The 72089-nt window shown below is 42.5% G+C and overlaps 1 protein-coding gene across 1 annotated transcript; it reads right to left on the reverse strand.

The window, feature by feature from the left end:
• Window positions 1-6960: 6960 nt before the first annotated feature.
• LOC148138158 (putative G protein-coupled receptor 139) lies at window positions 6961-11842 on the reverse strand. Its single transcript, XM_087981835.1, has 3 exons — window positions 11671-11842; window positions 8371-9279; window positions 6961-7031 (listed from the first exon to the last, which is right to left on the reverse strand). Exons 1-3 carry the CDS (start codon window positions 11840-11842, stop codon window positions 6961-6963), a joined length of 1152 nt encoding a protein of 383 aa, XP_087837961.1.
• Between the last annotated feature and the right edge of the window lie 60247 nt (window positions 11843-72089).

Below are 72089 nucleotides of genomic sequence, written 5' to 3' on the forward strand. Positions count from 1 at the left end.
CATCGACCTGGACCCAATATACCGGCCACTACAGCGGAGAGCTGAAACTTTATCTAAATACACAAAGCATCTGCAATAACTTATGTGCACCTGTGACACAGAGAGTTAAATAATATCTGCTTAATCGGCATCAGGGAGATGTGGTCGCACAGTGAACAAAGGTGAAGCATCAATATTCACGACTACACAACACTATTGATAATCAGGCAAAAAGGAAAGCAGGATGGGGAACTCTTATTGATCGGGATAACAATGTGATTACCAAACAAATATTTTGCATCAGAATATGAATGAGTGCGATTGTAAATTCTGAGTAATAATGGTCAGAAACGGAACTGGAAGGGCGGTGTTAATGCACGCTAGTTGCACATTTTTATGGACAGGGAATTATTGGAATTTGTAACAAAAGGCAACGAGATAATTGCGAGTGGATTCAAACTTCCTTTCTCATCATCTCAGACAAGGATGACTCTCTCCCACTCTCAGGGGGACTCTGTAGTTGGCTGTAGAGACACATGTGGCTTCCACAGATTCTGTTACACTTGGGAAAAAAAGGTGGCTGTGAGAAGATGATGGGTGAGCTGTTGGTGCCGTAGCACGCTCCTTGTGCACGTTTATCCTGGATGCCCTTTTTTCCACTGGCATGTCTCGAGATACACGACATCTTCTATATGCTCCTCCCCCACTTTAGATGGTCTTGGCCCAATAATTCCCAGGTTTCGGGGGAATGCTGTACATTAGCATTGAGGTCACGTGGGCATCCCTGAAGCACTTCCTCTGTCCATCTGGGGCTCACCTGACGCCAAGCTCGCCTGCTTGGGGAGTCTTGTGTCGACCATGGGGATGCGGTGCCGAGCCAATCGTAGCTGATCAAGGAGGTTTGAAGGGATGTCAGTGTCTCGATGCTGGATATTTACCTGGTCGAGGATGCTGGTATTCCTTTGTCTGCCATGTCTGCGGATTCATATCTCCATATACACAACATCAACGGTATTACCCTCATCCACCTGTTTAGTCAGCTTCACAAATAATTCAATAAAGTTTGAGAGGCACGACCCACCCTTCACAAAACCGTGTTGACTATCCCTAATCAACTTATTCGTCTCTCGATTATTATAAATCCTATATCTTATAACCCTTTCCAACACTGCACCCACAACCTAAGTAAGGGAAAGTGTTGGTGCGACTGCTCCAGCACCGTGAGGTGCCTGGTGTGGACTATCCAAAGTCCAGTGCCTGGTGCGGGCTGTCGTCTTTCCTTTTAGTGCGAGTATCTTTTTCACACCAGAAAAAGGCAATGAGGTCAAGGAGAATACTGAGATGCAGGCTCCTCGACTAGATGGGATTGAGGTGCATAAGGAGAAAATGTCAACAATTCTGGAAAGAGTAAAATTAGATAATTCCCCTCGGCCGGATGAGATTGATACTTGTATTCTCTGGGAAACCAGGGAGGAGATTGCGAAGTCTTTGGCTTTGATCTTCCCGTCGTTATTGTCTACAGGAGTAGTGCCAGAAGACTGGAGGATAGCAAATGTTTTCCGATGTTCATGAAGGAGAGTACAGACAAACCTGGAAATTATAGACATATTGATAAGGTGGATGAGGGTAATACCGTTGATGTTGTGTATATGGAAATCACTAAGGCTTCTAATGTAGTTTTACAGGGTAGGCTATTGCATATAATACGGAGACATTGGATTGATGGTGGTTTAGCAGTTTGGATCAGACATTGGCCATGTGAAAGAAGACAGAGAGTTGTGATTAGATGGGAAATATTCATCCTGGAGTTCAGTTACTATTGGGGTACCATAGGGATCTGCTTTGGGGTCCTATGGTTTGCCAATTTTATAAGTGTTCTGGATGAGGGCATAGATGGGTGGGTGAGTAAGTCTGCAGAGGACACTCAGGTCAGGAGAGTTGTGGATAGTGATGAAGGATATTGTAGCTTACAGAGAGACACACATAAGCTGCAGAGCTGTCTCAGATGTGGCAAATAGAGTTTAATGCCGAAAATGTGAGGTGATTCACTTTGGAAGGAGTAACATGAATGCGGAGTACTGGGTTAATGGTAAAATTCTTGATAGTGCAGATGAGCAGGGAGATCTCAGTGTCCAGCTATATAGATCGTTGAAAATTGCCACCACGGTTGTTCAGAAGGCATATGGTGTGTTAGCTTTTATTGGTAGAGGGACTGGGTTTCGGAACGATGAGATCATGCCTCAGCTGTGCAAGCCTCTGGTGTGGCCATATTTGGAGTATTGTGTATAGTTCTGATCACCAAATTAAAGGAAGGAAGCGAAGCTTTGGAAGGTGCGAAGACACGATTTTCTATAATGTTGCCTAATTTGGAAGGAAGGCTTTACGAGAAAAGGCTGAGGGACTTGAGGCTGCTTTTGTTTGAGAAATGAAGTTGAAAGGCGACTTGAGAAATGTCAGGTAATCAGAGGGTTAGGTAAGTTGGAGAAAAACAGCCCTTCACCTTGGATGGAGATGGTGAGCACAAGGGAACACCGCTTTAAATTGAGGGGTGATAGATATAGGATAAATTTGAGAGGTAGTTTCTTAACACAGGGAGTTGCAGGGTCATGCAATGCACTGTCTGCAACAGTAGTAGACTCGCCAAGATTAAGCACATTTAAATGATAATTGGATAGGCATATGGACGAGAATGGGATAGTGTAGATTAGCTGTGCTTAAAGTCAGTTCCAAAGGTCGGTGCAACATCGAGGGCCGAAGGGCCTGTACTGCGTTGTAATGTTCTATGATCTAGGCTCTGTATGTTTCATATGAAAAGGTACTTTTGATAGAGTGTTTCCAAACTTTTTGGAGAGAGAGATGGTAGATCGCCAGGCGCTTGTGTTCGATGGAAACTGCTCTCTCTGAATAATTTTCAAAAGATCCACATTTTATCTCCCCCAACATCACATCGTTTTATTGATTAGATATTGGTTTAACAATATAATCAACCTCGACCGGATTTTAGTATCCTGGTCACAGTTTAAAATGATTGATTAAATTCAAATTACTTAAAAACAGCAAACACAATTCAGGTTTGTTTATCACAGCCAAATGTTTTATGTTTTCATGTTTCTGGTACACTCCGGGACAGGTATCTCATCGTAACGCAAGTGCTTGAAGTCTTTCAGCTCAGAACAGCATTCATACTGTCTTAAATGTACAGTACACGCGTTCAACTTCATAACACCTCACCTGTTAAGAAAAACATGAACCATCGTAATGAAAATATGGTTTCATTACTTTCTTCTGAATTTTACTCCCATTACTATGAAACACATCCGTCATTAATTTAAATTAAAGTTTTCATATTAATTTCGTCATACATGTATGTGATTGGCATCTGTCCAATCTTATCTACACTATTCTATCTTCTTCTTTAGTATATTAGTTAGCGGAGCTACCACCCTACTGATGTTTGGTACAAAATACAGGTCGGATTCGCTTCGTCCTTCAACAAGGGGACAACGTTAGCAATTCTGCAGCCCTCCAGGACCTCACCGTGTCCAACGATGCTACAAAGATATCATTTAAAGCCCCAGCTCTTTCGGCATTCTCTTCCCTCAATAACCTTGAGTAGATCGCATCCGGAACTGGAGACTTGTCTACCTTAATGCATTTGGAATACAAAGAAAACTTCCTCCATCCTTATGCCATTTGAATAAGAGTACTCAGAGATCTCGCCCTCACTTCAACATCCGCCTTGTCCCTCTCCTTGGTGTATACTGGTGCAAAGTGGTCGTTAAGAATTTCACCAATTTTTTTCTGACTCCTAACCTTTTTCTCGGTACTCTTTTGCTCCTTATTTATGAAAAAAAGAACGATTTGGTGTTTTCCTTAACCTGGTTTGCGAGGGATATCTCATGACCCCTTTTAGTACTTTTGATTCATCGTTTCACATTGGTCCTGTATCCCGATATTCTGCCAAAGCTTTGTGTATTTTCAGTCGCAGTGCCCTTATGTACGCATCCCTTTTCCTCTTAGATCATCATACAATTTTACCTGTCATCCATTGTTCCCTAACTTTGCCATTCGATCCCTCATTTTCACAGGGACATGTCTCTCCTGAACTCTCATCAACCTCTCCTTAAATGCTTCCCAGATATCGCCTTCAAACATTTCCTTTCCTTTCAAACAGCTACATTCTGCAGCTCCTGCCGAATTTTGGTACATTTTCTCTTCCCCCAAATTAGCACTCTTCCTTTCGGACTCCTCTTTGTCCATGAGTATTCTAAAACTTATGGAATTGTGATCACTATTCCCTAAGTAATCCTCTTTTGAAATACCAACCAACTGGCTGGACACATTTTCAAACAACAGGTAGAAGATGGCCCCTTCCTGAGTTGCTCTTTCTAGACCTCTAACACGAAGTGAATCCCAGTCGAACTTGAAAACAAAGTCTCCTCTCACCAGCATTCTATTGCTCCTATAGATTTCCACGATCTAATTACATACTTGGACCACTATCTCATGTTCGCTGTTGGGAGGCCTACAGTACAGCCCCTATTTCTGAGCGCGGCCCATATTGGCTCACTGCTCGCGTCTTCCAAAGTGCCCTCCTTAAATCTGTTGGACTATAACCTGGTGTTGTGTGATTTTTAATCTCCTTCAGAACAGCTGTTATATTTTCTTTGACCTGCAATGCAACTCCTCCACCCCTTTACCTCCCACTCTATCCCGCCTGAAGTTTCGATATCTTGAGATGTTTAGCTGCCAATCATGCCCTTCCCTCAACCAAGTCTCAGAAATAGTAATCACATCATTCTCCCAGATACTAATCGCAGCACGAAGTACATCCGCTTTAAATTCTATACGTCTTGTATTAAAGCAAATGCACCTCAGAACAACGGTCCCTTTGTATTCATCATCTGCTGCCTGCCTCCTCGTCCCCTGAGTCACGCTGACTTCATTATATAGTTCTGTATGGGCTTTGGGTACTACTTCCTCATTGTTCTCTAACCTCATTTGTTTCACAACTCCTTTCCACATTAGCTAAACCCTCCCAACTGTGTTAGTAAAGTGCCCCCAAGTATATTGGTTTCAGTCTGGCCCAGTTGGAGACAATCCAATTTGTAATAGTTCTGCCTCCTCCAGAATATGTCTCAAAGTACCAAAAACCTGAACACCCCACCCCCGCACCATCTCTCTAGCCTCTCATTCATCCTGCTTATTCTATTATTCCTAATCTAACTAGCGCGTGGCACTGGTAACAATTCTGAGATTACTACCTTAGATTTCCCACTTTTAACTTTGCTCCAAATTCCCTAAATTCGGCTTGTCGGACCTCATCCCGTTTTTCACCTATATCGTTTGTGCCTATATACACCACGACAACTGCTGTTCACCCTCTCCCTTGAGAATATTGTGCAGCTGATTCGAGGCATTACTGACCCTTGCACCTCGGAGGCAACAAACCATTCGGGCGACACGTTATTGACAAAAGCACCGCCTATCTGCTCACCTTACAATTGATTCCCCTATGAATACAGCCCTTCCACTCTTTTCCCCTCCTTTCTGAACAGCAGAGCGAGCCATGGGCCATGAAACTGGCTACTGCTGCCTTCCACTGGTGAGAAATCTCCCACAACCGTATACCTGTTTTGGAGGGAAATGATCGAGGATGATACCTGTACTGCCTTCCTGATCTTCCTATGACTTTTGGTCAGCCATTCACTTTCTGCCTCAGCAATCTATGGGCGGCCCGGTGGCACAGTGGTGAGCACTGCTGCGTCAAAGCGCCAGAGACACGGGTTCAATTCCCGCCACAGGCAAGTGTCTGTGTGGAGTTAGCACATTCTCCCCGTGTCTGCGTGTGTTTCCTCCGGGTGCTCCAGTTTCTCTCCACTGTCCAAAAATGTGCAGATTAGGTGAATTGGCCATACTAAATTGTTAGTGATAGTTGAAGGGGAAAATGTAGGGCAATGGGTCTGGGTGGGTTGCTCTTCGGAGGGTCGGCGTGGACTTGTTGGGGCGAAAGGCCTGTTTCCACAATGTAAATTATCTTATCTAATCTCCATCTGCGGTATGACCAGTTCACGAAGTGTGCTATCCACGACTCCATCAGCATTGTGTATGCTGCAAAGTGAGTCCATCCAAAGTTCCAGAGCAGTCTTACGGTATAACAAGAGCTGTAACTGGACACACGTCCTTCACGTGAAGGAGGCAGGGACATCAGATGTGTCCCTGGCCTCGCTGAGGACCATCACACAGCTTTAAGATCTTCTGCCATTTTTAACTTTAAATTTAAAATCAGTCTTAAAATTAGGTTAGCGAAAAATGAACTTTTGTTTACTAAATCACTCAATAAAACACTACAAAAAAAGAAAAACCTTACCAGAGAGTTCCTTTGTTTGGTTCGTGGAGGAGGGCGGCTGGGAGACATTACACGTGTATGGTCGAGGGTTCAGCCACCACCAAATAAAACGGTTTCATTCATCTTCTCAGAAGACCTCTAATCCTCACTCTCACCTCCCCACAAATGGCTCTAACATGGCTCTTATTTCCCTTTCTTTATTGACTAACCCCACTTGCCTGATAGTGCAATTTAAGTTTTTCTAAATCAAATGAATTGTCTGTTTTTCTGTACAAGTGCTTGACCAACTTCATTGCAATTCCAGCTTTCATTTTGGACCTGATTAATCCAATTCTAACCTCTTTGCTAAGTCTGACAGCACATCTTTCCTCTGGCTTTCTAAACTGTCTTCGCAAATTTGGGACGCTCTTCAAACTTATTTAGCAATCTTAAGAACCATTTCCCTCACTTTTAATTTAACCATTCACAAGTAACCGAAATTAAACAATAAATTATTTGATGATCAGGACACGAATCAGCAAGTGTTTACATTTTCTGGGATATTTTCTGCGTCAAATCATTGCAAGTCTTTTCAAATCCCTGACTGGATCTGTCTAAACCCGATCGAATCTCGGACCCAAGTCCACAGACTTTTACAACACGGCGGTGAACCACACTGTTACTTCAACACATTCACCCTGAAAAACTCGCTTCGCCTTGCAATCTGTTAATATATAAGTGACAAAAACCCTCAATGTCTACTATTTAAAGAAAGTAACGTCAAATTATTTTAACGCTAAAAGTGATCAATGAACAGCTTTTCACAATTTAAAGATTGCCCCACTTCTCTTAAATGCTTATTACCTGGAAAAAATCTATAACAATGTGATGTTCCAATAAGACACTTCTACAAATTACATCAACTTAATTTCAAACCCACAGAGCCACTTTCATCTTCTGTGACAGTCTTTCACATGAGAAGATACCTTTCATGAAGTGTTTTCTAATTGTTTGGAGAGCAATATGTTAGATCTCATGGCTTTTCAGTCTTGATGGCAAGTGCTCTCTCTGAGCATTTTCAAAAGATCTGCAATTTATACCCACCCCAGACTTGGATCGTCTCATTCGTTCGAGGTTGACAAAACTGTAGTTAAAATCACACAACACCAGGTGAGAGTCCAACTGGTTTATTTGGAAGCACTCGCTTTCGGAGCACTGCTACTTCATCAAGTGGTTGTGGAGTTTAAGGTCGATAGACACAGAATTTATAGCAATTATTTACAGTGTGATGTAACCGAAATTATATATTGAAAAAGACCTGGATAGTTTGTTAAGTCTCTCATCTTTTCGAATGAATATACTGGTTTCGATTCTTTCATATGTAAATCGCAGAACATGTAGACGTTACATTGCCAAGTAAACTTTAATAATTATTGTCAGGTCGGCCCAGATAATCCATTTAAGGTGTGAGCAGCCCTGTGTGAGACTGTCTGTGCCACAATATAAAATATGCATTTACAAAATCCAAATCATGTCAAAACAATAAACTAAAACTCGATTGGATGTTAGTCCCTTCGGGCATAATATAAGATGACTGGTTAAATTTGATTTGTTCCCAAAACAGCACACAAATCTCACATATCCATTCAATCTGTAAATGTTCCATATTCTCAATTTTCCAGTACACACTCGGACTGCCATCTAGTCGTATCACAGGTGCTTGTAATATGCCAGTTCAGAACAGCATTCATTCTCTCTTAACGGTAGAGAACACGCCTTGAACTTCATAACAGTAAGAATACTGGTGAGCAAATTATTTTTAAAGACACCACCGTAATTCCCCAGCACTGTCCTTGTAATTTCCTGAATGGCTTCACTGCTTTTCAGTGAGTTTTTTTCAACAGTAATTGAAAAAAGTTATAAACTTCACGCAAATGCGCCAACACAAGAAAACGATTCCAATTGATATTTGGAAATTGACGTTCAGTAATCCTGCTGTTTTATCAAACACAAATAATCTGAACGCTTCTAATAGCTTCACTTATGCAGTGACTTTTACTTACATTGTTGTCGAAGTAAATTACATATTAGACTCAATGGATGGTGCAACACTTCGTGTAACTGCTGTCTGAATTTCCTTTGAGTCACTGCATACATAAATGTATTTGTGCAGTAGCTCAATAGCTGAAGCATATTTGTGCTTTCTTGAAAATTAAACTTGGGGTCAGTGAACGCTTGAAGTTTGTATTCATTTATGAATCGCTCAAAAAAGAACTGCACAACATACGCTGTCCATAAGAGAAGGAAACTTACAGATATAGAGAAAAGTAAAACAATGGATTTTCTCCTCTTCTCCATCTCTGCATCACTCTGATTGTTTCCCTTTGTCTGAGCCCGGAGTCTCTTGCGGGCAGCACTCGCCACGAGAATGTTTCTGACCGTCAGGACATTGAGGAAAAGAATCTGAAAGAATGAGAGGCACGGAGTTAAATTACGATCTGTCCATTGGAATGTTGCCCATATTGATGAAGGATAACGGATTTCCTTCAGTTTGCAATACCATGGAACATTATTAATTATGAAGATTGGCTCATGCATAAAATACCACGGTATATTCTTCAGGAAGCCGAACGCACAAACTATCCCTATCACTACAGCTGCCTTTTTGTTTTCAGTGCAGTACTTCGTTTTCAGATTCTGACAACAAATTGCAACAAATCGCTCAAAGGTGAAAGAAACTGTTAACCAGACAGAGATGTCCCTAGCTGCATTAATCAATGCAATGCTGATGCAGCATATTGGAGTAATGGACAGGAATACACCTGGAAAGTAAATCGTTGGATTGCGCTTCAGAAGTACGACAGTAATGATGACTAGGAGATCCGTCACAGCCATGGAGACCAAGTATCGAGTATTACATCGGGAGAGGCCGCAAGTTCCACGCGTTAGTATCACAATCTCCATTAAATTAACTGTAAGAAGAAGTGAGTGAAAAAGTGAAAGAGTGATTACTCCATGCACTTATCTCTGAAGTAACGTATTAAGTTTCATAATGAAGGCCCCGTGAACTGATAAGGAATTGCTTGGAAATTTGGTGCAGCAAGGATAGAGATCATAAACATTGACACATATTAACATTTTCAAAGCAACAAATGAACTGATGCTTACGCCCATAATTTAATGTTCTGGAATATATTGTTTAAAGCATAAAAAGACCTGCTCAATAATCTTTCTTTTTTTTTGTAACAAGAGTCTACTTATTCGAAATTCATTGCAGCAATGATCTCTCATTATTGCTAAAATTAAGTTTCTTTTGGGCACATGGCTTAGTTGTGGATTCAAGTGATCTAGACCACCAACAGTACTGTTTGAACTGAAATTGCACGTGTCAATTTAAAGCCATTTAAGTGCAGAAATATTTAATGGAAACGTGTGGACATGACATAATGAAGAGACGTTGAAGATCAGTGTGATTCATAATTGCATCTGCACCGACCATCCCTTTCTTTCCTGATACGTTTACTTTATCCGTCATTAAACTTACATCATATGTTCATCAATTTTATTATTTCGTAAATTATTTTGCCAGTTTTTAATTAACAACGTATTTAATTAATCTTTCACTGAATAATACTTTTGAGATAACCAACAAAACTGGAAACAGGATTTCCAGTATCAATTGAACAACATAACCTGGTCAATTATGGATGTAATTAAAAGCGAAGCACCAATTCCACGACATTTTTGCAATACATAGAAACATAGAAATATAGATGGGAGGCGCAGAGGGAAACCATTTTGCCCTTCGCACATGTTCAAACATTCATCACGATCAGGGCAGTTCATTCAACTCAATAGCATAATCCTGCTTTCTCCTCATCACCATTTATCACATTTGCCCGAAGTGCGATATCTAACCGCCTCTGAAAAGCATTCAATTTTTGTCATCAACTACTTTTTCTGTAATTAATTTCACAGGCTTACCACTACCTTGGTGAATAAATATCTCCTCCACCCTAAACCTGTCGAGTTTTTGGACTCACCTCCGTCGGAAACCTCCTCCGGCGTCTACCCTATCTAGTCCTGTTAGAATTTTATAAGTCGCCATTAGATTCCTTGTTCGTTCGTCTGTACTCAAGCGAAAACTGATTGATCTTTCATTGTATAAATGTCAAAGAGGTTCAAAACCTTTCTTCCAATCACGTTTTCTCGGAGTTGGTTTGCGTCTTTCCTGAAGTTTCCTTTATGCTGATAATTTAAGTTATTCTTTTTGGCATTTGATGCATTAGATCTGTGTCCTCGATTATTTCTAATGTTAATACTGGTTTCCCTTTACAGATGCTGCCAGACCTGCTGAAATTTACAGCAACGTCTTTTTTTTGTCTCTGACTTATAGCAGCCGCAGTTTCTTTATCGTTCTTATCCCAACCATATCCAAATCATTAAACCATGTTTATGCAGTTATTTTCAATACTTCAAACGTTTAATTTTCAACTGATTATTTTCAGGAACGTAACAGAAACAGAAATTGTTGACAGAATCTGCTGGTCTTGCAGCATCTGTGGAGACATGTCAGAGTTAATGCTTCGGGTCGAGTGACCCTTCCGCAAGACAGAATACAAACGGATTCTGTCTTTCTCTTCATTCAGTCTTTAAACTATAGTTCCATAATTCTGGCCTTTGTGAGAAAATGGACAGAAGGATAATATATCGTGACCTGGGAAAGGTTACCTAGAACAACAATCGTCGCCAGTGCTGTGTAATTAATAGCATATGGTACTCCTCTTGGTGGGGCATGCATTTTCTGCAGAATGTAGTGGTGGCCGTTTGTTGAGCGTTCAGAAAAGTTCGTTTAAATAATTGGAACTCAAATTCTCCCAAGATAGGATTTGGAAGATTCTGCATCAGTCACATGTTAGGAATCATCAGCGTTTACATTGTCAACAGTAAGTGAGTAATAATTAGGCTTGCTTTCACATGACTGTTTATTGCCATGTTTAACACAAACGAATTAACGCAACTTGCAATGAATTCAGGCGATAAAAATCAATATACCAAATATGTCGCACTGTTAAATTGACACTTTCTGATCGAATTTTAGGAAAAACGCCAAGTGAAAGAATAACATGTACAATACGCTCAGTCCGACATTCATCCATTGGTTGTGTCACATCATCAAAGAACATAAATAAATTTGTCAGCCATGGCATGACCGTGAAAAAGTAAGGTTAACTGTCTATTATATCTTCATTTTGTATCCCTTTCATCCACTATCATGGCCTCTATCAGTTCTTTTCTTACCGCAATGCTGTGGAACTGACATTTTCCCGATGTCAGTTTCCAAATTAAAAGTGTTATATTACCATCCTCCAGTTCCCGTACACTGAATTTGTAACCAGGCAGACTTGGAAAAAATCGGTTTACAGTTCCAGAATATGTTTCGTCATATCTCTCAGCAATCTGGGCTGCATCGTTCTCGAGCCCAGTGACATCTCCATCTGACGTTTTCCAGATTTTTAAGATTATCTTCTTCATCTATCACAACACTGCTCAGTTGTTCAAGTCCCACAAATTTAACATCAGCATTGAACCAATTTCTAATTTGAAAAATTCAGAAGCGTTATGTTCATTTTGTACTGATAATATATTATTTGCTTCAGTGATCAGTGTTATTCACTTTTCTTTTATGATTAACTACAACTTTCTATTGGCTGCAGTACAGAGTGCATCATTTTCTCATACTTTCTGTCAGCCTTCTTCTTTCAAACGTTAGCTTCTCTTCTGCATTTGAGATACTCTTCCTGATTTCTAGTAATGTTATTATTTCACTAATCATGCGTTTTGGTTTACGTCTGTATTTTGTCAATAAGATCATAAGTTATCCAGGGTGCCCTAGCCTTCAGTAAACAAAATTTATATCTGATTACTATGCACCTATCTGTTACTATGATTGCTTAAGCTGCAGTTGGCTGAGTGTGATAAAATGCCAACTTGTTCTTTTTTGTAAGCTGACAAATAATGGTTTAAGAGAATTGTATCGGATGCAGCACTTCATAAAGGTCAGCCATGCCCTTCACAGAAAGATAACCAAATACATGTGAGAATAACAACAGAGCCTTACAAGGATGGGACTAGAATGCAGATAAAATGCTCCTTTTCTGTTAAGCACAACCCAAATAGAAACCATTTGCTTTAAAATTTCCATTTAAAAATGGAAAGGGAAAACTTGACAAAACATAATTACAAAGCTACACTTTCTCGTGACAGTAGACGCATACATTAGAAAATAAAACATAGAACATGACAGGGTAGTACTGACTCTTCGGCTCTCGATGTTGCGCAAAACTGTGGAACTAATCTCAAGAATATCTATCCTCCAACATCCCATTTTCATCCATATGTTTCTCCAATGACCATTTGAATGCCCTTAAATTTAGCGAGAGTGCTCCTGTTGCAGGCAGTGTATTTCACGCCCCTACTACTCTCCACCAAAGAAAATACATCTGACATCTGTCTTATATCTGCACCCCCTCAATGTAAAGATATGCGCCCTCATGCTAACCATCAAAATCCGAGGAAAATGGTTTTCAATGTCCACCCTATCTAACCCTCTGATTATCTTTCCTGTCTCAATTCAGTCTGCCCTCAACTAGTTTGTCTCTAATGAAAACAGACGGAAGTCCCTCAGCTTTTCCTCATAAGACCTTCCCGTTATACCATGGAAAAATCTGAGTAAATAATCTCTGAAACGTTTATGAAGCTTCCACATCCTTCCTATAATATAATGACCAGAATTGTACGCAATACTCCAAGTGTTTTCCCAGCAGAATTTTGTACACCTCCAAGATTTTTTTGTGGTTCCGAAACTCATCCCTTCTGCCACTATGCCTTTTTAACAGCCCTAACAAACTGCTGGCACCTTCCAGGTATCCACGACCATGGACACCGAGATCTCTCTGCTCATTTACACTGCCAAGAATCTTACCATTTGCTCAGTACTCTCTATTCCTGTTGCTTCTTCAGAAGTGAACCACTCACACTTTTCCACATTAAACTCCATTTGCCACCACTCAGACAAGCTCTGCAGCTTATATCTGTCCCTCTGTCACCTGCAATATATTTTTGTACTATCCACAAGTCCACTGAACTTTGTGTTATTCAGAAATTTCCTAAACCATACCTCAACTTCCTCATCCAGGTCATTTATGAAAATGACAACAGCAGTGGCCCCAAAACAGTTGTTTACGGTACACTACGAGAATCTAAACTCCACGATGAACATTTCAAATCAACCACCACCCTCTGTGTTCTTTCAACAAGCCAATTTCTGATCCAATCCTCTAAATCACTCTCGATCCCATTCCTCCGTATGTTGGGCCATAGCCTACTGTGGGCAAACTTATCAAACGCCTTATTGGCATATGTTTGCACCACATCAACCGTTTATCCTAATCCAACTGTTTGGTAACCTTCTCAAATAACGCAATAAGGTTTGTAAGGCACGACGAACCCTTGACAAAAACTTGTTGACTGTCCCGAATGAACATATTCATTTCCAGATGATTATAAATCCTTTTTATGTGAATCTTTTGAACAGTTTAGCCACAACCGACGCAAGGCTCACTGTTCAGTAATTACCAGGCTTGTCTCTACTCCCCTCTATGACACAATTGAAACCACCTTCCGGCTTGCCACTACACGCCTGCGACCTTGAAATCCTGTTTCTGACCTCACTAGTCTCAACCTCCTGGACACTGCAGCTAGAATTTGGCTTTCCATCGCCTTTCTGACTTAGTTTAAAACGTCCCAAAGTCATTAATAAATTTCACTGACCCACCAAAAACATTGGCACTCCGCTGGTTCAGATTTAGACCATCCCGTTTGTAGACCATACGTCCCACCTTCCCCGAATGATTATGAAATATCCAGGCATTCCTATAGCCACGCGTTCAACTTCCCTCTCTCCCCAATCCTCAACTTGCAAACGTGTGGCATGGTCAACAAACCACAGAGAACAATCCTGCTTGTTCTAGCTTCAAGCATCCACCCTCGCTCCTGAATATCTGTCTTTTAGCCCCATCCACATTCCGACCTATGTCGTAATTGCCTATGCAGATCAAGACTTGGGACTGCTCCCCATTCCCCTCAAGAATGCCGAAAACATTATCTAAGTCATCACGAACGCTGACATCACTCGGGAATACCACTCGTTCCCTCAGAACCTCCTTCCTGTCCCCCTAACTATGGAACTCCAGTGATTAATTCTCTGCTCCTCTCCCCCCTTCCCTTCTGAGCAACAGTGACAGGCTCTTTGCCAGTGACCTGTACCCCTTGGCTTACTCCTGGTAAGTCATCTCCAGAAACAGTATCGAAAATGGTATAAATGTTATTGAGTGAAACGGCAAAAGGGAACACCTGCACTGTCTGACTCTTCCCTTTCCGTCCCCTGAATGTAATCCATATGCCTTTTTCTTATACCTGAGATGTGACTACCTCACTGCAACGCCTCCCAATAGCCCCCTTTGCTTCCCGAATGGTCCGAAGTTCATCCAGCTCCAACTCCATTTCACTAACGCGGTTTTCAAGGAGCTGGAGGAGAGTGCATTTCCCGCAGATGACGTCAAGAAGGACATAGTGGTGAAACTTACCTTCTCTGTCCTGCAGGAGGAACATTCAGCTGCCCTAACCACCAATTCATCTATTCTAAATTCCCAAAGAGACGATTGAAAATGAAGAATAAAAACAAATTCGGACAACATTATTGGTTTCAAACGCTGGGAAATTAAATTTGCTTTTTGCAGGCATTCAGCATTGCTCGCAGTGATAGCTTTTGGTAAATACTTTTAGAGAACCTTTGTGAGGGTTTAGTACCCGATAGTTTGAAGATTTTTTAATTCAATGCAGAGGAAGAGAAAAGTCTAATGTCACAATAATTAAGATTTTCTGAGGTAATTGCCAGGACAGTCGACGAGTTCACATTATTGCAACTGAATTTCCTTTAACATCGTAACTATAGGTAGTAGAAGACAGAAACTTTCATTCCATGAGCAGGGAAATTAGAATAATGAGAATGTACAAGTAAAATTACCAAGCAGCCAGAGACAAAAACGTAGCGGAGTGGGGATGAAGGGGAAAAAACAATTAAACCGCAGGGTCATTACGATTTCGGCAAAAAAATTATCACAAATTCACACCAAACGGACAAATGCAAAAAGAATAAGGGAAGAATGACAGACAAAACTTGCGACACTGGCAGGGGAAAAAATCTTTTCCCTGAAATTTCCAAACAATCTAAATAGGCTTCGTCCAGCTGAACAAGTGGTAGAAAATTATTCCTTCCAATGAAATTCGAATTCTTTCTCTCTTAGTTAGAAAACAACGATGACATTAACAAGCTATTTAAAATAATGACAATTACCCCATTGCGAAAATCTAACCTCTGTTTTCAACCATCTCACAGTATGCAATTGGAAGACGTCGTAAATGGCAGATGAGAGATACAGAAACACTCTGCGTTGGAACTTTTAGTGTAGTGTGAAAGGAAAGAAATTGTCTGCTTTGCCACGGAATTGTACTATTTAGTGGAAAAGATGTATAAATTTGTAAGTACCGTTAATGTGCAAGCGATATGGCAATGGTAGGAAATGAAATCCAGTCTACATTTTCTGCACTAAGATTAGGGAGAATTATAGATTGCATGACAGATCGTGAAAGTCATTTGCAGTAAGGAAATATACGATGTAGCTCTGAAATACCCGGAAAGGGCCAGAAAAATCAGTATTGAAATGTGGTCGATAAGATGTAGTGCAAGACGTCAAGGGCAGGGAATAGCAGGACTAGCAAACATCACGATTGATGGGAAGTTCTAGGGTCGGCCATTGCGTTCTTTATCATTGATCGTTCGTGTATGGCATTAGAATTGCAAGTTATAAGGATGTGGCTGCAGATGACATTAATATTACATGTAATCATTTCAACACAGAATGTGTAAACGTGCCATTCTGTTCCTGTCCAGGAGAGTCAGAATGTCCTCGAGATCTCTCGCATACTGCGTTGGTATGGAGGCCAAAATAGAGATCGATTTATGCTACTGAACAATCGACTCAAGAGTCCTCTTTCAAATCCCGCTCCAACAATATTCATCTCTCTTTTCAATGTCGCCTAATTTTTATTTCATGTTTATTCAACAATATCCATTTGCAATCAATGCTCTCCAGTGCAACATTTGCATTCTTTAATAATTATCCAATTTCCTTTTCGGATCATAATCTTTGATTTATTTTGTAGTTTTCTAAACACATATGAAGCATTAACATACTACGATTGGTACTTTCCAAACTCTCCCCCAGTGTAACATTTTCACTTGATTTGCCTGATTTCCTGGGTTCATATTCTGCAGGACCGTACATTTACTGTTCTGGAAAGTTCTTCTGCAAATGTTGCAGGATTTTCTACCATTCCATGCCTCACACTGATATTTGTTTCAGTCTACACTAGCGTAATTGAAATATGCAACTGCTAAACAACAATTGTCCTGCAGATGTATACGTTTGCATTTAATGGGCTAAACGTTTTGATGATATACGACAGGTTCATGACCTTACATGGCTCCTGTGAAAGTTCTTGTACATGCTTAAGATAGCAGAATTTAATATTTTTCTGTTCTTGCTGATTGTTACACTATATCAGAGAGAGAGCTGTGTTCTGGTTTGTCGGACTTCACCTCAGACTGGGATCAAGATGACTACAGGAGTGAACGTTCAGACCAATTATCAAACGAGGGGTCTCCAAAGGTATGAAAGGTGTGAGGCTAATTGCTTTATTTTCCTTTCCTCAAAAATATTAGTTAATGAACTTTGATGTTTTAGCAAATTGCTTCGGTGAGTTTTCTCTTAACTACATTAACCGAATCCTAAAGAACTGCTTCGATACACTCTGTGATCCATGGCAATTTTGGCGACATGGACTGGATTTGGGAAAATGTTTGCGCAACGAGAAAATCAACCTGATGTTCCGAAGCCCTTTTGTATTTCAGGGTGGAATGTGGTAAACTCTGTATTCGGGTCTGTAATTGATACGTTCACCCAAAAGAATGGAGAACAGAAATATTGCAAATGAGGAGAACTTGAAATCAGGTTTCTTCTCTGTGCAAGTGCACGGCATCGTGTGGAAGTGTTAACTCTTTGTCGTCTGATTTGAATTCACTTTTGTTTGTTGATAGCGGAATATCCTCTTGTACAATTTGTGTTGTTCTGTACCATGGAATTCCAGATCTGGCAACACTTTGAATTTAGTTTGCATTTTCGATATTTATGTCCGTAAAACATTGGAGCAGAGTCGGCTCTGCCATTCAGCCAAGGTGGATATGCTCTTCAGCCCATTTTCCTACCTTCAGCACATAGCCCTTCAGCCCATTACCAATTAAATAACCTGCCTGACTCCTACTTAAATTTACTTACTGTCCTAGCATCCAGAGAACTTTGGGTTAGTGAATTCCAAAAATTTGCAGATTTGTGAGAAGTAGTTTCTGATCAACGTCGATTTGAATTTGGTTCCACTTCCCCCAGGACTGTATTCTCTCATCCTAGAATGCCCCACAAGAGCAACGTTTATTCCACCTCAATTTCATCCATACCTTTTTCATCTTGAATACCTAAATTTTATCTCCCTCATTCTTTAAGATTTCAGAGTGTCGACCTGCACTTTTCCATTTCTCTTCGTATGACAAAACCGTCATCTCTGGTATCAATACAGTGAACCTCCTCTAAAATGCCTCCAATGACATTCCATTTTCAAATAAGGGTACCAAAACTGTGCACAATACTGTAGATGTGGACTCACTAATGCCTTGTATATTTGCAACAAAATTTTCTTACATTTATTTTCTATTCGTTTAGCTGTAAAAACTCATATTCTGTTCGCCTTTTCTTTATTCTTTCTTAGACCTGCAGACTAGTTTTCTATGGCTCATGAACGAGGACACTCAGATCACTCTGTACTGCAGCACCCAGAAGTTTATCCCAATTTAGATAATAGCTCGCCTTTTCAATTTTCTGACCATAATACACGACCTCAACCCTATCCACATTAAACCCCATCTTCCACATTTTGGCCCACTGTCCTAACCTATCTATATCCAATCTTAAGATTCTTATTTCCTAATTGTAGGTTACAGTCCCACCTATTTTTGTGTCATCTGCAAAGTTGACAAGTTTACCTTCTGTGCGTGAATTTAAGTCTTTAATATAGTTTGTAAATAACTGGGACGAAAGGAATACACTATTTGGCACGCCACTAGTTATGTCTGGTCATCCAACAAAAAAGAATTGTCCCGACTCTCCATCTTCCGTCCATCAGACAATCACCTGTCCAAGGTAATAAATTATATCTAATCCCATATGATCCGAACATGTGCATTAACCGTTTCTATGGCAACCTATTAAATGCCTTCCAGAAATCCAGATAACTATGGCATCCCCATAAGCTTCTTTGTTTATTACATCTTCGAAGAGCTCTAGCATGTTAGTCAAACATAATTTTCCCTTAAAAAAATTTGCTGTCTCTGATGGACAGTGTTTGGACTTTTCAAATGTCCCGGCACTGCTTCTTGAAAATTGCTTCCAACACTTACCCTAATAGCATATTTTGAACTAAGTGGTCTGTCACTTCCCACACTTTGCTTTCTTCTCCTTTTGAATAAGAGCATTGCATTAACATTTGCCCAATCCACTGGAACCGTTCCTGTGCTCAGGGTGTTTTGGACCTATTATAACCAATGGATCCATTTTTTCCACAGACAAATCTAAAGTTTTCTACAGGTGTTCCAGGAACGAACAAATGACTAGAGTAAGAATAGGGCCGGTCAAGGACAGTAGTGCAAATCTGTGTGTGGAGTCGGAGGCGGTAGGAGAAGACCTAAATAGATCTTTTCGTCAGTGTTCACACAGGGAAAAGACAATGTTATCGAGGATAACACTGAGATGCAGGATATTACACAAGATCTGATTGAGGTCCATAAGGAGGAGGTGTAAACAATTTTGGAGTGCGTGAAAATAGATCGGTCCTCTTGGTCCGATGGGATTGAAACTCGGATTCTCTGGGAAGCTGAGGAGATTGCAGAGCCTGTGGCTTTCAACTTCATGTCGTCATTGTCGACAGAAGTAGTGACAGAAGACTGGAGGATAGTAAATGTTGTTTCCTTGAAGAAGGAGAGGAGAGACAACCCTGCTATTTATAAACCAGCCAGCCTTCCGTTGTGGGTGCCAGTCTAACGACCGTGGTGATGGAAGGCCTCATAAAACATCAAAATGTGATTGAACAGTTGGAGTGAATAATCGAAGCAATTCTCGGTTTAATTGGAAATCAATGAATAAGAATGATCAGTGTGGAAAACTTGGCACCAAAGAAATATTTAAAGAAAAAAGGAAACAGTTGACTTATTATGAAAACAAATCTTAGATGCGACTGCAGGCAGCACTTGGAACAAAATTCATCAGCTGTCAGCACAAATGGAAACAAATCGGGAAGACCTGGTGGAGGATTCCTGAAACTTGGTATGACTATTCTGTCATTTTGGCGGCATTGTTTTGTCCTTGGGTCATTTATGGAAGTGATTGCAAAGGCAGACGTGCTGAAATTTCTGGCAAAGAGCCAGGTTTGCGGTGGCGTGGTGAGGGAGAGAGGGAAGGACTTTGACCAGTTATCCCAGTTCGGGATTTTTCTGGCTTGATTCATTTGAGCTAACAAATGCTGGTTGGAGGCATTCAGGAGTTCCAACCAGGTGTAAAATGTTTCCATGCTTCTGCAGATGATTTGTGGCTGATGTTTCTTTTTCAAGTCTCTACTGCCTCTAAGAGTCTGTGATTGATATTAACTTTTGCAAAGATGTGTGAATATGGGATGTTTCGGGAATTGAAACAGCGCCTTAGTTAATTGTGGCATCGAATTGGTGTTTTAGTTAGTTATTCTAAACTATGTTTTCTTTTGTACGTGTTTCAACTGTTGTGTTTAATTAAATTTTGCTTTACTTCAAGCCGAGTGGTTTGACCCGCTGCATCACACCTGTAATATCTACTGCACATCTGTCTTCAAAACAAGAAAAATATGGCAATGTCTAGGTTACCTTCCTTCAATACTTTGAAGTGTTCTGGCCTGGTCCTTAACACTGGTTACAGGATGATCCGGTTTCGAAGTTCAATACCCAAGGATTCTCAATATTCCAAAACGATTGCCAAGACATAGCATAACGTGGATTTGCTCATTTGGTTAAGGATGATGTCAAGTCTGCATTGTGAATCGAAATTGGCACTGAGGACCAAAATGTTCAATCAGTCTCGGCGGAATTTAAAAATCGAAGTAATAAATCCCTTCGGAGGAAAATTTAATGCAAAGTCAAAGGGTAATTCCGAATTCAGAAACCAGAAGTAATGATGGCTTGCTTCTGAGAAGGATAGGAAGTTAATTATGCATGATTTAACATGCATTTTGATTCGATTAATCAATTTGTCAAGGGTAGCCTCGCACAAATGTTCAAACAATTGATGAAGAAGTGTTATTTCAGAGCAACATGCCATGCAGCCAACTGGAAAATTGACTATTCAAGATTTCGTATCATCTTACGAGCAAGGATTGATAAGTTCACGAGTAGTTAAAGATTCTCTTCGACTGCATAATCACAATATGTGAGAGATTGAAATTCAGATTGAAAAAAGTGAAGGCAGAATCGTATACAAAATGTTGCGCGTGAGGTAAAAGTAACTAAACAGGCCCAAGGAAGGGGTCAGACCAAATGGACTGGGACAATTCAAGACACGTGACAAACCTTTAGGGAGATGGTAAACACTTATCGCCTAAAGTATATTGAGGAGAAAAATAGCATTTTTTTAAAAAAAAATGTTTGAATTAATTATTGAGATGTACCGAGTTAGAGTAAAAACTATCGTTTTGCATTCTATACAGGTGTATCGTACGATACAAAATGCACTAAAAGTAAATATAGGAAAGTCCCCTGGGCCAGATGGGATTTATCCTAGGTTGGCCAGGAAGCCAGGGAGCAGATTGCCGAGCCTTTGGCTTTGATCTTTATATCGTCATTGTCTCCATGAATAATGCAGAAGACTGGATGATAGGAAATGTTGTTCCTTTTTCACGAAAGGGATTAGAGACAACCCTGGGAATTATAGACCAGTGAGCCTTACTTTGGTTGTGGGTAAAGTGTTGGAAAGGGTTACAAGAAACAGGATTTATGATCATCTAGAGAGGAACAAGTTGATTAAAGATAATGAACACGGTTTTGTGAACAGTAAATTATGCCTCATAAACCTTATTGCGTTCTTTGAGAAGGTGACCAAACAGGTGGATAAGGGTAAAGTGATTGATCTGGTGTATATGGATTTCAGGAAGGCGTTTGATAAGGTTCCCCGGGGAGGCTATTGCGGAGGCATGGGATGTAAAAGTTTGGATCAGAAATTGGCTAGCTGAAAGAAGACAGAGGGTGGTGGTTGATGGGAAACTTTCGTCTTGGATTTCAGTTAGTATTGAGCTACCGGAAAGTTTTAATTTAGTTCCAATGTTGTTTGTCATTTATATAAATGACCTGAGGGCATAATAGGCTAGGTTCATAAATTTGCAAATGACACCAAAGTCGGGAGAGTTGTGGATAGTGATGAAGAAGGCTTTAGTTTACAGAACGACATGGATAAGATGCAGAACCGGCCTGAGAGATGGCAAATGGAGTTTAATGCGGAAAAGTGTGAGGTGGCACACTTTGGAAGGAGTGACAAAAATGCAGAGTACTGGGCTAATGGTAAGATGCTTGGTGGCTTAGATGAGCAGAGAGAGCTCAGTGTGCAAGTGCATCGATCTTTGAGAGTTGCCACACAAGTTGATCGGGTTCTGAAGAAGGCAAATTTTGTTTTAGCGTTTATTGGTAGAGAGAATGAGTTTTGGAACCATGAGATCATACTGCAGATGTAAAAACCTCTGGTGCGGCCACCTTTGGAATATTGCACACATATCTGGTCACCACATTATAGGAAGGATTTGGAAACTTTGGAAAAGGTAAACAGGAGGTTTACTAGGATATTGCCTGATTTGGAGGGAATGCCTACCAAGGAAAGGTTGAGTGACTTGAGGCTGTTTTCGTTCGAGAGTAGAAGGTCGAGAGGCGACTTAATTGAGACATATAAGATAATCAGAGGGTTTGGAAGGTTGGGCACTGAGAGTCATTTTCCTTGGATGGCAATGCCTCGCACGATGGGACTTAGCTTAACATTGAGCGGTGATACATATAGGACATGTATATCAGAGGTAGTTTCTTTACTCAGAGAGTGGTAGGGGCGTGGAACGCACTGCCTGCAACTATAGTAGACTGGCCAACTTTAAGAGCATTTAAATGGTCATTGGATAGGCATATCGACGAGAATGGAATAGTGTAGGCTCGATGGGTTCCACCTGTGAGGCAACATCGACGGCCAAAGGGCCTGTACACGCTGTTAAGTTCTATATTCTGTTTCCTTAATATTCACAACACTTTTCAAAAACAATGACATTCTTTTGAAAATACGAAGTTAAATATCTTGAATGTCCAACGAGATTTGGTGATCAGTTACATAACTGTTTAAAATGCCGCGAACAGGAGCATAGATTGTCAAGAAGTGCAATGGAATGCGAGCCATAATACCTGAGGAGCCGGAGGAGAGATATGCAGAGTGTTGCAGTTACATAAAAGTCTACTTATACTCCACAAACATGACTGTGAGCAAATTGGAACAACATATCTTCAGATAGATGCACTGGCCCTGAAGTCAGTTTAACGTATGTTTACTGAAATGGTGACAGGACTTCACGGATTCAATTCTGAGTACATTTTAGATAAAACTGCGACTGCATTCTCTATAGTCCAGAATGTTCAGAGGTGATCCAACCGAGGTTGACAGCGTATAAATCGGGAATTGAGTGATAGATAAACTATTTCCTCTGAATCTGTAAACAGGGGAATAGCATTTGATACAGGGGCCGGCCATGTGCCGACGCCTTGTCAAATACCATTTGGAAATCGAGATACAATCACATCAGCCCAGTTGTCCACCGGACTCCTAATACCTTCATAGAATTAAAGTGAATATGTTAAGCATGACCTGCCTTTCATGATCAACTAATTTACTGGAATTCGTTAGATTCAAAGTATAATTCATGTTTGAATTTATTTTTTCCAGAAGTTTACTACTCTGACGATGACGTTGATTGGATACTTCACTGCATTAATTATTTCTGTTCTGAACTTACTCTGTGTTCCAGCATAAATAAATGGATTAATGCAGGAACTCAAAAACTGAAGCATATACCCGGATTCCTCCAAATTAAATGATGATCCATCGAAATTAGAACCTGAAAAATATATAACTTTCCCAATCCGGACGTAGAGATTCGTTACAAAAAACAATGAATATAGCAGAATGAAACTGCCCGAGATGGCGAAAAGTAAAACCATGGATTTCTTCCGTTTCTCCATCTCTGGGTCCCTCTGATTTTCTCCACTGTTCCTGCTGTGGAGTTGCCTGCGGGTTCTGTTGGATGCTAGAATGTGCCTAACTGTCAGAGCATTGAGCAATAAAATCAGAATGAATGGGAGACAAGGGTTTAAAATCGAGAGAATTACATCATATGCGATCCATGCAGGTGATGTATAAAACATCAGTTTTAAAACGCAGAACCAGGGCACATTGTTACTTATGTAAACAGGCTCATAGACAAAATATAAAAAGGTGTCTTTTCCACAGACTAGCACCATAACAATGATTATAATACGCACTGCCATCTTTTCAGTACAGTACTTAATTTTCAATTCTTGGCAACATATGGCCACAAATCGATCAAATGTAAAGGCCACTGTTAACCAAACAGAGCTGTCTATGGCAATATAGATCAGGACAATACGGAGACTGCATATCAGCGTGATGAAAAGAAAACTGGATGGGAAAAACATTCCAGCAATTCGGTTCAATATTACAGCAATGACCATGACAAGGAAATCTGTCACCGCCATGGACACAAGGTAATAGGTGATACATCCAGAGAGATCACATCTTCTTCGAGGCAGGATGGCAATGACTGCCAAATTAGCTAAATAGACAAAAAGTGAAGGAAGTGACGGAAGGATAATTTAGAAATGTCATTTGTTGAATTCCCAACAAAACTAACTCAGTTTCATTATAGTGTATGAAATTTATACATTTGCAGCATGATCCTAAATTAGAAAGCAGCATGGATCTGATGTTTTTGTCTTAAATAACGTCTTCCATTATTAGATTTTTCCATACAGTGACAAGAAACCCTCCTGAATGTTCCTCAAAGTAGTCAGTGCAGTAATGTTTCTGCTTTGATGACCAGTAAAATAAATAGCAAGTCGCGTCACATGCAAAGAAATGCGTGCAGATGGAACAACAATGAATGTATTACTAAAACGCTTGGATGGGGCAGAAATTATACGTACCATTCCAGAGGATTTCTTGACGCAGTTTGTAAATAGGAAATGGGTTGTACTGGACAAAAACACATGGGAACATTGAAGAAATGTTGCAGGTGCCAGAAAGAAACACACATGTAATGTATCAAGAGACAGATTGCATAAGTATGAGAATTAGTAACTGACATGTTCAATCAATTTCTCCGATAAAGTTAATTATTGGAAATGTTAGCATGCTATCTGGTCAAAAGGGACATTACACCGAGACAAGTAAAAGTACAGACAGAGTTCAAGTTAGCAAGGTCACATTTGCAAACACATTCATTTCATGTTGGATCATTGCCGTCAGCTTCAGGCATTAAAACCGGAAGCCAATAAGATCTCACTCATACAAAGAAAACAAAATATATCATGCCCAGGTTGTTGTACACTGACTCGATTTTTGACACCTTCCCTCCCTTGCCAGATACGTGTATTAAAGTTTTATACGTTGGATACAAGTTATCTCTTGTTGATCTTCAATAAATGCTGAGGTCACAGTAACAAAATCAGGCATTGCTGGAAGCAAAAACTAAGCAGATCTCGTAGCATCCGTGGAGATAAATCAATCTCTCGTTTCAAGTTTCAAGTCCATTAACCCTTGTTAAGAACAGATATAACAGTGAGGACCAGAACATTCGAAAGTTTGCTGAGTATGAGATGCCCAATGAAAACTGGACCTGCAGCTATTAATGCAAAACATGACAAACACCTCAAAAGTACTAAAATAGATTAACTGAAGCAGAGCGTTCATAGACATTGTGCTCCTCGAGGTGGACGCATATGCCGAGCATTTTTGCAATGCTTATATATCGGGCAAACATTTGGTATTTACTAAACCTGCTGGATAAAATACCTTATGCCATTAGAGATGGAATAAATCATTTCAAAACAAGGTTTTTATTATCAGCGAATTACTCAATTTGGTATTATAAATAATGCAAAACATAAGTCTATGCATATCGAAAAAATGTGATACTGTATCTTCAGTGAAAGTGGTTTGAGTATAGCTTCCATTATATCCTTGCTAACGACATCAAAATTCACGATGTTTAAGTGTATCACCATATTGCTGAATTATGTTTACACTATCATAACTGCCTGTGTAATCAAGCATCTTATTATCAATTCCACGAAAAGATTATATATTAAAAGCAACAACATGGCAGGAATGGGATGGCAACATTTTATTAACAATATTGTATTTGCATTTTAATGCGAAAATACTAAATCACAGAAAGTAGCAATGTTCGCATTAAAATAGAAGCACATACTGCTTTGCAGATGGAATACTGAAAATCACTGAGTAAATCAATGTAATGCTAATAAAGGTGGCCATTACGTCATGGAAAAGAAAATCCTGGTAAAAGTGTGTCATTTCTAGGATTGACGGGGTTAAATTATGCAAATTTCGTAAGAACGGACGACAAAAATGCTTTAAAATATCGAGTTGAATAGGAGAATTAACGTATTTAAATGTAACATGTTCCATGACATAGGAGAAAGAAAATTTGTATCTTGGAGACATGCTTCTTCCAAATGGAAGCGATACTTCAGCTAATCAATGATTCATGCAACTATGGATGCATCATAATAGACATACATTACTTGGAATCCCAATAGCTGCAAGGACTGGATAATAAATGGAAAACAATAGGTTTTTCGGTGGTGCGTGCATTTCTATCAGAGGTATACTGAACATGTAGCGCACTATTTAGAAGATATGTTATTTATACATTACACCCGTGCTCAAGGGAGATAATTAATGTTTCTGCTGTTTCAATTCATCGCAATTATCGGACAAGAAAATAGAATAATACAGCTGCTGCTCCACTGGCATTAACGTTTTGATCGTATTTCAAGTGTTCCATGAAATATGACTTGGCCGCATTATTCACCCAATTATAGCACTTCATGATAAAAGCTGTTTTTTGATGTGTGGATGGAAGCAGCGGTGACCACAACGCTTTCAGGCAATAAATGACTTATGGTGGGCGCATGGGGCAGACGATGTGGAATGGAAGCTGTTGTCTTTTTGTGGACAATAAATCAGGTAGATCTTCAAATACCTCTGAAGAAGAGCAGCAATCACCGAATGTGTCCGTTATACAAATGTGTGCCGCACTCACAATCTTTTTTGCTTATTTTGGAAAGTGGCATTGGAGTTCTACGAACGTCACAACAAAGTTGTCATTAACACACTCGAGTACATGAAATATGCGTAGCTAAATCGTAAGGAGGATTGCTTCTGTCTGGAGAATAATATCGATGGGTGACAAGACAGGCTGATCATTGGTAAACGGAATTCAATCTGGATAAACGTCAGGTGATGCTCCTTAGCAGAGTCAACCAAGCAATGAATTGCATGATGAAAGGAAGTTATCCGGGAAGTAAAGAAGATCAGAAGTAGTTCACCGTGCACGTGCATGGCTGGAACGTGAGATGTCAGGACACGTGGTTACAGTGATCAAGAAGACACGTGGCACACTTCTAATTTAGTTGAGGCATCGAATTCGTTGAAGCATGGAGTTTACGTGAACCACGGGATGTAAGGCCACATTTGGAACATCACTTGCAGTTTTAGAGTCCGCATTGTAGGAAAAATAATTGCAGCGTTGGAGTATATGCAGAGTACATTTACCAGGATGTTAGCTGGGCTGCAGAATTTCAGTAATGAAGAGAGAATGAGCATCCAGCAGCTGTTTACCTCAGAGTAGAAGATATTTAAGAGGGGACATGACTGGATGTAAAAAAAGAAAGCTTGGAGCATCGGAAGTGTAGAAAGGAAGAAACCTTTCTCCATCACAGAGGGATCAGTAAACAATGCACATAAATTTATGGGAAGTGACAGTTGGTTTAGCAGAGATTTGAGGTATGAAACTTTTGCGGGTGTTGGGAATCCAGATGTCACTGCCTGTCAGCGTGGTCGAGGTAAAACACCAAGAACATTTAAGAAACAGCCGGGTTTTTAGTTAGCATGGTGAGTCCTTAATAGCTTTTCAACCCCCTTCCTCAAGGTACAGTACACCACTACAACTTCATAACAAAGGTATGAGATGTTTTATCGAGCAATATTCCCAAAGCCGTGATGACATGTATACTCGGCTGCATTGCAGCCAATGGAAAAGATTAGCCGGACCCAGTGAGAGTTGTTTATTCCCTCGCTAGCTACAGGTTAAAAGTTAGATGACTAGAGAATATTTAACTTTGTGCTGTTGTGGCGTGAGGGTTGAACGGATAGATCAGGTGATTATAGAAGAGCTAGTTCGGAGTCAGGATAGGAAAATTGTGTTGAAAAGAATCAGAGGCACAGAACAAATCAAAACAGTAATGGAAAAATGAGAATTGATCGTGGATAGTCAGCATAAATGTGTTCGAGGGATGTCCTGTCTGACTAATTTGAATCAGTCGTTGAAACCATGGAAAATATTGATGAGAATAGAGCTGTTGATGTGGTTGACGAAGATTTGACGAAGTGCCTTTGACATGGTCCCACGTGGAAAACTGGCCCAGCAAGCAACTGCCCATGAGATCCAAACAAAGATGTCAACTAGATCCAATCTTCTCCTGCAAACAGGTGAAAAGAGTATAAACTATTGCTTATCTTTGTAATTGCTATGAGATATGAAAGCATGAGCTGTTGTTCTTGGTCCCTTGGAGAAGAGAGATTTTATGCATGTGGTGAGTGGGTGTGGGGGAAACGTCTGACTAAGATATACAAAACAATGGGAAGCATGAATGGAACAGAATATGCGAACCGTTTCCCAACAGCAGGTGTGGCATGGAGACTCAAGGGTAAATACTGCTGTATCACAGCGCCAGGGACGTGGATTCGATTTCACCCTTGAGTGACTGCCTGTTTGGAGTGTGTACATTCTCCCCATGCCAGCATGAGTTTCCTCGAGGTGTTACGTTGGCACCTCTCTGTCCAATGGTTTGCAGATTATGTCTATCGGCCATACTATATTGACCGTTGTGCCAAGGAATTTAGACACGTTGCGGATGGAGTTGAATCTGGGTGAGATGATCTGCGAAGGGTCATTGGCGACTCAATGGGCCGAATGTTCTGTTTCCACACTGTAGGAGTTCTATGATTCGACTCGTGCCTTAAAGCAAAGGTCATAAATTTAAAGTGCAGAGCTAAGGGTTTCAAGTAAATCTGTGATTTATCTTAAGCAGGTGCTTGTAGACATACGTGATGCACTGCATGAGAGTAGGTTGTCAACAAATACACTCGCAAAATTTAAGAAGCAACAAATAAGCAGTTGAAATAACACAGCATCGTTCGTTACGGGCCAAGTGTATGTCGATGGGATTCCTACAGTTTGGTATATTTGGTCAGCTTACACATAATGGACTGAAGGACGTGTTCATATTCTGTCTGTATAAGTAATTACACGTGCATTTGCTTTGTCAAAATGTAAAACGTAATGGTTCAGATGCGAGATAATGGGATCGGTAAAGTCCCGTAGATATTTTTGACCAGCACAGATGGAATTAGCCGAAGGGCATTTATGCAAAGCAGCAAATCGTTATTGTTACTGTTGCACATCATAATATTCGTACATATATAATAATGATGCAGCAGCGTAACTTTGCACCATTTTGTCACAAGCTTCGGTCCCGTGCATACTCATTCAGCTTTCACTGTTCCAAGGTCAATCCCTGCCACACCAACACATTTAAAAAGGCGTTAAATGTCATCTTGCAACCAATGACAATGCCTGAACATCCACTGGATGAAGGGCTTGATATTTAAGCATTTCAGCCAATTATGTAATCGATGCACTGATGATTTAACCTGTGAGGAAGCATCCTATGATTCAGCACAGTAGCCAAAGACGTAAATGGGTTCAGTAGTTAATTCTTCAATTCCCTAAATGTAACATCGAGTCTTGCATATGTTCAGTAGCTAAACTTAATACAATGGCCCCTAATTACGTAAAGCCTTGAGTAGATGACCAAGTGCGAAAATGCCGCCAATTTGGCAATCATAAAATAGGGACCTAGAAACGTAGATTGTAGAGCCATGGTAGGCCATTTGACCTCACCGAGCTGGCTCTGCCGGCAAATATTCTCAGGGTTGATCATTGAGCCCTAATGCTTCCATCCCACTATATCCCTTGATTTGTTCAATCACAAGAACTATGTCTATTTCTACGTTCTAAATGCATAATGATTTGACTTCAAGCACTTTCTTTTGTAGTAAATTTTGCAAACTCCCTTAGATCTTTTTGGATGTAGCCGCATCTGAATTTGTGGGTTGCCGAAATAATACACCACCTTCTTTTTTGCCATCAAATACACTCGCAAAATCTAACTTACATTCACACTATATTGCGTCAGCTGTGCATTTGTCCACTCACTTAGTCTATCCAAATTACAGTGCAGGATTTCGGCATCCTCCTCACAGCCATCGTTTTACAACAATTTGCGTCACCTGGGAATTGTGATATTTTACTTTTGGCTTCCTCTTCGAAATTATCAGCTTATATTGAGAATAATAAGGCCATCTGAACAGCTCCAGTGGTACTTTACATCTACCTGCCTCCCATTCAGAAAAGCATACCCAGTTATGTGAGGGGCAGGTCATGTCTCACAAGCCTGATTGAATTATTTGTGTATGTACAAAACACATTGATGATGGTAGAGCAATGGATGATGTATGCATGTACTGTATCAAGATTCGAGAAGGTTCCCCATAGTAGGCTCATTCAGAAAGTAAAAAGGTAGAATATATAGGAAAATTTGGCTCTTTAGGTACTGAATTGGATGACTCTTAGAAGACAGAGGGTGGTAGTAGATGGTAAGTATTCAGCCTGCAACTCGATTGACAAGAGGTGGTCTGCAGGGACCTAGGACCTCTTCTGCTTGTGATTTTAATAAATTACTTGAATGAGGAAGTGGAAGGGTGTGTTAGTAATATTGCCAATGACAGGACAATTGGTGGAATTGTGAATATTGTGGAGGGTTGTTGAAGGCTACAACAGGACATTTGCTGAGAAATGGCAGATGGAGTTCAATCTGGAAATTTGCAAGACGTTTAATGTCAGAAGGGTTAAAGGCAGGAATTTGGCAGTGTGAAAGAACAGAGAGATCTTGGGGTCCATGTCCATAGATCCCTCAAAGTTGCCACCGAGGTTGATAGGGTTGTTAAGAAGGCGAATGGTGTGTTGCCGTTCATTCACGGGAGACTGATTTTAAGAATTGCGAGGTTATGATTCCTCTCTGGACAAAAGTTGGAATATTGGGTTCAGTTCTGGTCGGCTCACGATAGGTAAGATGTGGAAGCTTTAGATAGGGCTCGGGGAGATTTACCAGGATACTGTCTGGACTGGATGGTAAGTCAGATAAGAAAGGTTGAGGGAGCTGGGGCTCTTCTCATTGGAGAAAAGAGCGATGAGAGACAACTTGATAGAAGTGTGCAAGATGATGACAGGTAGAGTGGATGGCTAGAGACTTAATTCCCAGGGCAGAAATGGCTATCACGAACAGTAGGGGTGGAGGAGTGGTGGGCATAATTTTAAGGTGATAAAAGGAATTAACAGGAGATGTCCGCTGTGAATTCTTTACACAGAGAGTGTTTGGTGCCTGGAATGCACTGGCAGCAGTGGTAGTAAAGTCACATAAAATAGGGACATTTATGCGACTCTTGGATTTGCACATGGATGATAGTAAATGAAGGGTATGTAGATAATTTTGATCTTCGACAATTTCTGCAAAATCCTCCCGTGGATAACCTTATCAAACACTTAAATGAAATCCAAATACGCCAAATCAATAGCTTTACCCTCATCCGCCTGTATGGTCACCTTCTCAAATAACTCAATTAGGTTGGTGAGGCATGACCTACTCTTCAAAAAATTGCGTTGACTAACCATAATCAAATTATTCCTTCCTTGATAATTATAAATCCTAAGTCTTAAAAACCTTTGCAACACTTTACCTACAACCGAAGTAAGTCTTACTGGTCTATAATTACCACGGATGTCTCGACTCCCTTTCTTGAACATGGGGACAACTTTTACTAACCTTCTGTCTTCTGGCACTATTCCTGTAGACAATGACCACATGCTGATCAATGCCAAAGGCACCGCGATCTCCTTCACAGCTTCTCAGATATATCCTAGGCAGGTGAGGAGTTTGGATGGTGCTGTCTAAGTATCTTTGGTGAATTTCTGCAGTGCATCTTGTAGATAGTCAACACTGCTGCTATTGAGCGCCGGTGGTGAAGGGATTGAATGTTTGGTGATGTGGTGCCCATCCAAGCGCTTGCTTTGTCCTGGATGGTGTCAAGCTTCTTCCGTATTAGACCTGGGAGGCAACACACCAACTGCGAGTCTCTCTCGTTCCCACAGAATCTCCTAACTGTCCCGCTAAATATAGACTGCCCAATGACTAATGTTCTACTGCTTTCACCCCTTCCGTTCTGAGCAAGAGGGACAGACTCTGTGTCAGAGACCTCGACACCATGGTATACTTCGGTATGACGTCCCTCTATTCCCGACAGTATTCAAAATGGTATACTTGTCATTGAGGCGAACGGCCACATGGGATTCCTGTAGAGTCTGCTGGTTCCCTGACAGTGTTCCATCTCCGTTTTTCCTGCACCTGTGGTGTGAGCTCTCTGTGACTCCTCTCAATTACCACGCCAACACCCCAACCCCCCGAACAGACTGCTGAATGATTCGATGTTCATGCAGATATGGCTCCAGTTCCCTATCGCAGTTTCCAACGAGGTGAAGTTGTGTGCACTTCCCGCAGATGAAGTCAGTGGTAATATTTGTGATGATTCGGAGATGTAATTGCAGACACGGGCTGCAATTGACAGGGTACCCTTCGTTGTTCAATACTTCCTAGGTGCTGAAAAATTACGCCATGTTCTTCGTGACCTGTAACACATTATCAATGGAGATGAGCACCTCACCAAGACCTTCCCCACACCACCACTGCTTGCCTTTAAACAACCGCCAAACCTCAAACAGACCATTGTTCGTGGCAAACTGCCCAGCTCTCAGGACAACTCCATACAACCCTGTCACGGTGGACGCTGCAAAACGTGTCAGACTGTGCACATAGATACCACTATTACGCGTGGGAACATCTCCCACCGTATACATGGCAGGTACTCATGTGACTCAGCCAAAATTGTCTATCTTATACGTTGCAGGCAGGGATGCCCAGATGGATGGTACATTGGGGAAACTGAGCAAAGGCTACTACAACGGATGAATGGGCACCGCACACTAATCAACAGACAGGAAGGTTCCCTCCCAGTTGGGGAACACTTCAGTGGTCCAGGACATCCAGCCTCGGACCTTCGGGTGACCATCCTCCAAGGTGGACTTTGTGACAGGCAGCAGAGGAAAGTGGCTGAGCAGAGGCTGATAGCTAAGTTCGGTACCCATAGGGAGGGCCTCAACCGGGACCTTGGGTTTATGTCACATTCCAGGTGATCACCATTGCACTACACACACACACAGATATTCCTACACACACACACACACACACTCTCACATGCACACGGACACAGATACACACATACGCGCACACAGACACCCACACACACCCTTATAGACACACAGACTCCCACACATGCACCCCCCTACAGACTTAAGACACTCTGCACTCAATACACACACACACACACACACACTTTCTCACACTCACAACCCACATCCCAGACAGACACACACAGAGACAGACAAAGACCGACATGCACACATATATATTGTGTGTGGCGAACTTTTTTGGTACTTTCAGAGTTACATTGCACTTTGCTCAAAAACCACATAGATTCATGTCGAACTCTGAGCTCAAAAACTGCATGAATTTATGTAAAACTCTGTTATTTCACTTTTTAGATTGGAATCAATCTAAACATCAGGTCATAGACAGAGAACACAGGGGCTAACACCTTCAACATATTGTCTAGCTATCACCATTGTTAACAGCTAACCAGAGAATGCAACTTAAAAAAAGGGATTTTGTGATTTACACATGAAAGAAGTGAAACTATGACTGTATTCTAACAGATAAAAGGCTTAACAGACAATCAATTCTTCAATGTATAATTTCAGTTACATACACTGCAATTTTTTGCTATAAATTCTGTGTTACGATCGAGCCCTCCACAATCACCTGATGAAGGAGCGTCGCTCCGAAAGCTAGTGTGCTTCCAATTAAACCTGTTGGACTATAACCTGGTGTTGTGTGATTTTTACCTTTGTAATATTTGTGGTGACCCTTACCACAATCTCCCAGAGGAGCATTCAACTGCCATATCATCCATTCTCTCTGTTCTGAATTCCCAGAGGGACGACTGAAATAAAAGCTAGTAACTTTACTAGTCCGGTGCACAGAATCCATTTTTTTGCTTGGAGGATTTGGACGGTGGAAGACACTACCTAAGTAGTTTTTCGGGTAAAGCAAACACCCAGAAATATTACTTCACTTAGTTCGCCGTCCCCTGTCTGCTCCTGATGAGCATGCGCTCCTCCTATACAAGAGGTAACGTTTTCAAGAAGGGCTTTAGCTTCCCGGAAGCACAGTGCTCGCTTCACCACTCCCTGAAAATGAAGATAATCGGTTAACTGTAAGAAGATGCATGAAGCAGACACTGCAGGGACAGCTGTGGAAGTTCCCCTTTATACCAAGTGATCCATTTTGCATACTGTTTGGGGGCAGGAACAGGGGGTACGCTGAAACGCACAGTTCTCCAGCACTGACTCTGTCCCTCTTGTTCAGAATGGAAGGGGGAGGAGCAGAGCATTAGATATTGGGGACTCCATAGTTTGGGGGACAGATATGAGGTTCATTGGTGATGAGTGAGACTCGCGATTGATGAGTTGCCTCTCCGGTGTCACGATCCGTGATGTCTCAGATATTGTTTTTGGGATCCTTAAGGGGGAAGAGGAGCAGCCCCACGTCGTGGTCCACATCCACACTAACAACAAAGGTAAGAAAAGAGTTGGGGATGTAAGGCAAAAATTCAGGGAGCGAGGGTGCAAACTCATAGGTAAAACAAACAGAGATGTTATCTCTGCTGCGACTTGCTAACGAGGAGAAGAATAGGGAGAGAGCTGTTGCACGAGTGGCTACAGGGATGGTGAAATATGGAAGATTCAAATACCTGAATAATTGGGGCTAATTCTGGAGTAGGTGGTCCCTCTACAAACGGAATGTCTACACCTGAATCAGAGGGGTACCAATATCCTGAGGGGTATTTTGCTAATACACGTCAGGATGGTTTAAATTAATTCAGCGAGTGATGGGAACCTGAATTCAGCTACAGTGGAAAGAAGGTTGAGAGTAACGAGATCATGAATAATGTGACTGGGTCGCAGGAGTATAGCAGCAGGTAGGAAGTTGGTTTAAAGTGTCTCTATTTTAAAGCCAGGAGCATCCGGAATAAGGTGGGTGAACTTGCAGCATGGGTTAGTATTTGGGAATTCGATGTTGTGGCCATTTCCAAGACCTGGATCGAGCAGGGACAGGAATGGTTGCTGCAAGTTCCGTGATTCTGACATTTCAGTAAGATAAGGTAAGGTGGTAAAAGAGGGGGAGGTGTTATATTGTTAGTCAAGAACAGCATTGCAGTGGTAGAGAGGATGTTTGATGAGGACTCGGCTACTGAAGTACTATGGGGTGAGGTTAGAAACAGGATAGGAGAGGCAATCGTGTTGGGAGGTTTCGACAGTGCTCCGAAAAATTCCAGAAATGTAATGGAAAGCATTACAAAGATGATTCTGGATACGAACGAAAGTAACAAGGTAGTTGTTATGGGGGCTTTAACTTTCCAAATATTGACTGAAAACGCTATAGTCCGTGTACGTTCGATGTTTCACCTTTGTGCCCAAGTTGCTTAGGACAGTTTACTGATGTAGTATGTCGATAGGCCAACAAGAAGCGGAGCCAAACTGGAGTTCGTACTAGGTAATGAAACACGGCTGGTGTTAGATTCAGAGGGAGCTGAACACTTTGGTGATCGTGACCAAAATTCAGTTACGTTTACTTCAGCAGTGGAAAGGAAACGGTACATATCGCATACCAAGAGTTATACCTAGGGAAAGGCAATTATGATGCAAATTGCAGTATTTACTGTGCATTGGTTAGGGAAGGAAACTGCACGGGATGGGCAAATTTGAAATATGGAGCTTTTTCAAGGAACAACTAAAGTGTGTCCTTGATAAGTATGCATCAGTCAGGCAGGAGAATAAATGATCGAACAAGGGAACTTTGGTTTACTAAAGACTTTGAATCGTTTGCCAAGCGAAAGAAGGAAGCTCATGTAAAGATGAGACATGAACGCTCAGTTAGGGCGCATGAGAGTTACAAGTTAGCAAGGAAGATCTAAAGACATAGCTAACAAGAGCCAGGAGGGGACATGAGAATTCCATGGCAGGTAGAATCAAGGAAAAGCCAAAACCTTTCTCTGGTAAATTTAGGAATGAAATAATGAATCAGGTCTGTCAAGGACAGTCGTGCGAAGTTGTGCATGGAGTCTGAAGAGATAGGATAGGTGCTGAATGAATTATTTTTCGTCAATAATCACAACGGAACAAAGGACAATGTTGTCGAGGAGAAGACTGAGAAACAGGATATTAGATTAGATGGGATCGACCTTCATACGTTGGAGGTGTTAACAATTCTGAAAAGTGTGGATATAGATAAATCCCCAGGGTCGGATGGGATTTATCCTCGGATTTTCTGAATTTCAGTGTCTTTGACATTGACCTTTATGTTGTCATTGTCTACAGGAATAGTGAGAGAAGGATTGAAAATATTGTCCTCTTGTTCAAGAAGGGGAGAAAAGACAACCCTGGAAATTATACATCAGCGACCCTTGCTTCTGTTGTGGGTGAACTTTTGGAAAGGGCTATAGTGATAGGAGTCATAATCATCAAGAAAGGAATAATTTGATTCGAGGTAGTCAGCACAGTTTTGTGTAGGGAAGGTGCTACCTCACAAATCTTATTGAGTCATTTGACAATTATGCCCTAAACGTCGATTATCCTTCTTCTTTGACGCTGCCTGACTTGCTGCGCTTTTCCAGCAACACATTTTTAAGCTCTGATCTCCAGCATCTGTAATTGAGTCCCGTCCTCTACGAAAAGGTTTCCGCCTGTCTACACTATCTATACCTCCCATGGTTGTGTATACATTAATCAGGTCCCCCTCTCAATCTCCGTTTTTCGATTGAAAATAATCCAAATCCACTCAACCTCTCTTCACAGCGAGAGCCGTCCATACCACGCAATATCCTGGTGGACTTCGTCAGACCTTCTCCAAAGCATCTACATTCTTATGGTGACCAGAACTGTATGCAGTATTCCAAACGTGGCCGAACTAAAGTCTTATAAAACTGTACCTTGAACTGGCAACATATTTACTCAATATCCTGTAAAGTGAAGGAAAGCATGCCATATGCATTCTTGACCACTCTATCGACCTGTGCTTCCATGTTCAGGGTACAATGAACCTGAACACCAAGTTCTCTCTGTCCATAAATTTTCCCCAAGGCTTTTCCATTTAACATATAGTTTGCTCTTGAATTGTATCTTCCAAAATTCATCATCTCGCATTTGACCGAATTGAACTCAATCTGTCATTTCTCCAATCAGTCATTTCTCCAATCAACACTCTAATCTATCTATATTTACTGAATTCACTATTAGTCCCCTTTTATCTACTTCCCGACCAATCTTAGTGCCATCTGAAAATGTGCTAACCAGACCATTTATACCTTCCTCTCGATAATTTTTGTATATCACACTTAAAAATGGTGCCAGCACGGATCCCTATGGAACAGTACAGGTCACAATTGTCCATTTTGAGAAACTCTCTTCCACTATTACTTTGTAATTCTCCTATTGCCCAAGAAGTTCTCTATCCATCTAGCTATTACACCCCAGCCCCATGCGACTTCACCTTCTCCATCAGCCTACATGGAGAACCGTATCAAATGTCTTACTGTAGTTCATATCGATGACAGCTACAGGTTTTACCTCTCAATCAACGGTGTCAATTCCTCAAAAGATTCTTTTAAGTTGGCAGGACATGAACTCCACGCATAAAATCATGTTGGCTCTCACTGATAAGCCTACTTTCTTCCAAAGCAGAACAGATCCCATCCCTTCGTATCTTCTGCAGCAGCTTCCCTATCAATGACGTCAGGGTCACCGGTCTATAATTAACTGGATTATCCCTGCTACCCTTCTTAAACAAGGGGACGACATTAGTAATTCTTCAATACTCCGTGAATTCAGCCGTGTCTAAAAATGCTGCAGAGATATCTGTTAATGTCCAGCTATTTCCTCTCTATTTTATCAACATCTTCCTCACAGTCATAAAGTTAACCAAGAAGGAAGAAACCGACAACAAACTCGCATTGCTGGACGTCACAGTGGAAAGAAAGAACAACGGGGAACTACAAACCTGCGTATACAGAAAACCGACAAACACTGACCAAATAATTAACTACACCAGCAACATCCCAACACACACAAACGAAGCTGTATCAGAGCACTATTCCAACGAGCCACCACACACTGCAGCACAGACGAACTTCGGAAAATAGAGGAGAACCATTATAACAACGTATTCAAGAAGAACGGGTACTCAAAAAATGCAGTACGCAGATTCCTCAGGAACAAACCACGAAAGCAGACCTAACACAGCCAGAAACCCTAACCACCTTACCATACATCAAAGAAGTCTCAGAAATGACAGCCAGACGACTAAGACCGCTCGGAATCCTAGGAGCACACAAACCCACCAGCACTCTCAAACAAAAACTAACAAACTTAAAAGACCCAGTACCACCCATGGACAAAACCAACGTCATCTACAAAATACCATGCTAGGACTGCCACAAACACTAAGTAGGACAAACAGCAAGAAAGTTAACCACCAGGATACACAACCAGCAGCTAGCTACAAAAATACACGACCCTCTCTCCTTCTTAGCCCTACACACGGATGTCCCATTTCGACTGGGACAACACATCTATCCTGGGACAGGCTAAGCAAAGACATGCCAGAGAATTCCTCGAGGCCTGGCACTCCAACCACAACGCCATAAACAAACACATAGATCTAGATACCATCTGTCAACCCCTCAGAAAACGAACTGGAAGTACATCACCACAAACCCCAGGAACCCCATCAGGACAAACATATAAATAGAAAGCAGGAGACAACAGCTTCGCTTCACTTAGAGGTCGCCACGGATAATGTTACCTCGCCAGGTAATGAAACGTCTGGATATCAAACCTACAATTCAGCGAACAAACCTATACCCTAACCCTTAACCTGAACTACAAACGTTCACAAACCTTGAATTTCCTCTCTCGCTTCCCTCAGTATCCGGGATAGATCACTTCTCGACCTGAGTACTTGCCCATCTTAAGGTCTTTTAGAATACCCAACATTTCTTCCTTTCCTTGTGCCGACGTGACCTCGCATAATTAACATTTTTCCCTAACCGCAACATCCGTCATGATCCTATCTTTGGTGAATACTGACGTGAAGTATTCATTAACAGTCTCACCCATTTTCTCTGACTGCAGGTACGACTTTCCTTTTTTGCCCTTGAGTGTGACAGCACTTTCTCTAGTTACCCTCTCGCTTCTTCGACATGAATTAAAGGCTTTGGGATTTTGCTTAACCCAGTTTGCGAAAGATTATTTATGACCCCTTTAACTCTCTTAATTCCTAGTTTCGGAAGAAAAAGCTCAATGGTGATAAAGCAGTTGGTGTGGTGTGTAACAATTTCAGTAAAGCGTTTGGTAAGGATCCCCACGGTAGGCAACTGCAGAAAATACTGAGGCATGGGATTGAGGGTGATTTAGCGGTCTAGCTCGGAAATTGACGAGCTGTCAGAAGACAGAGGGTGGTGGTTGATGGAAAATGTTCATCCTGGAGTTTAGTTGCGATTGGTGTACCAAAAGGATCTGTTTTGGCGCCACTGCTGTTTTCTTTTTTTATATAAATGACTAAGATGAGGGCATAGAAGGATAGGTGAATAAATTTGCTGATGACACCAAATTCGCAGGAGTTGTTAACAATGTGGAAGGATATTGTAGATTTCAGAGGGACATAGATAAGCTGCCGAGCTGGGCAATCAAGTATAATGCAGAAAAGTGTGAGGTGGTTCACTTTGAAAGGATGTGGTGTAAAATTATGTCCCAATACATGTGTGAATCATAATGTAACACATGTATTGGGCCAAGCAGTGGAATGTGGTGAAACGGTTAAAAATTATGTCCCAATACATGTGTGAATCTAACCGGAATGGAGGTGTTGCTTAGTCCCGTGTGAATCTTATTACACACCTCCCCGTGTGAATCTTCTTATCTGTATGTAACCAGAATGGAATGTGTTTTTTAGCCTTGCTCTGCTGTTCACATGAATGTTTATATCTGGAAAAGAGTATATCAGCTGGAAAAGTCTCCAGTTCGGTGAGTCTGCTCCGGGGTTACGTTTAACCGCCGAGCGTGGGTTGTTGGCAACCGCTCTACGAGAACTGACGGCTCCCAGTTCCGGTAACATGTAGAGTGAGTATAAGCCAGACCCGTTGTAAGTATGAGACCTGGTTGTGGCGACGCTGCGGGGAATAAAATGCTCATATTCTAGCAGACTCGCCTCTTGGTCGTTTGTTCTGTGTCAGACTACTCTCCTACGAACCTGACCTTGAGAATTTTTTAAAACAAAGGAGTAACTGGAATACAGTGTACTGGGCTAAAGATAAGATTCTTGATTGTGTAGATGACCTGAGAGTACTCTGTGTCCATGTGTATTGATCCCTGAGTGTTGTCACGCAGGTTGATAAGGCTGTTAAGAAGACATGCGGTGTGTTTGGTTCAATTGGTAGGGAAATTAGGTTTAAGAACGGTGGTGTGGACAAGCCAGGGAACTTTCGACCAGTAAGCCTGACGTCGGTGATGAGCAAGCTGTTGGAGGGAATCCTGATGGACGGGATGTACATGTATTTGGAAAATCAAGGACTGATTAGGGATAGTCAACATGGCTTTGTGCGTGGGAAATCATGTCTCACAAATTTGAGTTTTTGAAGATTTAACAAAGTGGATTGAGAGGGGCAGCGCGGTAGATGTGATCTATATGGACTTCTGTAAGGAGTTCAACAAGGTTCTCTATGGGAGACTCATTCGCAATGTTAGACATCACGGAATACAGGGAGAACTAGCCATTTGGATACAGAACTGATTCAAAGGTAGAAGACAGAAGGTGATGGTGGAGGGTTGTTTCTCAGACTGGAGGCCTTAAACCAGTGGAGTGCCGCAAGGATCGGTGCTAGGTCCTCTACTCTTTGTCCTTTACACAAATAATTTGGATATGAGCATATGATGTACAGGTAATTAGTCTGCAGATGACACCAGGGGCAATGGACATCGAAGAGGGTTACCTCAGATTACAACAGGATCTGGACCAGATGAGGCAATGGGCTGCGAAGTGGCCGATGGATTTTTATTCAGATAAATGCGAAGTGCTGTAGTTTGGGAAAGAAAATCTTAGCAGGACTTATACACTTAATGGTAAGGTTTTCGGAAGCGTTCTGAACAAAGAGACATTGGAGTGCAGGTTCATAGCTCCTTGAAGGTGGAGTCGCATTTAGATACGACAGTGAAGAAGGCGTTTAGTATACTTTCCTTTGTTGATCATAGTGTTGAGTACAGGAGCTGGGAGGTCATGTTGCGGTTGTACAGGACATTGGTTAGGCCACTTTTGGAATATTGCTTGCAATTCTGGTCTCAATCCTATCGGAAAGATGTTGTCAAACTCGAAAGGGTTCAGAAAAGATTTACAAGTATGTTGCCACGTTTTGGAGAATTTGAGCTATAGGGAGAGTCTGAACAGCCAGGTCCTCTTTTGCCTGGAGCGTTGGAGGCTGAGGGGTGACCTTATTGAGGTTAATACAACTTTCAGGGGCATGGATATGATAAATTGACAAAGTCTTTTCCCTGGCGTGGAGGAGTCCAGAACTGGAGGGGGCACGATATAAAATGGATCTACGGGGCAAGTGTTTCACACAGAGGGTGATATGTGTATGGAATGAGCTGCCAGAGGAAGTGGTGGAGGCTGGTGCAATTGCAACATTTAAGTGGCATTTGAATGGGTATATGAATAGAAAGAGTTTGGAGAGACATTGGCCGGGTGCTGGCAGGTGGGACTAGATTGGCTTGGCACATCTGGTCGGTATGGACGGGTTGAACTGAAGGGTCTGTTTCCATGCTGTACATCTCTATGACTCTACATGCTGTAATGCATCCCAGCTGAGGCATGTCAAAGGCCTTTTTTAGGTTAAAGATGGCCATGTACAGTGTAACATTTTTTTGCCTGAATTTCTTCTGCAGCTGTCATACATCGACAATCATGTCCATGTTTTGGCTTTTTGGCCTGCAGTCGTGCTGCTGTTCCAGGAGGATATTCGCAGCCACAGGGAGTCAGATGGGTGAGCATGACCTCAGTGATAACTTTTCCACAGCAGGGACATTTCCCTATCGTTCCCACAATCAGGTTTCTAATTTTATTTTTAAAATGTCTATGACTGGAATATCTCGCTGCTCACGCGGGATGCTCTCCTTCATCCAGGTGAGACAGACAGGGATGTGTAGCTGTTATGGGGAGTTCCTTGGGTCCACATATTTTGACTCCAGACTTCAAAGCCTCAGCTGGAATACCATCTGCACCCAGCAGACTTGTTGATCTTGAGCTCACAGACGGCCTTCCCCACTTCATACCAGACTGTGGGCTTGCTGATGTCGTAACATCGAACGTGTTGAGGAATGTGACAAGGATGCTCGGATCGACAACAGGGCCTTGTTTGAGGTGGTCTCTGTGGCACTCCCCCACCTCCCCCAGTGATGGTTGATCCTTTCTTTGACATCGTGGATCATGCAGTCAAAGATGAAAGAAAAGCTGATCCAAGTCTACTGTCTAAACCTGTCGGCCAATTCCTAAGCGTCTGTATCCCTCTGCTCCCCACATTCTCATGCATCTATACAAATGCATCTTAAAAGAATCTACCGTGCCTGCCTCTACTACCTGTGCTGGCAACGCGTTCCAGGCACCTAACACCCTCTGTGTAAAGTACTTGCCGTCTGTAGCCCCCTTAAACTTTTCTCCTCTCACCTTGAAAGCGTGACCTCTCGTTATTGAGTCCTCCACCTTGGGAAGAAGCTCATCTCTATCTACCCTGTCTATACCCTTCATGATTTTTAGACCTCAGTCATGTCCTCCCTTCAATCTCCTTTTTTCTAATGAAAACAAACCTAACCTACTCAACCTCACTTCATAGCAAGCACTTTCCATACGAGGCAACATCCTCGTAAGCCTTCTCTGCACCCTTTCCAACGAGTATGTATCATTTTGGTAATGTCGTGACCAGAACTGTAAACAGTATTCTAAGTGCGGCTGAAGCTACGTTGTGCACAATTTTAGCATGACCTGCCAGCTCTTATATTCAATACCCCGTCCGATGAAGGCAGGCATCCCACATGCCTTCTTGCCCACTCTATCCATCAGTACAGCAAGCCACAGGGTACAATGGACCTGAGCTCCCAGATCTCCCTTCTCATCAAGTTTTCTCAAGGCTCTTCCGTTTACTGGATAATTCACTCAAGAATTAGATTTCCGAAAATGCATCACCTTACATTTACCTGGATTCAACTCCATTGATGGTTTGAAGTCCTAAAGTATGGACACAGGGCCTCCATCGTAAACTGATCCGTGCCAACCAAACTGCCCAACCACGCTCACCCCATTTCAGTGCATTTGACTCACATCCTCCTGAAACTTTCAAATCCATTCATTTATCCAAATGCCTTTTAAATGTTGTTAGGGTACACATTTCGACCACTTCTGCTGGTAGCTCATTGCGTATGTGTACCACCCTCTGTGTAAAAAAGTTGCCCCTCAAGTTCCTTTTTATTCTTTACTCCCTTAACTTAAACTGATGCCTATAGTCTTCGATTCCCCAAACCTGGTAAAACGACTGAACGCATTTACTGTTCCATGCCTTAACTGATCTCACACACTTCTACAAGGTTCGCTCTCAGTCTCTTATACTCTCAAGAGGTAAACCCGAGCTTGTCCAATCTCTCCCTATAACTCAGACCGTTTGGTCCTGGCAACATTCTTCTCAGTTTCTAGTGTACTCTTTCTCGTTTGATTACATCCTTCCACTCACAAGGTGGCCCACACAGAACACAGTAGTCCAATTGCAGCCTCACCAACATCTTGTGAAACTGTAACATAACTTCCCAAACTTCTTTACTCAATACCCTGACTGACGAAAGTCTTCTTCACTGCCCTGCCTCCCTGTGACCACACTTTCAAAGAACCATGTACTTGAACTCGAAGCTTTCTCTGTTCCACCGGACTCCTTAAGGCCCTCCCAATCACCATGAAATTCCGACCTTGATTTGACATTCCAAAATGCAGGACCTCATATTTATCTATACTAAACTCCATTTGCCATTTCTCATTTGCCACTTCCCCAGCTGATCAAGGTCCTGCTGCAATTTCTGATAATCTTCTTCACTGTTCATGATAACGCTTGTTTTAGTACCATTTGCTAACTCACTCATTTCGACCGCCCTACCCTCATCATCTTTGCTGGTCACTTCATCAAAGAACGCTAACAAACTAAGAGGCATGTTCTCCCACACGCAAAACCATGCTGACTATTCTTCATTATACGCTGCCTGTCCAAATTGATGTTTGTCTTCTCTCTCAGAACCTTCTGAAGTAACTTACCTACCACACATCTCAGGCTTGCGAGTCAATAGTTCTCAGGATTTTCTTTGCAGCCATACTCGAATGAAGGCACAGCATTCGCTCTCCTCCAGTCTTCCAGAAACTCACGCATGGCTAACGATGATTCAAGAATACCGCTTAGGGTCCCCGCAATTTCTTCTCTGGATTCCTGCAGTGTACATGGATATATCTGGTCGGGGTGAGGAGAGTTATCCACCTTCTTACATTCTAATATCATCAACACCTCCTCTAATGTGATATGGACTGTCCCTAAGACATGACCACTACCTTCCTCAAGTTCCCAACATTTCATGTCTTTCTTCACAGTAAGTACACAGTAGAAATATTTATTGAGGACCTCGCCTATCTCCTGTGGTTTTACGTGTGCATGTAAACTTAGGTCGTTTCGGGGAACTTTTCAACCTCAGCGTGGATTTGTACTCAACGGGGTTTAGAAAGATGAGGTAGTATTTACTTGAAACATACAGAACACTGAATGGCCTGAAAAACGTAGATGTTGGGAAGATGCTTGCATTGGTAGGGGATACTTGGAACCGAGAGTATAGGCTTAGAGTAAACAGAAGACCTTTTGGAATGGAGATAAGGAGAAGCTTCGCGAGCCAGAGAGCGATGAATCTATGGAATTTACTGCCACAGAGGCAGTGGAGACCATGTCATTGAGTACATTTAAGACTGAGACAGATAGGTTCTAGAATATCAAGGGGATCAAGGGTTACGGAAAGTAAGCTGGAGAATGTGTTTGAGAAACCAATCAGACATTATTGAATAGCAGAGCAGTCGCGTTGGGCTGAATGGTCGAATTTCTGCACCTGTATATAATGGTCATTCTGCCTTCAGTCGCATGTTGTTCTGCATTTTCTCTTCTAAGTGCAGTTTTACAGTCAGAAATTCCATGCATTATTGGTTTATCATGTCTTCAATATGCTGATCATTCTCGTCAAAACAACCTTGTTATTTCCTTGTTAATTGACCAACCAAGTTGCTGCGGACATTGATGACCAGTGGTTGTGTGAAACTTACAAGCTTGAGTTGTTGAAGATTGCTAGGCTTGGAGAGAGCAACTGGTGGTCTGGGTCTTCAATGTTGAACTTCTCAGGGCACTGATTCTATTTTACCCCGCTGCACCGGGGCCATATTAATGTTGACCCTCATTCGCACCAGGTGATAGTCCTTGCAGTAGTCATCGACTCCTATCCCATATATCCTAGATTCAACTAGTTCCATTTGTCGGCACGTGGCCTATATCCCTCTAAACCCTTCACATTCATATTCCCATCCAGATCCCGTTCAAATATTGTCATTGTACCAGCTTTCACCACTTCATCTGGCATCTAATTCCAAATGCGTACCACCCTCTGTGTGATACAAGTTACCCCATTGGCCCTTTATAAATCTTTCCCCTTTCACTTTAAAGTCATGCCCTCTAGTGTGGAATCCCTCCCCCCAACTTATCTATTTCGCCATGATTTTATAAACCTCTATGAGGTCACCCATCCGCCTCCAATGCTCCAGCGAAAACAGACCCTGATTATTCAGCCTATTGGGAGGAAGCGGAGAAGACAGGAAGGAGAACGGGGCTGTGGCCATTGTACCTGTTGTGCGTTGGTCACTCTCGCTCTGTGATCCACTCTCTCGCTCACTCGTTCCATTGACGCTCGACAAACACGTGCAGGAGATACCGGGGCAATGGTCTGGCATACAAACCAGAGTGGCGTGGATTAGCCACTGCTGTTGGTCTCTCTGTGTCCTTCCAGATGTTGTTACCGCCGCTGTGGTAATTGCCATGCTGTCCACGACAATCACACTGGCAATAGGAATCTCACAGGAATGTTTGTGGAATGTTTAAATTGTCAGTGTTTCTTTGAACAAAATATTGTGCGATTGACGAGGGATGTGTGTATCGTAGATTCCAGCATTATGTCAACAGGCCGAGCAAGTGCGTAACATCAGTAAAAGATCCTCAGTTAAATCGTGGTAAAATGGAATTCAAATGGTTTATGGAGTTTTGCAGTGACCTCTCCAGGTACAACTAACAATCTAAAATTGAAACTAATCAAATTACATGAGTGTGAGAGGTGATGTGAGCAAAGGTAAATTGTAAACAGACTGAAATGCATTGTTTTAAAGTAACAGTCAGAAAATATTCATCTTGAGGACATTGCAAGAACGTTCGAGTTCAGGTGCATGGTTCTCTGAAAGTGGAGTCACAGGGAGACAGATTAGTGAAAAAGTTGTTATCAAACTAGCTTTCATCATCAGTCAGGGTATGAAGTGAAGAAGTTGGGAAGTTACGTTGCAGTTTTACAGGACATTGGTGAGGCCACACTTGGAGCATTGTGTTTAATTTTGGCCAACTTGCTATAGGAAGGATGTCATTAAACTGGAAAGAGTGCAGTGGAAATTTACAAGGATGTTGCCAGGACTCAAGCGTCTGAGTTGCAGGGAGAGGTGGGACAAAGTAGGAGTATTTTTCTTTCCAACGTAGGACACTGAGGGAGGATCTTACAAAAGTGGATAAAATCAAAAAAGATGGCTAGGGTGAATGCATTCTGCCTTATTTCCACATTAGCGGAATCAAGGACTAGCAGACATCAGTTCACTGTTAGAGAGGAAAACATAAAAGGGACAACTGATTTACACAGATGTTGTTATGCATATGGAATCAGCTGCCAGCGCAATTGGTTAAAATGGGTACATTAACAACTTTTAAAAAGCCAAAGGCCCTCTCTCCGTCCTATAGGACTCTATCAATTCCAATCTGCGAGGAATAGAGATATATGGGGTAAGAGAGATTCTCACGGGGTAAGAGAAAAGTAGACCTCATTGAACATAATAAAGATTACCACAGGGTATAAAGGAAACCCATGAATGGAAAAGAGATGTAAACAAGCTCAGAAACTTTAACTACAATAGAGTGAAATCCGTGGATTGGTGTGTTAGAAAAAGCACAGGGAAGATGGAGGTTGAGAAACAGGATAAGCCAGTGAATTGTGTTAAAGTGTTAAGGAAAGGAGACTGAAGACTCAAAATCTGAACCAGGATGTACAACCTGGGCGGAGGTTGTTTGAGAAGGAAGTTTCACATCTTCTCAACGATCTACTTGCGAGGGTAGATACCAGGAGCAGCAGGCAAAGAAGTTGCAGTTTTAAGAGATAGGAGATCATTTCCGTCTTTGATATTGGGAGATGAGCGATCTGCCTGAGAATTTTGCGAACGGAGATACACTGTTTGTACTACTTCCAGTGATCGGCGAATGATTAAAAGCAAGGTTTAGTGACCTTTATTAAAACGATAGACGATTGGGCGAGGTGAATTGTTTGATAAGAACTCCAGATAGAAAGAAACTTCAGAGATTGAGCGAAATAAATATGCTGAAAGGTATTTTGACAAGGAAGGAACTGGTTGTGAAACAGAAAGAATAACCAAGTTCAGAGAGTTCTCAATTGGACATTCCTCAAATTAGTTGGACAATGAGGAAGTTCTCAAAAATTTAGATAAGTTATTAAGTTATCTTCCAGAGAAAAATCGAAAGGATCTGAAAGAGTTCTTACTATCACATGGGAGATATGTGGGAATAAGATGGCAAGTACTAATCTAATTATGTATGATGTAGATACACTAAATGCTATTCCAATATAGCAACAACCGTATGGATGTAAACTTCTAAATTTGGCACAGGGATTGAACGCTGCCTCAAACACAATATAATCGAAAGGAATTGCAACCTCTGGAGCTTAGCCGTATTTACACGTGCCAAACTCATATGGCACCCAAACATTATGTGTGGGCTACCACAAAGACAGTATGGTTGCAAAGTCTGATTCATATCTGGTTTCATATTTGGAAGATTGTACTGAAAAGGTGTTGCAAGCAACTTATATTTCTCAGTTGGACCGACACAGACAAAATTGGCAGGTACCTTTATCCAAACAAAGAAGACAATTTTAGCTTTCATAATATACATCAATGACCTGGTGATTTCTAGTCACATACGGAAACAACATTTGCAGCAGGTACTGGGATTCTCGTTTAGTGGTGCTGGAAGAGCACAGCAGTTTAGGCAGCATCCAAAGAGCTTTGAAATCGACGTTTCGGGCAAAAGCCTTTCATCAGGAATAAAGGCAGTGAGCCTGAAGCGTGGAGAGTTAAGCTCGAGGAGGGTGGGGAGAAAGTAGCATAGAGTACAATGGGTGAGTGGACGGAGGGGATGAAGGTGATAGGTCAGGGAGGAGAGGATGGAGTGGATAGGTGGAAAAGGAGATAGGCAGGTAGGACAAGTCCGGACAAGTCATGGGGACAGTGCTGAGCTGGAAGTTTAGAACTAGGGTGAGGTGGGGGAAGGGGAATTGAGGAAACTGTTGAAGTCCACATTGATGCCCTGGGGTTGAAGTGTTCCGAGGCGGAAGATGAGGCGTTCTCCTTTATTCCTAATGAAGGGCTTTGGCCCGAAACGTCGATTTCAAAGTTCCTTGGATGCTGCCTGAACTGCTGTGCTCTTCCAGCACCACTAATCCAGAATCTGGTTTCCAGCATCGGCAGTCATTGTTTGTACCCCACTGGGATTCTCCGAGCGACTTCAGGAGCCAGGCCTGATGATAAAAATGGCTCAGAGTGAATTCGCCAAAGGCCAAGTCACATTCCTGAGCCACGATATTGGACACGGACAGTTAGCCTCATAGGATGGAAAAACAAAGGATTTTCCCATATCATCCATGAAGGGAGGACTACTACAATTCTTGGGTTTGAGTGGCCTTTATCAGAAATTTGTAACAATGTTTAACAGTGTGGTTGACCCACTTACTGACATATTGAAGAAGTGCAGAAAATGTCAGTGGACAGCAGACTGTCAGAATGTGCTTGTCATGCCTCAAATCTATCTTCACTACTGCCCCAGTATTAGCCACAACTAATTACACAAAGCTGTTGTTGGACAAGGAGTTTGACAAAACTCACCTCCACAGATATGTTGAACTGTCATTTTTTCCTGTAGCAACCTTCACTACAGCTCTTCCAACTACACGTCTTCCATTGATTGTATGCCCTTCTCCTTCACCTACATCACATATGTTTGAATGAGGCCACTTTCCAGAACAGTGGTGCTGACATGGATTTCCTTTGTACAGCCCACTGTAGTTGACAGGATCCTCAACTGCACGCGACCTATTACCAGTGCTTCCACCCTTGCCCCTTCCCATCACTCACAGCAGCATGATTGGTTTCCCCGTTCCTCTCATTTCATCCCACCAGCCTCTGCATTGAAGGAAACATTCTCTGCCATTCCAAACCACTCCAACAAAACGCCACGCCTTGCCTCCCCCATCTGCAATTTGCAGTGTCCTCTGGAAACGCTAGTCCATGCCATGACCGCAAACAACACCCCTCGTCCTCTGGCACCTTCCCATTTGACTGCAGAAGACGCAACACCTGCCCCTTCGCCTCCTCCCTGTCCACCAACCAAGAGCCTAAACAAAGGTCTTTTCAGGTGAAGCAGCATTTCACCTGCACCACCTCCAATCTTGCGCTTTGTATTCACCTCAACTAAGCAAAGGTGAGTACTACAGATGGTGGAGATTAGAGTCAAGATTAGAGTGGTGCTGGAAAACCACAGCAGGTCAGGCAGCATCTGAGGAGCAGGAGAATCGACGTTTCAGGCAAAGCCCTTCATCAGAAATGAGGCTATCCGGAATGTCCTCGTTACTGATGAATGCCTTTTGCCCAAAACGTCGATTTGCCGGCTCGTCGGATGTGCTTTTCCTTCACCACAGCCAACACAATGTAGCCGACTCTACCTTGGAGAAACCGAATGTAGACTTAGTGACGGGTTTGCCGAACACCTTTGGCCTGTGCGCTTCACACCAGTCATATTAACACAGTGTTGTCCTGATCACATGCCGACTCATCTGTTCTCAGCATACTGCAATCAGTATTCCCGTGAATCACAGCACAAATTATGGGAACAACATCCCACTTTGAGACGAGGTAGCTTATAGCCTTCTAGACTTTATATTTCTTTTAGTGGTGCCAAGGTGGCTGAGTGGTTAGCACTGCTGCCTCACAGCACTCGGGAACAGGATTCAATTGAGGAAAAAGTGAGGTCTGCAGATGCTGGAGGTCAGAGCTGACAATGTGTTGCTGGAAAAGCGCAGCAGGTCAGGCAGCATCCAGGGAACAAGAGAATCGACGTTTCAGGCATAAGCCCTTCTTCAGGAAGGGCTTCAATTCCATACCTGTATCGATTCTGCACATCCTTTCTTTTCCTGCATGGGCTTCCTTCCACAGGACAAAGGATTAAACCCGAGATGGATTGGCCATGTTCAATTGTCAATTGTGATTCGGGATGTGTAGTGTTATGTGGATTAGCCATGGGTAACACAAGGCTACAGTGATAGTCGAGCAGTGTGAGTCTGCGTGGGACGTTCTTTGGAGAGTTAGTCTGGACTTTAGGGCCAAAAAACCTGTTTTCACACTGTAGTAATTTCTTTACTTGTTGCCTTCCTTTTCGTTTAATGTTACTTTTTACATGCTTTGGAGGTGCCAGTGTTGGAGTGGTGAGTACAAAGTTAACAATCACACAACGCCAGGTCATAGCTCAACTGGTTTATTTGGAAGCACTAGAAGCGCTTTCTAAGCGCTGCTCCTTCATCCGGTGATTATGGAGTACATAACTGTAAGACACAGAATTTATACCAAAGGTTTACAGTGTGATGCACCTGAAATTATACATTGTAAAATCCCTAAATTGTTTGCTCGTCTCTTATCTGTAAGAATGACCATGTTAGTTTAACTTCTTTCAGATGTAAATTACAAAACTTTTTTCAAAAGTTACTTTGCTGCCCCGTGAATACATTATCTGGCCTGTCACCAACTGTTTAAGTTACCTGAGAATGTAACTTTTTAAAAAAATGTTTTGTGATTTATGTCTGAAAGAAGTGAAACTAACATGGTCATTCGAGCAGATGAGAGAGTTAACAATCAATGCATTTTTCAATGTGTAATTTCAGTTACATCACACTGTAGATCTTTGCTATAAATTATATGCCTTACAATTGTGTAGTCCACAACCACCTAATGAGGGAGCAGAACTCCGAATGCTAGTGCTTCCAACTAAACCTGGTGTAACCTGGTGTTGTGTGATTTTTAACTTTTTCCATGCTAATGTTTACATGTCTTCTCCCCCGACCCCAACCCGAGTAGGACAGGTCTGGCAAGTAGGCACGCATTGATTTGGCACACTATTGTTTTGTCATTCTAACTTTCTGATCACTTAATCTGAACTAAGAACATATTTCCTTCACCACCACTCCCCTCCCTTCCCCAAATGTAGGATAAATGTTGTCCTGACCACATTTCACTTCAGCTCTGATAAAGAGTCACCTGCAGTGGAAACATTAGCTTGTTCTCTCCATGGATACTGCCTGACCCGTTAGAGTCCTGAAGTTTTATACCCGAAATGTCGACTTCTCCACCTCATGATGCTGCCTGGCCTGCTCTTCTCTTTCAGCCTCCTGCTTGTCCACCTTGGATTCCAGCATCTGCAGTTTTTTTTTCCTCCAGCTGCTGCGATCTCCAACATTTGTGGTTTTCAATCTTTTCTCACCCCATCATCCTCAAGTATTGTGTTGGTCAATCTGCACTGTTCACGTCTCACCAATTCTTATTCCAATTGGAGGAGACGTGGACCACGGCCTCTCATTATCATCCATTGGTCCTGAACAAGGAGTGGCGCGCATTGCTATTGGACTGTCTGCCTGTCCCTCATCACCCTCGTACCCAACTAGTGGTGTTCCTTCCTGTCCATCAGGGAGAACACAGTGAATCGGCAGAGGGGCAGCTGTGAATCAGTTTCCTACCTTGCCCTGAGCTTACTTCATTGGATGGCCTGTTCGCTGCGTGCCTTCTCCCTTGGTCCAACCAGTGAATGCTCACATATCAAATCTCACACCTCTTCATTCAGAGTTCAATATCTTCCCCATTATCCCCGACTTGGAGATGCCGGTGTTGGACTGGGGTGTACAAAGTTAAAAAGTCACACAACACCACGTTATGGTCCAACATGTTTATTTGGAAGCACTAGCTTTCAGAGCTCTACTCCTTCATCAGGTGGCTGTCAGGTCCACAACCACCTGGTGAAGGAGCAGTGCTCCAGATGTTAGTGTTTCTAAATAAACGTGCTGGACCATAACCTGGTGCTGTGTGATTTTTGGATTTGTACACCCGTTGACCCCAAGGGATTGAGGAACAATGGCTGGGACTGCCCCCTATTCTTGCCATTATTAACAAGGGATTGAACAATTTCCGAATGGATGTCAGTTCTGGGTCCTGTATGTGGATGTATGTCTGGGGACGGGCTAGTAGGACAGGATAGTGGCACGGGCAGTCTGGACTCAACTGTTCCCTTCTGTTTTCTCTCTCACCAGATAAGTGATCACTCCTGCCGCAACCACTACCCCCCCCCCCCAATAATCACATCATGCATACATCAGGACCATTTATAAGAATACTAATTTAAGGGGTAAACCGGCAATTATTCTGCAGGCGAGGCAGGTTCCAGCGGTCGCAAACGACATACAAAGTCTGCAACGCTTCAAGGAGCTGTTCAAGGAGTTTTCATGCACAGTTCGATATTGTCATCCAATAACGGCATCGCTAGTGACACTCCCATTCAGACGTTTTCAAAACATTTCTTCTGACATGTTCCCTGTGTCAAACAAACAAACTTCCATCTTGTTGTGCCCTTTGCAATTCAAACATGTGCTTTCCCTGGCTTTTTGAGCCTGCCTGGCTTCTGCTGCATCACTCTCAGTGGAGATTCTCACTGAGTGACCATGGTCACCTTTGAACCCAGGGAACAAGAATCTTGCAAATTTTTTTAGGACAGTGAATGATTAAAGAAACTTTAAAACGGTCAGTCAATAATTGAATGATGCACGCCATCACATTTCGCATTGTTTAACAGAAACAAATGGTATTGTGGAAAGGAAAAATTAAAGATGAAGACATCCTAACTTGACATAGTCGGAAACATCTATGTAATGTTTTGAATTCAGTTTTACTTTTACACCTCAGCATTGCCCTTACCTGATGAAACCTTGAAGGTTTATAAACATGCTTCAGGAGTGCATCCGAAAGTATGCCAAAGTCCAATGGAATTTACTTTGATTTCTCTCCAGATTTTGTTTGTGATTCGAGGAGATTTCTCTGCAAATGTCTGTGTTGTCAGAGCTGACTAGATAAAAACAGTTTGTCTGTCGAAAGACCAGTCAGCCGTTCATAGTTGGATGCATTGGTGATATTAATATGCTGCATTTTTATGTTCAAGGTAACAATTCGATTACTTGTTTGGTCTGATTTTTGTACAATTTGCAATCTTCCAGTATTTGTTATTTCATAATCCCCATTCAGAATAAAAATTGCTTAACTCTCTGTAATACCAACAAATTTCTCGATCTAGATGTTTAAATTTTATTTTAAACACTTTGATGCTTTAACATCATGCTGAGGTTTAAAATGCTCTTTATGACCTGGCCATTGCCTGTTGCATTCTGTATTGTTTCAGGTACATTTAATGTTATTCAAGCATAGTTGCTTACGCCTTTGTGTATTCTGTCAGAAGCTTTGAGCTTGAGATTCTGCAGGTAGTTTTGCACCTTCTGCACTGACCGTTCGGGGATTAGGTGCTTTTGTTTTCTTTTATTTGAAAGAGTTTCAAGCTGAGCAGGATTCCAAATGTCGAGGAGATTTTACTCACGGAGTAAATTCTGAACCGTTGCTCTCTGTCCAAGCTCGTCAAAACAGTCAAGTGCCCGCAAAAGTATTTTCCTCTGGTGGATTCACATGATTAATGAGCAACGTCCAGAGTCTAATTTCAATGCAATCTGAGTACAGACAATAATGGCAATGGTGCAGAAGCATTCAGCCCATCAAGTCTGGTCAGGTATTCAACAAACTCCCCACTGATCCGATTATCCTCAACTCCACTACCCTGCTTTTTTCCAAAATCTATGATTGTTTTACAGATTATAAAACTATTTACTTCAGCCTTCAGCATACTTAATAAGCCATCCTCAATATCTTTGGTGATAAGAATTCTAGATTCACTATGCTTGAGAAGAAATTGTTCCTCATCTCTGTCTTAAATAAATGACCAAATATTTTTGCATTACACACTTGGTCCTAAACACTCATGCAATTGGAAGCAACCTTTAGACAGCTGCTCTGTCCAAGCTCTGAGTAATCTTATCGATTTCCATAATGTAACGTATGATACCATGTATTACTTCCATGTTCCAAAAAGCGCAGTCCCAATCTATACATCGTCTCCTCTCCAAAGTCCATCCATAGTTGGTTTCAGACCATTGTACCTGATCTGGAAGGTCAAAGAGTCATAGAGATGTACTGCATGGAAAGAGACCCTTTGGTCCAACCCGTCCATGCCGACCAGACATCCCAACCCAATCTAGTCCCACCTGCCAGCACCCGGCCCATATCCCTCCAAACCCTATATATTCATATACCCATCCAAATACCTCTTAAATGTTGCAGCTGTACCAGCCTCCACCACTTCCTCTGGCAGCTCATTCCATACACGTACCACCCTCTGCGTGAAGAAGTTGCTCTTTTGGTCTCCTTTATATCTTTCCCCTCTCACCCTAAACCTATGCCCTCCAGTTCTGGACTCCCTTACCCCAGAGAAAAGACTTTGCCTATTTATCCTATCCATGCCCCTCATAATTTTGTAAACGCCCAGCCTCCGACGTTCCAGGGAAAACAGCCCCAGACTGTTCAGCCGCTCCCGTATCTCAGATCCTCCAACCCTGGCAACATCCTTGTAAATCTTTTCTGAAACCTTTCAAGTTTCACAATATCTTTCCGATAGGAAGGAGACCAGAATTGCACGCAATATTTCAACAGTTGTCTAACCAATGTCCTGTACAGCCGCAAAATGACCTCCCAATTCCTGTACCCAATACCCTGACCAATAAATGAAAGTGTATGTGGTAGAAACAACCAGTCAGATGGCTATATGCTGCACAGCGTATTCATTGTTACTCGCATGCAAGGAGAGTCGCTCAGCAGGGTGGGGGGGAGGGCGAGTCTGACACAGGCGGTTGCAGCTACATTTTTAAACACAAAACAGGTTTTCTCATTGTCCAGTTACATTTTGATCATAAGCCTGAGCAGCCCATAGTGTTATATGCATTAGTCAGGGCTAAATATAGGGGTTGGGGAATAGATCTCGGTGGGTTACTCTTCGGAGGGTCGGTGTGGATGTGTTGACCTGAAGGGTCTGTTCCACATTGTAAATAATCTCATCTAATGTAATCTAACACAACTAACCACGGCATTTCATCAGGCTTGTGAATCTTGGGTAGAAGGTAGAACTGGGCAGTTTGGGGTTCCCGGACTAAGAGGTTGGAAACAGTGGCTGGGTGATCCCCTGAGGTGATAAGGTTGTGTACAGTCTGGGAGATGATGGTTTGTTGATGGGAGGTGAGGTCTTGGTGAAGGGGACAGCAGGAAGTGCTGTCTTCCTAATGAGGGGGTTATGACAGAAATGTCGATTCTCCTGATCCTTGGATGCTACCTGACATACTATGCTTTTCCAGCAAACACTTTCAACTCTGACCTCCTGCAGTCCTCACTTTCTTCTAAATAACTGTACCAAGCTGAGTGAGTAAAAGATGGCACAAACAAAAATGAGCATTGCTGGAAAAGTTCAGCGGGTCTGGTAGCATCAGTGCAGAAAAATCAACACTAATACTTCATGTCGAGTGACTCATCCTCAGAACAGTAAACAATGTCACCGACTTTTACCGAACGGGAGACCTGGCCCAACCTTTCCAGAATCTGCCCCTTCCGTGGTTTCACGTCCTTAATGTTCAATTCTTTCAAGTCAGCAATTTGACCCGGAATGAGAAAAGAACTGAAAAATACAGTGGAATGCTCACAGGTTCCTTCACAGGGGAGGATGTTTCATTCTGAGTGAATCTCAGTCGTCATTCAGAGAGTTGAGTTGCAGCAGCAACTTTGGTGGGCAGGAATGAGCAGCTTCAGAAACACATTATCCGCCTCCGGCATTAAAGCACTAGTGGAGAGCTGGTGGTCCAGTTTGATTCCAGTCCTCCAGGGTCTCCCATTGGAGAAAGGTGAAGCTGATCACGCGGCACGTGCACGTGTGCCATTCCCACTGCCCGCTGTGCGGCGATAGATCACTCTCAAAGGCACAGGGTTTTGTCGTCTGTCTCAGCACCATGATGCGGTGGGAGCCGAATCTTCAACTTTGTGAGACAATGATGGAAATTTGATAAGTTGTACGAAGATACCCTGATGTAGCCGAAAGAAGTAGTCATCTGATTTGCCTGTCACGGTCCGCTGTTCTTGACAAAAGACTCTGTTAAATTCAGGGCCTAAAACTTCAGGGCCTAGATTACTGTAAAAAGCTCTGCATGTCAGTTAGCATCTGTGGGAATGGGAGGGTCACTCGACCTGAATATACCAACTGGGCATCTGAATCATTTGTACAAACCAAACAAGCTGTGGATGCTTGAAATCAGAAACAAAAACAGAAATTGTTGGTAAAGCTCAGCAGGTCGAGTAGCATCTGTGGAGAGAAATCTTTGTTAATGCTTCAGATTGAGTGGCCTTTCCTCAGAAAAATGTTGGTTCATGTTGTTATCAAGCTGGGTAGAATTACCGGGATTGGAAAAGCAGAATTGTAAAAGAGGAAACGTGCTCTTTTAAACTCAGAGTTCAGCAGAAAAGGTGAGCAGTGGGGAAGACAGAATGTTCTAAAATGGATGTGTTTCACCTGATGAATGGCTTAGGGCCTGTACGAGTAATTAGTCAAGCGTATACAGACCTGTTAATTATATTTTCTTCCTTATGAATTATTGTATTTCTCTGTTGTCTGTCTAATTAAGAACATGCAATGTTTTTGTAAACTTTCATACAAAGGAAGCCACTTTGTATCAGTACATCAGAGTAGCCTGCTGGGGTACTTGAAGAGCTGGTACACGACTCTCCAATTTTATTAGAACCTAGTTAATTTAGCTTAGAGGTGTAAGAGTTATGTTGTAACAGCAATAGTCTTGGTCAAAAAGGGGATGACTAAAATTAAACTAAACTGTCTATAAGAGTTTTTTTTATTATAGACATCCAAAGAGTACGAACTCCAGGACGAACTGAGAGAGGGTCTTTATAGATCTGAGTCCACAAGAGATTCCCTGGGCCAAATCAAATCTCAACTTTAAAAGACTCTTGCTAATTCTACCGACTGGTCGTAAGTGCTAGGCCATAGGCTTGTCATTCATGCAAATTCTTCTCATTAATTACTAAGAGCTCGGCCCAGGCCTTTTGGCCACCTTTACGCATTGTGATTGTTCCAGTTGATGACTAGGAGCGAGGCTTCTCGCTTCAGTCTCTCCAGATCCTTGACACCCCACCCCATCCAATGGGTGATGATGTAGTAGCATTTGACATGCCCCCGCCCCCCCAGTGTGCCATGGCCGAGGATGGGATGGAGACTTCCTGGTGCTGCCTGGTGCCTAGCTGCTTGCCGGAGGCCAAGCGCAGCGAGGTCACGACGCAGTTGAGTTCGGCATCCGGGCCCTGGAAGCCTGTGATGGTTCACTGCAGCTGCTGGTGGAGGTTGTGCCGGATCTTGTTCAGCTCCCCCCACTCACCCAGGACACGGTGCAGAAGGGCAGCCAAAGGACGACAGGGGGCACGATGCTGACTCGGGTGATGAGCGGGCTCCCAATCATCCGTGTCATTGTCAGGGCTGGGCGTGTGGATAGCTGGAGGTGGGCATCTGGGGACCCTGAAGGGCCATTAGCGACTCCTGCTGATCCGTCCGCTGGGAAGGAAGGATGATAGGTCTCAGGGCTGGGGAGGCTGCTCTCAGCCGTGGCACCGTCATGGCCCACCATGCCAATTAGGCCACGTCGAGGCCTCAATCACAGACCCAGGTGATTGGTGAGGCAATTCCAAAATGGAGCCTGAGTGTCAATTTTCCTGCATTGAGCTACTCAATCAGCCTGCACTCGGATTGGCTCAGGCAGCACTCGGACTGTTATACAGTCTGGTCCTATATTTCCCTGCATTAAATCTCCACGCTATATCACTGAAAGTTGCCCACCCAGGTTGATAGTGTTGTTACAAAGGCATACGGTGTGTTAGGTTTTCATTGGTAGAGGGATTGAGTTCCAGAGCCGCATTGTCATGCTGCAATTACGCACAATGCTAGTGCGGCTGCACTTGGAATATTGTGTACAGTTCTGGTTGCCAAATTTCGGGAAGGATGTGGAAGCATTGGAAAAAGGTGCAGAGGAGATTTCCCAGGATGTTATTTGGTCTGGAGGGAAGGTCTTATGAGGAAAGGCTGAGAGACTTAGATCTGTTCTCTTTGGAAACGAGAAAGCTAAGAGGGGATTTGATAGAGATATCCAAGATGATCGAGTACTGGATAGGGTAAACAGTGAAAGTCTTTTCTTAAGCTAATGACGTCAGCTTGTACGAGAGGGCATAACTACAAATTGAGGGGAGATAGATTTAAGACAGATGTCAGAGGCAAGTTCTTAACACAGAGAGTGGTAAGGGCGTGGAATGCCCTGCCTGCCAATGTAGTCAACTCTGCCACATTGGGGAAATTTAAACAATCCTTGGATAAACACATGGATGATTTTGGAGTCGTGTAGGGCGATGAGCTGAGAATAGATCACAGGTCGGCGCAACTTTGAGGGTAAAAGGGCCTGTTCTGCACTGTATTGTTCCTTGTTCTATTTTCTAAGTCCATAATTGGGTGTGAAATTGGCTAACCCAGCTCGAGTTCCTTGAGGCATCCTGAGCCGAAGTTTTCCTGCATTGTGGAGATATTGGCTAGTTGACTAACTCAGCACTCGGTCTGAGATGCAACCTAAACCTGCATAATGGCCCGGGTGGGAGTGGGATTTGGTTCATTTAATCCACCACCATGAATCACATTGGCTGACGTGGCCAATTATACAGCTTTAGCTTTTATTTCCCTGCTATGGGTGTATGGCTGGTGGAGATGATCACTCATCTGACACCGGGAATGAAATTGGCTAATCCTGATCTGTGGGGTTCAACTCGCCCTCAATCAACAGTAAATACCTGGCTCAGAATCTGGATTCTCGGGCTACATTTTTCCACACTGTGCTTCTTGATTCATTCCAGATCATCCAGAATAGAGCCTGGGACTCTCCTGCTCTGTGTGCACCTGTATCTTTCTGGGAGGGTGAGGAACCTTGGTTTCACATTATTCCATCAGATCAACTAACTCTAGGCCCAAGACGAAGCCTAAGTTTATGTTTGCTTACACTGTGGGTTTTGCTCAGTTCCAGAAGAAAAAGTCAGGAAAACTGGCGGATGAGGCATATTGATCTGGCTTACCTGGTCTACTTCAAAGCAGAGGATCAGTCTGTTTATTTCCAAGTATTACTGGGTTTTGCTACTTTTGGTTAGGAATGAGATTGGTAATCTCTGCAGTATTAAGGCACGATGGAAGCTGGAACTTCCGTGCTATGCACAACATGTTTGTGGGGCCTTTCAGTCCCAGATCTGGTGAAGGATCAGCAAGCACTGGCCTGAGACTGAGCCTGCTCCTGCTCCTAAATTTCATAGTCTGAGTCTCCAGAAGTCCCACATTGGGTGGAATTATTAAATTCAGTGCTATACCTGTAGTGGAGCCTGAGGCCTACGTTTCTCTGCATGGGGCTCCAAAATTCCAACATTAAATCATAGAATCATTTTGGGTGGAAACAGATCATTCGGCCTAAAGAGTCTACACTGATTCTCTGAACAATATCTCACGCTGACCCATGCTGGTCGCCTCTTACTCTATATTTAATCTGACTAATGCACCTGAAATCTGTGAACAGTTCACATACTCTCCATATCTTTGAACTGGGGAAGAACGTGGAGCAATCCCACGCAGACACAGGGTGAACATAAAACCCCCACAAAGACAGGCACCTGAAGTTGGAATCGAACTTGGCTTCCTGGCGCTTTGAAGGTAGCAGTGTTAACCACTGCGCCACCTCACCACTGAGCCATCATGCCACATTGGGTGGAATTGTTAAATTCAGAACTGGGTCCAAGATGGAGGCTGAGGCCCACATTTCCCAACATGGGGCTCGAACATCCCACACTGGGTGAAATTTGGAAAATCAGTGCTAGGCCGTGGATGGAGAAATGCGAGTTGTTCCTGTGCATCTCAAGATGGGAGGAGGATTTAGTTCCTGGATAAACAACAATTACAGGAATAATATAAATGATCAAGGGCAGAGATTAATCGCTTAAAACGCAGGAATAGGAAAGGTGAAAGCACAATGCTGTACGACAGGCCACACAACAGCCAGCGGCAGACAGAGGAGAGAACATGTAGACAGGTCTTGGAAAGACGTAACAATAGCAGGGTTGCTGTTTTGGGTGATTTTCGTTTCCCGTATATTTACTGGGACTCACTATGTGCTTGGGGCTGGGATGGCGCAGAATGTGTAAGGATCATTCAAAAGGGATTCTTGACACGATATGTAAACAGTGCGACCAGAGAAGGGATTATATGGGAGCTAGTTTTGAGACATGAGCCCGGCCAGGTGAGTGAGGTTTCAGTAAGGGGGCTTTTCGAGAGTCGTGACCATAATACCGTGAGTTTTAAGAAGCTCGAGGATAAGCAGCCCTCAGGTGAAGGCCTTAAATTAGGTGAACGGGAACTGCAACAAAGCAGGAGCTAGAGAGTATTGATCGGAGGGGGCTGTTTGAGGGTAAATCTGCATCAGATATGTGGGAGCATTTCAAATAGCAGTTGATAATAGAATCAGGAGAAGCACGTTCCTGGGTGAATGAGGGATGCATATCGCACGATACGTGAACCTCAGATGGCTAGGGATGTTAGGACAATGGCCAGAAAAAGAAAGAAAGCCTTCCTCAGTTTGTATTTGGAGATGCCAGTGTTGGACAGTGGTGTATAAAGTTAAAAAGCTTACAATAGTCAAACAGGTTTAATTGGTAGCATTAGCTTTCTGCGCGCTGCTCCTTCATCAGCTAGTTGTGGGATAAGATCGTAGGACACAGATTTTATAGCAAAAGTTTACAGCGTGATGTAACTGGACTTATATATTGAAAGAGACCTGCATTGTTTAATCTCTCATCTTTTAGAATGGGCATGTTGGTGTCTGTTCTTTCATATGTAAATTCAAGAACTTTCTTAAAGTTACATTCTCAAGTGAACTTTAACTCTCGGTGCCATGTTGGCTCAGATAATGCAATGAAGGTGGGAGGTGTCCTGTGTGAGACTCTCTGTGCCCCAGTGTTCAGACTGATTCTAACCTAAAAAAGGAATTTACAGAATCTTCCATGTGTTTAAGCTGTTTTTGAGCAAAATAAAAGGTAATTCCTCCAGGACAAATTCACCCCACAAACTTATATTTGCGTGCGTGCGGTGTGGGAGTGGGTGGAGAGGAGTTATGATTGTCTGTGAGAGAGTGTGTATATGTGAGTGTAACGGGGAATAATTCGGAGAAAGCGTGCTTGTGAGAGCGTTGGAGCATATGTGTGAGCTTATAAGAGAGGGTATGCGTCAGTGTATGCGTCTGCAGGCGTGTCTTTAGTCGTGTTTGTCTGTGATAGTGTGTGTGTGATTGTGTGTATGTGTGTGTGTTTGTGTGTGTGTATGTGTCGTGCAGTGGGGTCACCTGTCGGGTGAGATGAACCCAAGTTCCCGGTTGAGGCCATTCCCCTGAGTATGTGCCAGGTAATAATGTGACTCCGCCAACATTGTCTATTTCATCCCAGGCAAGGCAGGCAAGGATGCGCTGAGGCATGGTACATTGGTGAGACCAAGCAGAGGCTACGGCAATGGATGAATGGGAACCACACAGAAATCAATAGACAGGAGTGTTCCCTTCCAGTCGGAGAACACTTCAGCAGTCTGGGACATTCGATCACAGACCTTCGGGTAACCATCCTCAAAGGAAGACTTCGGGACAGGCAACAATGAAACGTGGCCGAGCACAGGCTTACAGCCAAGTTCGGTACCAATGGAGATGGCCTTAACTGGAAACTTGGATTCATGTCACACTACAGGTGACCCACTATATATATATATATATATATACACACACACACAGACACACACACACACACAGACACACACACACACACACACACACACACACACACACACACACACACACACACACACACACACACACACACACACACACACACACACACACACACACACACACACACACACACACACACACACACACACACACACACACGTTTGCGGGGTGAACTTGCACTTGCAGAATTTCATTTTATTTTGACCAAAAACGGCTTAAACCCATGTAAGATTCTGGAGATCGCTTTTTTATATTAGTGTCAGTCTGATCACTGGGGCACAGAGAGCCTCACAGGTGGATCCTTACACCTTCAATGTATTATCTGGACCAACATGATAAAGTTCATTTGAGAATATAACTTCAAGAAAGTTCTGGGATTTACATATGAAAGAACTAAAACCAACATGTCCATTATAAAAGATGACAGACTTAACAAACAATCCAAGTCTTATTCAATAAATAATTTCAGTTAAATCACACTGCAAACGTTAGCAATAAATAAAACTTGTACTTCCAAATAAACCTGTTGGACTATATCCTGGTGTTGTGTGATTTTTCACTTCCTAAGGTTTAGGAGGATGGGACATGCCAAAGCACTAGATGCAAAGAAGGAAAGTAGGAAAGAACTTATTCAAGGAATTAAAAGGGCTTAAATGGGTCATGAAAAGTAATTAGTAAACAGAATTAAGGAGAATCCCAAGGCTTTTTTTAAAAAACAATGCAAGAACGTAACCAGGGCAAGAGCTCACCCACTCAAGGATAAAGGAATGAAATTATGTGTAGAGTCAGAAGAGGTAGGTGAGGCTCAAATGAATAATTTATGTCGGTACACACCAACGAGAAGGAATTGGTGGATGATTATCTCAGGGAGGGGAATGGGGAATTTCTCAGCCAAGTTACTGTTAAAAAGGAAGAGGTGTTTTGCATTTTAAAACATACTATAGTAGACAAAGCCCCAGGTCCTGATGGGATCTGTCCCAGAATATTGAGGGAGGCAAGAGAACAAATTATTGGAGCATTGACAGACATCATTTCATCCTCTTTGGCCATAGATTATGTCCCAGAGGACTGGTGAATAACTCACGGCTGAGACAGGTAGTTAATACATGTCGTATTTCATAAATTCTACTTTGGAAATAGAACCAGTCTCACCCAGGATTGGGATAAATGCAGACTCTGAGCTTACATCTTTGATGCATTGGCTGAGCTGAGATGTCACCATTTGTTACAAAACCTAAAGTTATCTCGAGAAGGTGACTAAAAGAAGTTCTGGGATTTACATATTAATGAACTGAAATTTGCAAATCATTCTAAAATATGAAAGACTTAGCAATCCAGGTTTATTCAATGTTTTATGACATTTCATAAGTTCTGTGTGTTATGATCTTTTACTCCACAACCACCTGATGAAGGAGCAGCGCTCTGAAAGCTAGTGCTTCCAAATAAACCTGTTGAACTATAATCTGGTGTTGTGTGATTTTTTAACATTGTCCACTCTAGTCCAAAAATAACTACTCACATCGTCCCACCGTGTAAGAAGGACCGCAAGGATAAACTAAGAACTTACAGCCTATGTGTCTCACATCGATGGGAGGCGAATTATTGGGAAAGATCCTCTGGGACACGATCTATATGTATTTCGAAGTAACCAAACTGGATCTGGATAGACATCATGGTTTTGTGCAGGGGAGGTCATGCAACACAAAATCGATCGGGTTTTTTGAGGAGGTAACGAAGATGATTGATCAGGGAAAAGCAGTTGATGTTGTCCACATGGACTTCAGTAAAGCCTTTGACAAGGTCCCTCATGGCAGATTGTCATAAAGGGGAAGTCACTTGGGATTAGGGAGAGCTGGCAAGGCACATACAGAACTGGCACAGTCATAGGAGACAGAAGGTAGCTGGGGAAGGTACTTTTCGGAATGGATGGTCGTGAACTTATAGAGGTTTATAAAACCATGAGGGGCATGGATAGGATAAATAGACAACGTTTTTTCCCTGGAGTCGGGGAGTCCAGAATTAGAGGGCATAGGTTTACGGTGAGAGGGGAAAGATACAAAAGAGATCTCAGGGGCAACTTTTCACACAGTAGGTGGCGCGTATGTGGAATGAGCTGCCAGAGGAAGTGGTGGAGGCTGGTTCGTGACAGCATTTAAAAGGCATTTGGATGGATTAACGAATAAGAAGGGTTTGTAGGAATATGGCAGAAGTGGGTACTGCAAATGCTGGAGATTTGAGTCAAGATTAGAGTGGGGTTGTGCTTTTCCAGCAACACTCTAATCTTGGAGTGATAGTGGCCGGGTGTTGGCAGGTCGGACTAGATTGGGTTGGAATATCAGGTCAGCATGGACAAGTTGGACCGAAGGGTCTGTTTCTGTGCTGAACATCTCTATGACTCTATGATTAGTGGTATTCCATAGGGATCAGTGCTGGGACCTCAGCTATTCGTGATAAAGTTAAATAATTTGGAGGGAAATGTAACTGATCTGTTTCGTAAGTTTGTGGATGATACAAAGGTCAGTGGAGTTACGGATAGTGAGGAGGATTGTCAGAAGATGCAGCAGGATATTCATCAGTAGGAGGCGTGGGCAGAAAAATGGCAGATGACGTTTAATCTGCCAAATGTGATGTGATGTATCTTGTAAGGCCACGTACAGGTGGAAATTATCCAGTGAATGACAGAACCCTTAAGAGTATTGACATGCAGGGGGCTCTGAGTGTGCAGGTCCACAGATCACTGAAGGTAGCAGTGCAGATAGATTCGGCAGTAAAATAGGCTTATAGCATGCTTGATTTCAGTGCAAGGCGCATTGAGTGTAAGAGTAGGGAAACTATGCTGTAGCTTTTTGGAACTTTAGTTCAGCCAGACGTGGAATGATGCTCCCAATTCTGGTCACCACACTACCAGGATGTGGATCCTTTGGAGAGGGTGCACTAAAGGTTTACCAGGATGTTGCTGAGTGTGAAAGTTTGGAGCTTTGAAGAAAGGTTGTCTGAACTGGGTATGTTTTCACTCGATTATAGGAGGTTCAGGGAAGACCTAAGAGACATTTCCAGGATTGTGAATGGCGTGATAGAATGGAAAGTATGAGGCTTTTTCCCAGGGTCGAGGCGTCAATTACTCGGGGACGCAGGTTAAGGTGTGATGAGGGGAAGTTCAAAAGAGATGAGCAAGTCGATGTTTTGACACCAGGGGTGAAGAGTGGAACACATTGCCAGAGGGGGTGATGGAAGCACTGTTATGAAACAACAAGTACCTGAGTGAAAGCATAACTGGGAATGGAGTGGAGGGATACTGATCCTGTAAGTGAAGACAGCTTTAGTAAGGGAGAGCAAAATGTGGCGGTGCAGGCTTGAAGGGCCTGTTCCTGTGCTATATTGTTCTTTGAGATGTAATAAGGTTGAGGTCAAGAAGAGAGATGGCTTCATTAGCTAATCCGACTGACAGATTGTAAGATCTCCCAAGGTTCTCATTCATTGAGTCAATATTTGACATTTGAAAAAACAGAAGCAACATTCATAGTGAATTACACTGTCCTTCCCGTCCTCTGGAAATAGACGTCATGCTGCATTACATAAAATGCCCCGCTCTAGGATTGGGGATCAAAATGCATTAAATACATTATCCTTTCCCCACTCTGCGACTGGGGCCATGGTGCATTAGATACACTGTCCCTACTCTTGGACGGGGGTTCACAAGGTGTTACACACACTGTTCTTCTCCCGCTTGGGGACCGGGGCTACGGTACACTAGAAATACTGTCCTTTCCCCTCTCTTGGACCTGGGACCACTGCATCTGGACGGCTAATGAAACAAAAAGTGACAGATGGTGACATTGCTGCAGATAGATCAATTTACTCAACGGGGGCGATGAAACAGAGAGAACAAATAAGGTGGACAGAACATGTGAGACACAGAAAGAGGTCGTGATCCACATAGTGAGAGAACAGTGACAGACTGTGAGACAGAAAGCGAAGGGAGAGAGAGAAAAAAAGACAACTATTGAGAGAGAGAGAGAGAGAAGGGCAGAGAGAAAAAAGGAAGACGTACGGTGACAATGATCAAGACAGTGTTACGAACAGAGGTGAACCCTTCTGTTATTTAAACCAAACAACATGAAACGCTTTTCTCGCTTCATAATCTGTTAAAATAGGAGTGACAGAGAACTTCTAAATTCCACTATTTAAAGAAAGTAACATCAATCTATTTTTCAACTCAAAAAGTGAACAATAAATGATTATTCATAACTCTAACCACCCCACTTCTTTTAACTGCTTACTGTCTGGCTCCAACTGTATTACTATATAGTGTTCCAATAAGGTACTTAATTAAAATACATCAACTTAATTTCAAGACAACAAATCAACTGTCTTCTTTCGTGTCTATCTTCTATTGGCTGAGACTCTCAGTCATCCTCTTTTTATGTTTCACATGGAAATGCATCGGATCATCCCATTGGATCAATGTTGGCAAAACAATGAATTCAAACTCAATTGGGTTTTAGTATCCTGGGGGAGAATTTAAACTTTTTGGTTAAATTCGAATTGTTGTCAAAACAGCAACCAAAACTCAGGTTTCCATGTCACAGCCAAAAATTATATATTTTCAATTCTCCGGTACACTCTGGCACTGCCACCTAATCATATAGACACGCGCTTACAAGCTCTCGTTTCAGAACAACATTATCTCTCTCTTAAATATACAGCACATGCCTTCAATTTCATAACAACAGACAACGAGTGAAGGTTTGAAATAGTGACAGCAACAGAGAGAGAGAGAGAGAGAGAGACTTAGTGATTGAAACAGATTGGGGATAGGCAGTGAGAGAAATAGAGCCATAGAGATGTACAGCATGGAAACAGACCCTTAAGCCCAACTCGTCCATGCTGACCAGATATCCCAACACAATCTAGTCCCACCTGCCAACACCCGGCCCATATGCCTCCAATCCCTTCCTATTCATATACCCATCCAAATGCCTCTTAAATGTTACAATTGTATTAGCTTTCACCACTTCTCTGGCAGCTCATTCCGTACACGTACCACCGTCTGCGTGAAAATGTTGTCCCTTAGGTCTCTTTTGTATCTTCCCCCTCTCACCCTAAACCTATACCCTCTAATTTCGAACTCCCCCATCCCAGGAAAAAAGACTTTGTCTATTTATGCTCTCCATGCCCCTCATAATTTTATAAATCTGTATAGGTCACCCCTCAGCCTCCGATGCTCCAGATCACAAACCAGTAAGTTTTGCTGCTGCCTGTTTGCTGTGTTTTCATATACAGACGCTCCATGTGTAATGAGCTGTATTATGTAACCGACCGGGATTCACTGCCTCATTTCACCCTCTACCCCGTGCCCCAGCCTTTGCCAATGGGAAATGAGTAAGCATGCAACCTGGGGATCTGGACTCCAGCCCAGGTCTGCTCAGGCAAGGAAGCAGCGATGGTGGTATCTCGCCTTTTGAGATCCCTGTCATAACAACACTGGCACTGGCAGAGAGAGAGAGAGAGAGAGAGAGAGAGAGAGAGAGAGAGAGAGAGAGAGACATGAGACGGAAATGCAGGTACTGAAAGAGAGAGATGGACAGAGAGACAGAGAGTTTTATAGGATGGAAACAGACCATTGTTCCACCTATTCCATCCCGATAATAATCCGACTTTAAACGAGTCTGAGCTGCCTGCTCCTGGCCCATATCCCTCCAAACCTTTCCTAGTCATATATCCACGAAAGGTCTTTTAAAGGTTGTCATTGTACCTACTTGTACCATTTCATCAGAAAGTTTTCTCTGTATGAAGAAAAGTTGCCTCTGATGTATTTTATAAATCTCTCACCTCCAACTTTAACAATGTGCTCCCAGTCTTGAAATTCCCCATTTAAGGTAAAGATAACTACCATCAACTACATCTATGTCCTTCATTGTTTTGTGTCAGGTATCCTCTCAACCTCCTATGTTCAAGTGAAAAATGTCCCAGCACTATCAAGCTTTTCGTTTTAACTCAAACGTTCCGTACCTGGCAGAATCCTGGTAATTATCTTCTGAACCATCTCTAGCGTGATAATATCCTTCCAATAGCTGGGCGACCAGAACTGGACAGACTATTCCAGAAGAGGCCTCACTAATATCCTGTACAACCTCAACATTTATAGGAATCGCAACTCCTATACTCAAAGAACTTAGCAATGAAGGAAAGTGTGCCAAAAACGTTTTAACCATCCTGTCCATGTGTGGCACAATCTTTAAAGAATTATGTACCTGGCCTCCAAGGTCCCTCTATTCAACAACACTACCCAAGGCCCTAGCCATGAATTGTATGAGACCTATCCTTGTTTGTGGTACCAAAACGCAATACCTCACATTAATCGAGAGAGAGGGACTGTCAGAGAGCTCAAGACAGGCAGAGAGCGAAGGATAGAAATGGTGTGTCTGTTTGTGTGCGTGTGTTTGTGTGCGAGAGAGAGAGAGAGTCTCGGCACTTTGTGATTGAGAGACAGCAGGGGAAATAGAAAGAGCCAGGGGAGTAACAGACAAACACAGGTCACAGATGTTTGTGTCTTGCTGTTGTGTCTCTGGAGTGTTGCGCCCCACTTGCCTGGACGGTTGCTGCTCCGACAACATGTAAAAAGCTTGACACCGACCAGGCCTGCTCAATTCGCACCATATCCACTCCCTCCACTATTGACACTCAGAAGCAACAGTGGGTACTACGTACAAGATGTACTGCAGAAAGTCATGAATGATTCTCAGACAGTAACTTCCAAATTCATGACCTCTTCCATCTAGATTGATAAGAGAACCAGATACATGGGAACGTCACCCACTTCAAGCTCCATTCCAAGACACTCATCATTCTGACTTGGAAATATATCAGCCATTCCTTCAGTGTCGCTGGGTTACAGAGAGTGGTGTACTTAGTCCAGACAATCACAAAGGCCGAAGTCCCATCTGTAGAATCCATCTACAAGGCCCGCTGTCAAGGAAAGGCCGCCAACGTTCTCAAAGATTCATCCCAACCTGTCAATGTTTTTCTATACCCGCTAGCATCGGGGAGAACCTACAGAAGCCTGAACACAAGCACCAGCCGATGTCGAAACCTTTTCTACCCGACTGTTGTTAGAATCCTGAATGCTCTCTCAAACGTTTAACATTCGCCTGGACCTGTGTTTCTGTTTTTGCCGATGTTTTCCAATTTTTTACTTATCTATGCGACTTAATTACGTGATCTGCCTGTATTGCTCGCAAGATAAAGAATTTTACAATGTCTCGGTAAACATCACAATAAATTCAATTCAATTCAATTCCAATCCTCAAATTCCCTCACTAAGGACATTGTGGGTTAACCTATAGCATATCGAGTGCAGCTGTTCAAGACAGCAACTCACCCACCATTCTCATGGCAATTAGGAATAGGGAATGTATATTTGCTGAGCATACAATGCGCATGTACCATGAGAGGATTTTTTTAAAAAAATGAGAATAATGGGTATCAGATTTAAAAGAAGGATGAAGAGGAACTATTCTCTCAAGTGTTCTCAAAAGGATGGAATTCATTTCCCACAGTGTGGTGGATGACAGAATATTGAATAAGTTGAAAGGAGGATACAGACAGATTTCTAATTTGTAACTGCTTGAAGGTTTATGATTATAGGCAAAAAAGTGGTGTTAAGGCAGAGATAAGATCAACAATGCTCAAGTGGAGGAGCAGGCGAGAGAGGTTGAAGTGCTCACTCATCCTCCTTAATGTCATGTTCCTACAGTCGTATGTAGGCGAAATGGGAGAGAAAAGGAGATGGAGCTTTTTTCCTAATTGCACAATCGTTTAATCTTGTATTGCCCAACTCCAGGGAAAGTTGAAATCCAGCATGTGAGAGCTGCTTGAATGAGTTCTGAGTTGTGAAGCAGTGATCTGTTTGAGCGACAAACCTAGGGACATATAGGCGTTCCAAAAAGGACTGTGAATTATCTTTGGTGTGTACATGAGCCAGTACAATAGATGTAAAGTGCAGAAATGTTCCTCCCCATTTGATTAAAAGCTGTCCCTCAATGCTATCTCCCAGATTAACTTCAGACAAATGTTTCAATCAAAAGAAACACTTGTTCCACATCTTGGCACCCTTCAGCTTTATATGAGACTGCTCCTGAATTCATTGAACTAGATGATTGAACACAGAGGGTTGGCAGGATGCAAGGCCCCACTCTTACAAGGAAATAATGTGAATGTGCTGGGGTGGATAACCTCGATGAATCGATTTACTTACAAACAAATCAATATTTTCACTGAGCTACAAATCAGAATTGAGCACTCCCAGGAGGCAGTTTGAGCCCTCCAGTGACTAGCCTTCCTGTTGGCCAATCGGAAACCCTGGAGGACCGGAAGTAAGCTGGTCCTCCAGCCAATCAGCGCTCCCCTATTGTCTGAATGCGGAATTGGGACAACGAAGCTGCTGATTGGTGCCCAGAGAAGGTGCTGCTGTTCCTCATCTCTCTCTGAATGAAGATGGAGACTCACCCACACTGAACCATACTCCTGTGGGAAATCATCTGGGAGCATTTTATTGTTTTTCTGTTCTTTTCTCATTCGGGGTTAAATTGATGACTTTCAAGGATTGCACGTTCGGGAAGTGAATCTAGGGAAGGGGACAGTTTCTGGAAAGTGAGATATCCCGCTCTGTAAAAGACAGTGACATCGATTAATGTTCTGAGGAAGAGTCCCTCGACTTGAAACTTTAAATTGTGATTTCTCTCCACTGATGATGCTTTTCCAGCAATTTCTACTTTTGCCGATGACATTTTTTCCTCACTCAGCCTGGCACATTCTGGCTTACAGAATGGCTTCCTGTCTTCGTGTTCACAATTAAAAGGAGGGATTTCCAGGCAAGACCTGGCATGTGATGAGGCATTAAATTAAAGTCAGATTGAGTTATAGAGTCATACAGTCATAGAAATGTCCAACCCATCCATGCCAACCAGATATCCAATCCCAATCTAGTCCCACCTGCCAGCACCAGAACCACATCTCTCCAAACTCTTCCTATTGATATACCCATCCAACTGCCTTTTAAATGTTGTAATTGTACCAGCCTCCACCACTTCCTCTGACAGCTCATTCTATACACGTACCACAGTCTGTATGAAAAAGTTGCTTCTTCGGTCCCTTTTATATCTTTGCTCTCTCAACCTAAACCTATGCCCTTTAGTTTTGGACTCCCCCACCCCATGGAAAAATACTTTGTCTATTTTTCCTATATATGCCCCTCATCATTTTGTAAATCTCTGTAAGGTCACCCGTCAGCCTCTGACGCTCCAGGAAAAACAGGCCCAGACTGTTCAGC

Source organism: Chiloscyllium plagiosum, unplaced genomic scaffold (assembly GCF_037043375.1).
Source record: "Chiloscyllium plagiosum isolate Xiang-an unplaced genomic scaffold, Cpla_swu_hap1 HiC_scaffold_41, whole genome shotgun sequence".
NCBI lineage: Eukaryota > Metazoa > Chordata > Chondrichthyes > Orectolobiformes > Hemiscylliidae > Chiloscyllium > Chiloscyllium plagiosum.

What these genes read in the sequence shown, in the direction of transcription:
- LOC148138158 (XM_087981835.1), bottom strand. Translation starts at nt 11,842, where the DNA reads ATGAAGAAGATAATCTTAAAAATCTGGAAAACGTCAGATGGAGATGTC. An exon ending in TGTACGGGAACTGGAGGATG is followed by an intron (nt 9,280 to 11,670) that starts GTAATATAACAC and finishes TTCTTCTTACAG; the next exon opens with TTAATTTAATGGAGATTGTG. An exon ending in TAATTTACTTCGACAACAAT is followed by an intron (nt 7,032 to 8,370) that starts GTAAGTAAAAGT and finishes ATATATTAACAG; the next exon opens with ATTGCAAGGCGAAGCGAGTT.